The sequence below is a fragment of the Pimephales promelas genome, chromosome 17 (genome assembly GCF_988280905.1).
Source record: "Pimephales promelas chromosome 17, fPimPro1.hap1.1, whole genome shotgun sequence".
Classification (NCBI taxonomy): domain Eukaryota; kingdom Metazoa; phylum Chordata; class Actinopteri; order Cypriniformes; family Leuciscidae; genus Pimephales; species Pimephales promelas.
In genome coordinates this window covers 6866188-6923982 of record NC_142785.1, presented here as the reverse complement: position 1 = coordinate 6923982, position 57795 = coordinate 6866188, and the positions used below count along the sequence as shown (strand labels likewise).

The window sequence follows — 57795 nt, the reverse complement described above, 5'->3', positions numbered from 1 at the left end:
TTTTTCTTTCAGGTGAAACCAATTATATTTTCAATCTTGTGTCTGTCTGTTACTTCTCATGTTAATCCGTCTCCTTAGCGACCCCTTATTCTTTTGACGAAATTCAAATCTTATCTGTAGTATCTGTAGTATAACACTTAAGTAAAAAGAAAATCTACTGCTAATAATTCAGAAAAGTGCTACTACATAAACTTTGGCGAGCCAGCCAGGAGACGGTGCTGTTGCTGAGAACTAACACCTACACATTTCATTTTCCTTTTCTTCTTTTGCTTTTAATCAAGCAACAATAATGGAGATTATTGAAGCTGAAGGTATTATTATCCAAAACTCTGTAATAGTCAGTGGTTTAACCAACACAGAGAGCGATGACGAACTGTTTAATGCTCTGAAACGACACGGGTCATTTGCCAAAACTGTGCGTAACGACGACAAAGAATCCGAGCTCTACCAAAACGTGATCATTGAGTAATTTACTTTTATATCTTAAATCTTATCAGTATTATAAAACTAAAGTAAAAAGAAAATCTACTAAATTACTGCTAATAATTCAGACAAGTGCTACACATCCTCAATGAACACATGTTTGGACACACCCTCCCTCATAAACACACACACACACACACACACACATCGACCACCTGAACAGAGCTCACAATGACTCCAACATTGGGAATACAGAACTGAATAATTTACTACCTTTAAATTCAGATCTATTCGCCTACTAGAAATATCCTCAACACTTTTATTTATATCCTCAACAGGGTTACTATTGTTAAAACTATTGAAACTACCACTAAACCATACCAAAAAAACAAAACAAAAATCAAGAAAAAAAAAAAAACAAACACATTTTGATTACTTGGAATAAAATAAATATGTAGTGAAAGTAAACAAACGCTGCTTATAAGCTGCTTATTTCAAGCAACATTTCTTATGTGTTTAAAGTTGAAGTAGGCCTAAAATAACTAAAAAAAAAAAAAAAAAACTAAAAAGTAATGTAAAATTTTAACTAAAATGAAAATATAAAAATCCAAAATATTAACAAAAACTAATAGTGTATCAATGATACTAATCATAATAATAATAATATTCACTTATATAATATAATATTATTAATCTGACTGCATTGGCACCATCGTATGAGAACTGAACTGAGCTGGACGATAACAGCATTGTATTTTTCAGAGTTGATGTATAGATAAATGAACTAATTTAATGACAAATGATTTTTTACAACAGAAATGAATCAACACTGAACTGACTTCAGATGGACAATGACACTGTTTTCTTCTAGAGCTTCTACAGCCGAAACAAACTTTGGTGCATTATTTTCCTGTTGAAAACAATCTGAATTGTAAAAAAAACCCATAGAAATAAAGGTCACAACAAAAATAACACTGCATTAGACACATTTCTCTAAACTAAGATAGTCTATAGAATATGTCAAAACAATCAACAGCCGCTAAAGCAGTTTTTATTTGTATATGGATTACATTTAATTTAATTCTAATTCTTCAAGTTCACATTCAAAACCAAATTTGCAAAATCAAATGCTAACAGCAGACCAGAACAGCTCTCCCAACACAGCGTTTCATCTGTCCCTGTGAAAGTCTGACCTCTACAGGTGACCCACAGGAAACAATGAATAAAGCCTTTATTTTAGTCAACTTCTTTTGGAACACTTTTCAATGAAATGTGTCCTAATGAAAGGTAACAAGATGTCGCTTAAAAAAAAACACCTGAAGTAAAATGTAAAACTGAAACAATAATTTATGTTATGACCTAAAAATAAATTATGTGCTCATGCTTTTTCATGATTTTCCTCATCATTTGAAAATTCTTTTAAACCAGACACAGTCAAACAAACATATACACCTATAAGGAATAGCATCTTCCATGTTATGTCATACCATTTAACAAGTAACCAACCATACACACACAAACCAGTTTACAGTCAGAACGTCACCCCTTTGCAAATTTGATTATGAAAATTCATTCAAACCATCATGAAAATCGTATTGTGGCTTGTTTAGCTCTCACAACAGAAACGGTGAAGGATAGGCGAATATTATCTGAACAATTGGATGTCATTTAAGCTTTCTGTAGTATTTTATCTGATATTATGACTGACATTCACACCAATATGAGGATGAAGGCATAAGCAGTCATGGGGAAATATTCAAAGACTGCAAAACACTCCAGCATAAGGAGAACTGCTGAAGAAGGACGGCGAGAGGAATAAAAAAAAATTGAGAAATCTGATTATTCTTCAATACTGTCAACTTTTCCAGGACTGGAGCTGGACTATGACTGGCCAAGCAAACACAGCATCCTATTGCCTACAGGTAATGTGATGTGCCCAACATTTAAATGTTAAATTGTTTTTGCTTGCGGGTATGTTCATCATAAACGGTGCTCGATACACTGAAAACTGAACATGAAATATATACACATACTGTTTGTCCAAAGTCTTGTAGGCTGATGTGTTTAGTTAAAGATATAGTGAACTATCACTGTCACACCTGGCAGTAAAATGTAACAAATCAGAGGTTTTTGACATTTTAGTATTAACATTACGGTAATATTAAAGTCTATGAAAAAACAAATATGTATTGCCCCAAAATTTTAAATAAATACAAATTGGGGAAAAAAAAATATTGTCACCTTAATGAGTGTCCAAAATAAAGAAGAACTTCACATGTTTAGAACTTGTTAGTTGCTTTTATTTACTGTACTGGACAATTTATATTTATCTAAATACAAATTTCATGCATTAAAGCACATCAAATGTTTTTAAGATCAAAAAGTGTGTCCAAATGTTTGACTGTTGCTGTCTGAACCCTTTGAAAACTTGTGGATTTCTGCATTGATTGTTTGGGTTGCACGATCGATCGATTTATATCGCTATGTGCGATGTCATGTATAGGGATTCGAAACGCACTTGATTCTTGGGTTAACTGCAAAGTTTAACCCTCATAGTGTGAAAGTTGATCATTTGCACATGGTTTAGGTCCATTCAAGCAATTTAAAACCATTGGAGCGCAAGAACACATGAAAGAAAACTAATTCAGAATTCACTTACATGCAAAATAATGTTAAAATACCAGTCTCAGCAAGTATCCTCGTAAACACAATCACATGCGGCTTTTGTGAACGTAAACAAATGAGAAAGAAAACGCATGCGAATCAATAAATTGTATTAAGAGCTTTAGCTATTAAAGTGACGGCAGCTTATTAAACCTGCGGCTGTTTCAAACAACACAATACAAAGAGAAATTCAATTTTGTTGCTTTAACAAAGATTAATTGTTGAATTAAAACAGTGAAGACTATCCAGTGTTAGTTTGATTATTCTGTTAGACTTAACTGAAAAACTTAAAGCGCTCTTTGTTTCATATGTATCTTTGTTCTGTTGCATTTATCTAATGGTTGCAGTTTTTTATTTTACACAGACACACTCCCCTACAAAATCAACTCGATTATCCCAGAATGATTTATTCTTTCCATATAGAGCTTTTCCAGTTATCTGGTGAAACCGTAATATAGTACACTGTAAAAAAATATTGTTAGTTTAACTTAAAAAATTAAGTAACCTAATTGCCTTAAAATTTTAAGTTGATTGAACTGGAAAAAGTGAGTTAATACAATGAAGGATATTGATTTAATCATCAGAAACTTAAAATAATAAGTTATCTGAACTAAATAAATTATTTAAGTTGATTTGACAAAAGAAAAAAATGTTGTGATAACAAATCTTGAATATATTATTAATATATTATATATATAGCAGTTGTTTTCTAATATCGTGCAGCAGCCCTTGGATTACTCATAGAATTCAATATGATCTTAAAGAGAAAAACAATCTGACTTACTAATACACAAACAGACATTGGGTGATTATTCACTGTACAGGTGGAGAAAGTAAGTGAACCAAAAGTAACCTCCAAAAGATAAATTGATGTAAATTAAAGAGATAAGATTGAAAGTGATGGTCACACAGGTGCCCTGCCATTTAAATAAAGGCACAAAAAAATGGTTACTAATAAATCTGATCTGAAGAAAGATTGGCTATAATGCTTAACTAAAAAAAACACAACGCTACAAAAGAGTTTCTAAAGACCTGGGAGTTCATAAATCCCTGTCTACAAATGTGGAAACTTCTGGACAGTTGCTTATCTCCCTAGGAGTGGATCACTAAGAACATAATGTACAATCCCGAAAGAGGTGGGAAAGAATCCAAGGAGAACAGCAAAATAACTTCACAAACTGCTAGTCATTGTTCATGTGTCCAACATCAGAAAAAACACTGAAGAACAAACTGCACCTTATGAAAGGACAACACATAGGAGACTCAGATTTGGCACCCGGATATTCCAGAATGCTTCAGGGAAAATGTTCTTTGGACTGCTGAGATGAAAGCTGAACTTTCTGGCAAAAATACACAACCCCTTTTTAGGGGAAAAATGTGTTTGGTGGAGGATTTTCTGCTGAAGGATGATCCACAAGTTACTAAATTCAAGGGTTAACTTACTGAACAATTGCGTTAATATCTTAGTCAACAATTGTGACTTAAATTCATTTTTTTTGAAGTCCAGGTCATTTTAAATGGCTTGCTAACCTATTATTGCAGCTGCAAATCCACAGATGGCTGCAAATGAAGAACAGTTGGACTTTCCCTTATGTCAAAATGTAAATATGTACAAATTAGATTGTAAAGCGATGTAATTTGGCCTCCAGGGAGGCAATACCATGACCGCAGAGCTGCCGCAGGACTCTGATGAAGATACCACAGACCTGTGGAACATCCTCTTCAGACGACAACACCTCCAACAACGCCTTCAGTTTCTACAGGAGGTCCAAAAGAGGAACTCCAAAATAGAAGGTAACTCGATTTTTAAGAAATGACTGACCATTAAAATGTACCTTGATTAGTTTGATCAAACATTACTGGAGGTATTTAAAACCACTCGGCCGGCTCAAAGACTTCATCGGTGCATCAGCATGTGGCTTTTTCCCTTCCGCAATAAAACATGCAAAGAATGGAGTGCAATTATTCTTTCTCTCTTAATACTAAAGTACAGTGTTGTAGTCGAGACCACCTCACTCGAGTCCGAGTCGACATCGAGACCAGAAAGAGTCGAGTCCGAGTCAAGACCGAGTCCATAGAGAGTCGAGCCCGAGTCGAGTCCGAGACCAGAGACGGTCGAGTCCGAGTCGAGACCGAGACCAGTGAGGGTTGATTACCTAATTTACTTTTATTTACTTAGAGAAATCCTTTTTTTTTTTTTTTTTTTTACTGAATTTACTTAGAGTTTAAAAAATATGATCAGTTTAGGGTAAAAAGGCCACATAGTAGGTGGTGTTAAAAGTAATTTTATTACAATTTGTCATGCGCAGTTGCGCACTAGAAAATCACCAATCACTGGGCGTGTCAATCAATTTAAAGAAATATTTTATTAACATACATTAATAATCATGAAAAATATTTTTAATTGAACTCGAGTGGACTCTGGAATAATTCCGAGTCCTAAAAAAAAAATGTTCGAGTACGAGTCAATTCCGAATCCAAATGGACACGAGTCCATGACAAGACCAAGACCATTGAAATATGGTCTCGAGACCGAGTCCGAGACGAGTCCGAGTCTCGAGTACTACAACACTGCTAAAGTAGCTGCACCTTTGCCAGGATATAAGCATTCAAATTGCAATGAGTCTTTGGCTGTCATTCATCTTCATGCTTACATTTGACTAGTTAGTACAAACAATAATTTGGTTGTTTTACATATTTCTATGCTTTTAGGTAACCTTGCAAACGAAGATGGCCCTTCAGAACTGGACAAAATCGAAGAGGAGTTGGAGTTACTGGAGCAAAAAGAGAAGGATCTTATTGAGAAAAACAGCAAATGGTCGACAACACAGTTCACAGACAAAGGCATGTGTCTAGATGATTAAAAATAAAGTAGAAAACAGAAAGGCAAAAACAAGTTTGTGAAAAATGTAAAAAAGGATTTCATATATTTTTATATATATGTATTATCTTAAATGACTTAAAGTATGTAAATGACTCAAGTACTAATTCAATTTATTTAAAAGTATTTTAGTCAATTACATTTCTAAGGGGGAAAAACGCACATTTTACTCCTTAAGAAAAATAATTTAAACCCATGAAACACAAATTTTCATATTTCTGCACATTATTATGTAAATCTGTCCTCAAAACACATCTCATGATTTTTTATATTAATATAAATATTCAGAACATTGAACATTTCAATTAAACGATATGCTTTAAGAAAAGCATACACAAGAGATACACAAAAAGCATTATGTTTTGTAAAACTGTTTCTGTTTTGGAACATTTCCCGTCATTAGTATGCAAATGTAACACTATTTATCTTATGTTGTGTTATGGTGTGACAGATCCGAATCAGGCTGCAGTACAAGGACTCTACATTCTTCCTGTTTCTCCTAATGCTCTCCAAATGGAAAAAACAGGTGTTGCAAATATAACATGAATTATTTTGTATGATATACTCACGATTTGAGATGGAAAAGCTCCACAATCCACAAACTACATTCTTACCATTTCACCTACAGGAACTATTTCCTCTATCAGTGCTCTGCAAGAAGAAAACACAGGTAAGATAATACATTGTTGTACAATCGTCACAACTGACACGTTGCAGGGCAAATACTATACAAATGTCTTGGATTAAAGGGATAGTTCACTTTGAAATAATTTTTTGGTATGTTTTAGCTTACCTCAAGGGCATCCAAGATGTAGGTGTCTTTGTTTCTGCAGTAATTTCAATTTTAATATTTTTAGGTCAAACCGTTCTTGTCTATCAGTCATATAATGGAGGTCTATGGTCACGACCTCAAAGAGCATGCACAGAGAAGTCCAAATTAAACATGATTTAATGACTCGTAAATGTAAGTACACATTGGCGGCATAAGACACGAAACGAGCGGTTTGTGTGAGAAAATGAGCAGTATTTATTTATTTATTTTTTTTTAAACCACAGCCACCTCCAAGTGATCTGAAGGCGTGGGCGCTTCGGTCTGCGCAGCGCAAGCGGCGGAAACCCCTGAAAGTAATCTCTCGCGCGTGTACGTCACTCATTGTTTACACAGAAAAAAATATTGTAGGTAAGACAGCTAATTAAAATGGTACTAATTTGAGCTTATAAAAAGAAAACAATTACGTATGCTCGCGCGAACTCTTCTTCCCTTCCGAAGAGATCACTTTCCGGCGCTTGTGTAGACCAAAGAGCCCACGTCCTCAGATCACGGACGTGGCTGTGATTACGAGAGGTAAAAACAATAAATACTGTTCGTTTTCTCACACAAACCACTCGTTTCGTGTCTTGAGCCATCAATGTGTACTTACATTTACGAGTAATTAAATCATGTTTAATTTGGACTTCTCTGTGCATGCTCTTTGAGGTGGTGGCCATAGAACTGCACTATGACTGACAGACACGAATGGTTTGACCTAAAAATATAAAAAATTTAAACTACTGTGGAAACAAAGACACCTATACCTTGGATGCCCTTGAGGTAAGCTAAAACATATCAAAAATTATTTCAAAGTGAACTATCCCTTTAAGATAGCCATAGAATTTGTTTCCATATGAATACATTTAAACAAAATGAACCTGTTTCGCCTTCCCAGAGACCACAGTAAAACTTGAAGATGTCACCATGTCCCCTGCCAACGTGAAATGCCCTTCTTGCCATAAGACCGTCACTACTGAGATTCGCTATAAAGTGGGCAGCAATGCCTTCCTCTTTTGCTGTCTCTTGTCTGTGGTGGGGTGAGTAGCTACTCAACAATGAAGAATCAGTCAGTCACTGACCGAGAAAGAGCGCTGTTGATCCGAATATAGCAAGTAAAAACAGTCGTGTTGATATTCAGACTAACGACTGTGAATGTAGCCTAGTGTACAATAAACAATAAACTAAGGTAATAACTCACGTTTTATTCAGTTTTGCCAGTTTGCCAAATCAATTTTTACTCCGTCAATGGAAATAGTCAGCCGGAAATAAACACGGCAGAACGTTGAGCAACACAGGCTGAATGAATGTTTTTATCCAAATGGAGTGGATGATTCGACGACTCACTTAGAGACAGTCACTTAAAGAAACAGTTCACCCAAAAAATAAAAATTCCCTCATGTTGTTTCAAAACCATATGACTTCTTCTGTGGAACACAAAAGAAAACATTTTTTTAAACATCTGGGTAACTAAACTGTTTTTTTAAACAAAACAGACATTTCTTAAAATAATGTTTCACAGAATGAAGATATTCAGAGAGATTTGTAAAGACACGAGGTTGAGTAAATGAAGACAGGATCTTTCCACTATCCCTTCAATTTGTTGCTGAATGATTCAATCGATTTGATCGATGATCGATCTGATGGACGATTCAAAGACTCATTTGTCACCACTTATGTACTTAAAGGAGTAGTTCACTTAAAATAAAAAAAATCCTGGAATGTTTTCATCAAAAACGTTAATTTCTTTTCGACTAAAGACAGAATGACATGCATATCTTGGATGACATGGGTGAGTAAATTATCAGCAAAGTTTTTTTTTTAAAGTGAACTTCTCCTTTGAGCCTTGTCAAAGTCCTTGTTTACTGTAATCACATGACTTTTGCAGTTTGATACAAGCCCTGAACACTGACCTGGCTCGGAAACAGTATTTTGAAACACTAACTGGGTGAAACTGTTCAAGAACCACTCTTGTTGATATTCCTCCTCCCATGTATTGTTTTGTTCATTAAATTACTGTTCTTCATTATTCAAGGAGATTTTTCCTCTCTAGTGAATCTGCAAAGCAGGCAATTTTACTACTTAAAACTTAAGTAACTATTAAGTTTTCTAACTATTTCTACAATTCCAGAACAGTAAAGAAAATTTTCTTTGTCATTTTTTTGTTTGTTTCTGGCACAGGTGTCTGGCCGGATGTTGCCTGGTCCCCTTCTGTATGGATCGCTTCAAAGATGTCGCCCACATTTGTCCGTCCTGCCACAAAGACATCTGTGCAGTAAATAGGTTTTGAGCATAATGTTTCAGATCGGTGATATACTGTGACTGTAACAACATCAGAAGAGCCTGAGCACAGCGTGTTTTACAGAGAAAGGGATTTTTTATCTCTATTCTAGCGACAGAATTGTTTGGGAAGCCAATGTATGCTTTGAGATGCAGTCAAGCAATTAATAACTGTGCTAATGACATGCTTATAGGGTGATAGCTAGTCATGAGTTGTGATGGAAGAAGTACGCAAATCATGTAGCATTTTGGCTCATTTTGAGTCAGATATGACCAAATCATGGTTTATTAACCAGAGTTGTTTGCTATACAGTTGAATGGGTTAAACTTAGTGTGAATCGCTTTAACCAGTTGACAAGTTTATTAATCATCACTATGCCTTGGAGTGGGTCTTTATTTCTTCATTTCATTTTGTTTTTGAAATGTAAAGCATTACGTCTCCTCAATTAAAATACTCCTAAAGTATCAATATTTGAAATACATACAGGCATGAACAATGTGGATAGTAACAATGATCTGGATAACAATCCAAGCCCTTGAGAGATTCGATGTTTATCAATACAATGTCTTTTTTAACAGCATAATATATTCAAACTGGAATGGTCAGGTTTGAGTGACATTTGTGATTCTACAAATATTTATATATCACTAATAGTCAGGTAAATGAGCCTTAAGGACAGTTATAGGAAATATATTGTAAATAAATGTCACTATTTTTGTAAATGAAACTTTCTAATGCATCATGAAGACCCTAAGAGTCCCATTTGAAAAGATGTGTCATATATCAGAATAGAAAAAAAACATCTCTTGTGGCAAATAAACAATAACAGACACATTTTCTGCATGTCATTCCTCTGATATATTTAAGAGACTCTAAAACATCATTTATGACAGTATTTTCACAATACATACATTTTCATTGACACGTGATGGCGTATATAGTCATATCTTTAAAACTATTCACAAAATATAGCTCATGGATGCGCCAGACGATGTATAAAAATATGTATTACATCCATTAAAATATATACACAATGTGCAAAACATATGGCATACAAATGATGATTGATCTCCCGCTTTGTAGGATGTTCAAAGGCGGCGGGAAATATCGCCCAGTGTCATCACCACTGATACATAATATACATTTAATATTTGATAAAGAGCATGACATCTACAGTAGATGAGTCCAGCAGACGTTATTGAAAATGAGAAGTTTGACATCCTAAATGGCAAAAACACAAGCCACGGTGTTTCTAATCTCAGTCAAAACAGGCGTCCAAGCAACTAGATGATATAAAACTGAACATCTCATCTACTGCATATACTGTATTCAATACAGCACTGTATATAAAATGCAAGTTATTGCTTTACTCTCCAACTGCACTATTAAACAGAAGACGGGACACTTGTATTGACTTCATCTCTAAACTTTTTACAATCAACTAAATTCAAGAAAAATCGAAAACCACCTACAATAACGTAAAAAAGTTTAGGATCGGTCTGGTTTTTCAATGTTATTCAAAGAGGTATCCTCTGCTCACAGGAGCTGCATTTATTTGATCAGCCTTTACTGTAATAATATTTCACAATATTACAATTTTAAATCACATGTGATGGCAAAGCTGAATCCAGTCTTCCAATTAAAGTCAATCCATTGAAACAGTTGAGGAAACTTTAATACACTTTCTCAGGATTCTTTGATGAACAGAAAGTTCAAAAGAACAGCATTTATGTGAAATGTCGTGTACTGTAAGTTCTGATCAATTTAATGCATCCTTGCTGAATTAAAGGAGTAGTTCACTTTTAAAAAAAAACTATTGTTGATAATTTACGTGTCATCCATGTCATTCTTTCTTCAGTCGAAAAGAAATTAAGGTTTTTGATGAAAACATTCCAGGGTTTTTCTCCATATAATGGACTTCAATGGGAACCAAAAGACAGTTTCAGTGCAAACTGCAAACTGTTCAAAGGGCTTTAAACGAATCCAGACGATGAATAAGGGTCTTATCAAGCGAAACGATCGCTCATTTAATAAATAAATAACAAAGTTTAAGTTTTATAAGCTCAAACGCTCGCCTTGCTCTGTTCTGTGATGCGCGTTCGTGACTCTCCTGTTCGAACTTGTATATCAAAATGAACGAATCTTTTTTCATGTCATTTGATTCATGCAATGAACGAAATGAACAAATTGACTCCGGAAAAGATTCGTTCATTTTGATCGAACAGGAACGCGTGTCACAGAACGGAGCAAGGTGACCATTTGAGCTTATAAAACTTAAACTTTGTTATATTTTTTTAAATGAGCGATCGTTTCGCTTGATAAGACCCTTATTCATCGTCTGGAATCGTTTAAAGCCCTTTGAACAGTTTGCAGTTTGCACTGAAACTGTCTTTTGGTTCCCATTGAAGTCTATTAAATGGAGGAAAATCCTGGAATGTTTTAATCAAAAACCTTAATTTCTTTTCGACTGAAGAAAGAGAGACATGGACATCTTGGATGACATGGGGGTGAGTAAAGTATCAGCAAAAGTGTTTTTAAAAGTGAACTACCCCTTTAAGGAATTCATTTATTTAAAAAAAAGAAGAACCTGACCCCAAACTTATGAAGTTAGTGTCAATATCTACATGAAGTGGCATAGTACAGTATTTGGCCATTCGAACCATCAGGTTTTAATCCCACAAAAAGCTGTATAACACATGATGGAAACCTAAGGTCCAGTTCTTTCTCCTTCACTTACTTATCAGAATAATAGTATGATAGGGTACATAAAAATTGCACCAGGCTGCATTATAACAGCACTCAGTAATGCCAAAAACGCCTGCATTATTCCTTATTGGACTAAATGTCCTCATAGCTACACACCGCAGTGAATGACCATACTAGCTGAGACTAGTATTTGGCATTTTTTCGTCCCTGGAGAGGCCACAACTTGGACAGTATGCAGAGCAAACAGTACAAAGCCTTAAAAACAAAGCAGATGGGCATCGATAATCGACTTCTGAGCAGACGGCGCGCAACACGGAAGCTTTTTTTCTTTTATAAAAGCTCATCTGTGTGGTTGATATACAGTAACTGTGAGGTGAAAGTGCTTATATACAAATAACATGTATAACTGAAACCCCCTTTGGATCAAGCAAAACTCACTTCACATCCGAGAGAGGCGAGTTCGAAGCCATCGGACACGTATTGCCTTGCCGAATGGAAAGGAGTCACGTCATAGCAGGATATACATATGAATGAAAAGATTTTTCCATGAGGTGGTTGACATCAAAACGACAAACAGAAAGGGCCAAACAGAAGAAGAGGAAGTTTCTCTGAAATATCAAATCAATTTGATTATTCACATGCAAGATATTTGCAAATATATATACATAATGTTGTCCATTTACACAGACATTTCATTTGGATGGTCTTATTTCAAACAGTATAACAGACAGAGACACTCAAGCACACACACATGCACCCACACACAGAAACAAGCCTGCTAAAAATGTCGAAATTTCATCATTTCGTTCTCAGACTCCCTCAACAAACGAATTATTAAGCTGCCAGTGACATTTAACATGCATTCTTAGCAATTGTCTGGTTTGCTTCTGAAACAACCCCAGAGAGCTTTGCATTTTCAAAACTCCATGTACAGGAGGAATACACAGTTTTTTGTATTTAGTGTCAGTTGTCACTTCTGATGGCTTCATTTACATTTTTAAAAGCAGTCTCTCTAACGGAGGTTTGTTCCATGGCGTCAAGAATAAGCAAATAACGCAAAATATAGTGAACCACTGTGCCAACCCAACTGAGAAAAGTGTGGGAGAAAACAGGAACTTCCTTACAGTATGATGCACCTAAAATCAATTGAGTCGAACACACACTCCACTGAAGTGACGAACAATCACACACACGCTTCACAATTCACATACACACAAATAAGGTGATATCCAACAAGTTATGCGATGCGTGGCAGCTTTTCTTTTTTATACAAATATTTGTTCTCATTGATTATTGAAACTGACAGCTGATCCATGACAAATTAAAGGAGTAGTTCACTTTAAAAATTTACTCACCCCCATGTCATCCAAGATGTCCATGTCTCTCTTTCTTCAGTCGAAAATAAATTAAGGTTTTCGATGAAAACATTCCAGGATTTTTCTCCATATAATGGACTTCAATGGGGACCAAACGGTTCAAGGTCCAAAAGACAGTTTCAGTGTAAACCGCAAACTGTTCAAAGGGCTTTAAACAATTCCAGACGATGAATAAGGGTCTTATCGAGCGAAACGATCGCTCATTTAATAAATAAATAACAAAGTTTAAGTTTTATAAGCTCAAATGGTCGCCTTGCTCTGTTCTGTGATGCGCATCTGTGACTCTCCTGTTTGAACTCGATTATCAAAATGAACGAATCTTTTCCCGAGTCAATTCATTCATTTTGTTCGTTGAATGAACCAAATAACACGAAAAAAGATTCGTTCATTTTGATAAACGAGTTTGAACAAGAGAGTTTTCATCAAAACCTTAATTTCTTTTCGACTGAAGAAAGAAAGACATTGATGTCTTGGATTATATAGGGGTGAGTAAATTATCAGCAAAAGTTTTTTTTTAAAAAGTGAACTACTCCTTTAAGTCGTCAAAATAAGTTTTCATGTGTCTAGGACTGAAGAAATTAATCTGTCTGCGATTCTCAATCCATATCAAGCCAAATGCTCTTTGCAAACTCATCCAAGATTGGCCATTTATGCTTACGGAAAATCTGCAATTCCAGCTATACAAACCATGAATCGATTTATCTGGTCTGCAGTCAATCATCCTTCAAACAATGTGATTGTCTTTCAAATTAAATACCAAAAAGAGGGTTTATATATATATATGTGAGTGTGTGTGTTAAATAGATCTTCTCCATCAAACTGCACGACCGTAATTTTTGATGTTTTAAAACAACAAGGATACATTTATTTGATCAAAAATACAGTAAACAAGTGTATTTTTGGTCAATATACTTACAGTTTAAATGTAATTCAGTGTCTTCAGTGTCACATACTTCAGATATTATTCTAATATGGTAACTAACTTAACATCAATGCTGAAAACAGTTATGTAGCTTAATATTTTTAAGCGGAAATTGTGATAAATATATTTTTCTTTTATAAATAGAAATTACAATATTATAAATGTCTGTCACTTTTGATCAATTCAATGCATCCTTGCTGAATCATTTCTCGTTTTTTAACGGTAGTGTACTATATCTGCTACCAAATCTGGCAGTCAGCGCTGAAAAAGGGGCATTGTTAATAACAATGGCATTGTTGATCAAGGTCATTTTCAATTTTGTGCAAACAAAGCAAAATCTACTGTAATTCCACTATGTCTGGAATCCACAGCCTTATTTATAGACTGACCACAACCAATCTGATGTCAATGGCACATGAATATAAAACACACACAAAAAAATTAGCAATACAGCAGAATTCAATCTGCCCGAAAGACGCTCCCTCTCAGTATGGCACAGCAAAGAGAGCACATTCAGGACCCAGCCAACATTACCCACAAGGCTCTTGTGTCTATCCTGATCAAACAAGAGCGTTAATGTGAACGAGAACAGATGGTGAAAACAGAACCAGCATAAGTGAAGTGTACAGCTGAGCTGCAGTCTAGTCACGTGAAGCTGCCAGATGTGAACCCCTGCCACAAAGATGACCCCTACCGCACGCCCGAAAAACAAACGGCTTGTTGTGCGAGTGAAAGTTTAAAGCGATTCCTCTCAGTCCCAGTGCAGCTGGAGATCATGAGTGTCCAATAACTCAGAGGTGATGCCACCTATGGGCCCGGGCATGGTGATGTCCAGCCACTCCATGTTGTCCAGGCAGTTGTCTTGGAGACTAAAGGACAGGGCGGAGGAGGAAGGCGGAGGCGGGTCGGTGAAACCCAACTCGCAAGTGTCCATTGGGGAGTTTGGCTGCTCCAGCATCTGGTTTTGCAGCTCCTCCAACAGGCCCAAAGTCCTCTGCTCCGGCTCTGTGTCCCCAACCAGCGTGCCCTCCAGCAAAGCCTCCAACTGGTTGTCGGAGTCCAGGGAGGCGAGGCTGGGGAGGGGTTCGAGCATGAGCGCCGGAGGGGGTGCCATCTGCACCTGGGCGGGCGGTCGGGACAGGGCGGTGTTGATAGGCAGGGTGGTGATGTTGGCCGTGACGGGCATCATCTTAGGCACGGACGGGTCATGTTGACTAAAGGGAGTAATCTCTGCAGAAAAGAAAAAATAGGGTTGAACAAGAATGTTGACATTTTAATAAAACTTGTTTTTTATGTTTACTAGATCATGAAGATTTTTAAAGGGATAGTTCACTTTGAAATTAATCTTTGATATGTTTTAGCTTACCGCAAGGGCATCCAAGATGTAGGCGTCTTTGTTTCCGCAGTATTTTCAATTTTGATATTTTTAGGTCAAACCGTTCTCGTCTATGGTCACCACCTCAAAGTGCATGCACAGAGAAGTCCAAATTAAACATGATTTAATGACTCGTAAATGTAAGTACACAATGATGGTCTAAGACACAAAACGAGCGGTTTGTGTAAGAAAACGAACAGTTTTTATATCGCTTTTGTAACCACAGCAACGTCCAAGTGATCTGAAGGCACCTGTTGGAAGTGATCTCTTGCGCGGTTGCGAAAAAAAAAATCAACGTTGTCTGTTGATATATCAAAATCGTCTTCCATTGCAATTTCCTGTATATCTAAATATGTTTAGATCTTCACAGTGAAGGATAACACTTCTGAAATCTGTGTAAACAATGAGTGACGTACACGCGCGAGAGATCACTTCCGGGGCTTGTGCAGACCGAAGCGCTCTCGCCCTGAGAAGTACTTGGAGGTGACTGTGATTACAAGAGGTAAAAAGAATATAAATACTGTTCGTATTCTCACACAAACCGCTCGTTTCCTGTCTTAGGCCATCAATGTGTACTTACATTTAGGAGTCATTAAATCATGTTTGATTTGGACTTCTCTGTGCATGCACTTTGAGGTGGTGACCATAGACCTCCATTATATGACTGACAGACAAGAACGGTTTGACCGAAAAATATCAAAATTGAAAATACCGTGGCCTTGAGGTAAGCTAAAACATATCAAAAATTAATTTCAAAGTCAACTATCCCTTTAATAACCCTAACCGCCTCTCCATCAAACCATTCAAAAGTTTAAGGATTTAAAACGTTTTTGAAAAGAGTCACTTATTTTCACCAAGCATTTGATTCAACCATTTATTTGATCAAAAATACAAGAAAACGGTATTCTTTAAAACTTCGGTAACACTTCACAATAAGGTTCATTAGCTAACAATAGTGAACTACCTTAGTTCTTCGGCATTTTTTCAATATTTATATTCAAAATGTATTAATACGTTATTAAAATAAAAGGTTGTATTTGTTAACATTAGTTTAACGCATTGTGAACTAACATGAACAAACAATGAACAGCTTAACAAAGATGAAAAACTGCTGTAACAAATATATTGCTCATTGTAAGTTCATCAGTACATTAACTAATGTTAACTAATGATTGTTATTGTAAAGTGTTACCAAAATATCTAGTTTAAAATTTCTGTTTTTTATTTGAATATAGTTTTTGGCAGTGATGGAAAAGCTGAATTTTTAAGCAGCCATTATTACTCCAGTCTTCAGTGACACATGATCCTTTAAAATTATTTGGTGTTCAAGAAATATTTGTTAAAATTATCAATGTTGAAAACAGTTTTCAGGATTCTTTGATCATAAGAACAGCATTTATTTGCAATAAAATTATTCTGAAACCTTACAACTGTCTTTAATGTTACTTTTAATGCATCCTTTTGATTATCCTGAATAATATTAATTTCTTCAAAACAAATTTTATTAAAACTTTTTAATGGTAGTCTACTTGGCACTGAATCTTGGAGGCTGTTACGGCGGTGAAAATGGGGCTTCTGGGAAATGTAGCTGGCTGGACTGCCAAGATGAGTCTAACATTTTCAGTCTTCATACTCACGATTATCAATCGTGAAAAAAAAATCTGAATCTGGATTTATAGTGAGAGTTGTGGACAAATGGAAGTAGTATACAACAATATGACAAACTCACCTCCACTTTCTATTAAAATGTCAAAGAGATCATCCATCTGTTGACTTGTAGCTGTGGGAATCTGTGGGCCGACAAAAAAAATAAAATGACTTCCCAATTCAAGGACAGCACAGAAGAAACAAATGATTAACTAAATTACAGCAGTAAACAATGGAAAAGTACAGTAGTGCCTCTGGTTAACTGCAAACAAAGAGTCTTAAAGGGACAGTTCTCAAGAAATTACCCTTCCCAGCATTAACAGAATGCTTTACAGAACCATAACGTCATACAATAATATGATAACGATAATACGATACGATTAAACATGTCAGATCCTTATACTTTGAAAATTTTTTAGACATATTTGTTCATTTATCTCTTTATCTTAAAGGCATAGTTCACTTTGAAATTAATTTTTTGATGTTTTAGCTTACCTCAAGGTCATCCAAGATGTAGATGTCTCTGTTTCCGCAGTGTTTTCAATTTTGATATTTTTAGGTCAAACCGTTCTTGTCTGTCAGTCATATAATGCAGGTCTATGGTCACCACCTCAAATAGCATGCACAGAGAAGTCCAAATTAAACATGATTTATTGAGAGAGGCAAAAACGATATAAATACTGTTCGTTTTCTCACACAAACCGCTCATTTTGTGTCTTAGGCCATCATTGTGTACTTACATTTACGAGTCATTAAATCATGTTTAATTTGGACTTCTCTGTGCATGCTCTTTGAGGTGGTGACCATAGACCTGCATTATATTACTGATAGACAAGAACGGTTTGACCTAAAAATATCAAAATCGAAAATACTGCGGAAACAAAGACACCTACATCTTGGATGCCCTTGAGGTAGGCTAAAACATATCAAAAATTAATTTGAAAGTGAACTATCCCTTTAAGTATCTTTCCTCTGTCATTTATTCATATCCTCCTATATAATATAAATGGTGAAACAAGACCTCAACTCATCCTCATTTCATTGTGAATGTGACCACGTATTATTTCCTTTCTTTCAAGTAACAGAAAATGAGAGAAATGAGAGCTTAGGTAGAGTGTACATATTGCACTTTTCCATTCCCTGGTCCGTGGAGTGCAAAACAACACCAGTGTGATCCAGCAGAACTGCTAAATCCTGCTTTCACACTTTGACTGGTGCTGAGCCAGAGAGAGACTCACCTAGCGCTTGGCATATGTTCCTGTTCAATATCTTCAAACACATAATGTTTATTTTAGGTTTCAGACATTTAAATACATACAAGTACTAGCACAAAAAAAAAAGAAAAGAAAGTGTACTTTGTAAAATACACACTGATGTCTATGGAAGCAGAAAAACCTTGAAAAACGTTATTTGACCTTGTGTTTTGTTAGAAACATTGTGAAGGCCAATTCATTTCATGTCTTTTGCAAGGAGTGGGTGAATTTACCTGTTGTAAATCTGATTCTATACGTTGAAGTGTAAATTAACATGAGTCTAGTCAACAAGTGTGTGAATATTTTGAATAAAAATTTAAAAAATTAGTAAAACCGATAAATTAAAAGCTATTATAGCGGAGATGTGTCAATTTTATTCATGTCTTAAAGACAGTACAAACCTGATATTTTAAAACAGATCTGTGCATTAGTATGATTATTTATTTATACACTTATTATTCATAAGTATGCAGTATCATAACTACATCTCTTCCGTTTATAACAAACCAGACTGTTTGAAAATCGGTAGAAAATTGAGCAAGTTACGGTGATTTAAAAAGTACATGCACCATTAAAACAATGTTACCAATGAGCGAGCTGCCTGTGACAAGATGGCCGCCAGGTGCTGACGTCGAACCTCCATTGGCCAGCAGCGCGGACGACACATCTAGCCTTTATATACAGTACATATCTATGGCTGAAACAACCAAGTATTCAACACAGTTTGAGTATGAGAATGCTAAGATGTGTAAAAACATCACCTCTGAGACGGCGTGATTCTGTAGGCTGCGGGTCTGTTTGACGGCCTCCTCATACCGGGGCGGCTCTCTGTTCTTGGGCGTCTGGTTGAAAACTGGGGACTGCTGGATGTAGGTCTGTGAATAAAAACATTTAAGGCCGAACAGAACAGCAACACACTAAACAATAAACATCTCAATAAGAGCAGGATGTGCTACCTTGCTTAGCGGCCCATTGATAAGGGCTGCTGGGATGGGGGACGTCTGAGGCGAGATCCTGTTCTCTGGGGAGCTGCTGAGGAAGCTCTGAGGTATCTCCAGGCCTCCTGGGTTCTCACTGGTACCATGCTGGAGACCGGACATCTCGGCGGAGCTCACAGGCAGAGTCTGTGTGAAGATCAAACCAAAAGGAAATAAGCATTCAGAAACACCCACTAGCATCATAGAGAGCATACGCCTGGTTTAGGTTCTTCTGTCCGCTCTTTAAAACCCTCCTATTATCCTTGGGGTCAATTTGACCCCATTCAATGTATATCATCTGTAAAAACATAATTTTATTTTTTTTTTTTTGCTTCAAATTTAATGACTTTTCCTAATTTAATGGGGACAACTCTGTAAACATAAAATTAACCTGCTAATATTTTTTCAAAGTCCTGTACAAATTTTGTAGCATCGGTGTTCCTTGGGGTCAATTTGACCCCAGGCTCTTTTAGATGTATAATAAAACAGAAGAAATATTAAAATTTCACACACATTTGTTTTGGTTGTTATATTGAGGTCATTATAACATGTTATAATTTGAATTTATAATGTTCATTGTAATTTTACATATTCAATATCATTTTCAAAAAACGTCCCTCTGTTTTAGGGCTCTAACCAAACAGAACCATATCTGTAGTATTGCGAGAACTACTAGTAGTTCACATGACATGTGACATAATTCTCAAGATAACTAATAATTCTTTCCTGTGTATTTGGGAGGGGAAAACATGATTTTTTTGTGAGAACTTTGATGTTTCCCGTGCCATGGGGGAGGAGAAAACATATTTTTTGTGAGATTGACCCCAAACATAACTCGTGTTACTATCCTTGATAAAATAAATAGTTTTTCTTTCCAAATGTTATAGATGACAAAAATCTATACTTAGAAATATTATAAAACAAATAAAACACCAGATGTATTTGTACTTTTCCAATTTTAGGTCAAATAAGTAAGATTTTATGTTGATTTGTAAATTTGTCCATAGTCGGGCAATGGGTATTCTGGATGTGTAAGGGGTTAGGTGGAGTTAGGTGGGGTTAGGTGGGGTGGGGAGGGGGGTGGTGGGTGGATTTCAACTTAAAATGTTACTTAAGTAGTCAACAAAGACATAAATTAACTGAGACAAACCTTTGTACAAAAAAATAAACATATTGTGGAGATTTAAATTACTGGGGTCAAATTGACCCCAGAGGGTAAAAAGTGTTATCAGATTTGAGGGTAACAGGAGTAGTTCACTTTTTAAAAAAACTTTTGCTGATAATTTACTCACCCCCACGTCATCCAAGATGTCCACGTCTTTCTTTCTTCAGTCGAAAAGAAATGAAGGTTTTTGATGAAAACATTCCAGGATTTTTCTCCATATAATGGACTTCATTGGGAACCAAATGGGTCCAAATGAGAGTTTCAGTGCAGCTTCAAAGGGCTTTAAACGACACCAGACGATGAATAAGAGTCTTACCTAGGACCCTTCAAGTCATGACTCGAAAAAAGATTTGTTCATTTTGATGAACGAGTTCGAACAGTTGAGTCACGAACGCACATCACTGAACAGAGCAAGGCGAGCATTTGTGCTTATAAAACTTTTTTTTAATTTTTTAAATAAGCGATCGTTTCGCTAGATAAGACCCTTATTCATTGTCTGGTGTCGTTTAAAGCCCTTTGAACAGTTTGCACTGAAACTCTCATTTGGACCTTGTACAGTTTGGTTCCCATTGAAGTCCATTATATGGGGAAAATCCTGGAATGTTTACTTTAAAAACCTAAATTTATTTTTGACTGAAGAAAGAAAGTCATGGATATCTTGGATGACATGGGGGTGAGTAAAGTATCAGCAAAAGTTTTTTTTTTTTTTTAAAGTGAACTACGCTCTTAACCAGAGGCTGCTCGGTAGGTACAAGAACAAGCCACCTCAGGTCACGTTGGCATGAGCTGTCAATAAAAATGTTATCAGCTCATCACAACCAATGATCTCTAGTTACTCTGGTCATCCAGGAATCAGGCCAGGTTCGTTCACTATGCCAAAGGAATGGGCGTCTAGCTGGGAAACCTTAGCATGGTGCACTGTTGCCAGGACAGGCCAATCATAGTAGAGTGAAAGCCTAGAAAGAAATGAGAGCAGTGACTCCCATCTATCTCGCTGATGAATGACTCTGCTGGTCAGACAAAAACTAGATGACCTCAGAGCTCACAGATAATGTTCACTTGTTCTGATTGCTCCTGCTGGCACTGATCCTGTTCTCACTCAGGTTCCACAGTCATTCAATACTCTGTTAAAAAACAAACGCTGCAGTGTGGATAAAAGTTGTGATACATTAGCCAGGCTGATTAATCGGCTGACGTTTGGTAATTCTGAGATCAACATCACTGACAACAGTGTCTGACTTTTCTTTTTTAATTTTTTTTACGGTAAGTGGTTTGAAAATATATCTGCTCAATTATACTGAGTAAATAGAGCAGATTCAACCACATACAATTATGTTCATATAATGCTACATTTTAAAGGGATACTCCACTTTTTTTGGAAATAGGCTCATTTTACCACTCCCCCAGAGTTAAACAGTTGAGTTTTACCGTTTTCAAATCCATTCAGCCGATTTTCTGATATTTAGAAGAATATCAGTAACCAGACAGTTTCTGGTCTCATTGACTTCCATAGTAGGCTGATATTCTTCTAAATATCAGAAAATCGTCTGAATACATTCGAAAACGGTAAAACCCAACTGTTAACTCTGGGGGAGTGGTAAAATGAGCCTATTTCCAAAAAAAAGTGGAGTATCCCTTTAACAATATATAATATAATGGTATCACTTTACTATAAGGTTCATTAGTTAAGATTAGGTAATGTATTAACTGACACAAACTAACAGTTAACAAAACAACTGCTACAATATTTAGCAATCTTTGTAAATGTTAGCTAATACAAATACAGCTGTTCATTGTTAGTTCACAGTGCATCAACTAAAGTTTACAAATACAACCTACGATTTTAATAATTAATAATATTAGTAAAAGTTGAAATTAATATTAACTAAGAAGTGCTATAGAAGTTCTTGTTGATTCTTAGTTCATGTTAACTAAGGTAGTTGACTAAGGTAGACTAATGTTAATGTTGAATGAATGAAGTTACGTAATGTAATGTAATGTTAATGAATAATATAATTTGTGAAATAATTTAAATAACTGCTAATTATTTTTAAATATATTTTAAAATGCAATTTATTCTTCTAATTGAAAAGTTGTGATGCTTAATATTTTTTTTTTTTTGTGGAAACTGTGATACACTTTCAATTTACAAATTATATAATACAAAAAAAAAAAATGAACATTAGATAAAAATAAATAATGGAGGTCTATGGTCACCACCTCAAAGAGCATGCACATTGAAGTCCAAATTAAACATGATTTAACGACTCGTAAATGTAAGTACACATTGATGGTCTAAGACACGAAACGAGCGGTTTGTGTGAGAAAACGAACAGTATTTTTTTATCGTTTTTACCTCGTGTCTTAGGCCATCAATGTGTACTTACATTTACGAGTCATTAAATCATATTTAATCTGGACTTCTCTGTGCATGCTTTTTGAGGTGGTGACCATAGACCTCCATTATATGACTGACAGACAAGAACGGTTTTGACCTAAAAATATCAAAATCATCTTGGATGCCCTTGAGGTAAGCTAAAACATATCCAAAATTAATTTCAAAGTGAACTATCCCTTGAAGGAACATTATTACATTCAATCATGAGACTGACCTGAACTAAGTGGTTGTGACTGAGCATCTGTTGTGATGTAGGACTCTCTGCTTTGGTGGGCTGTCGCTGGGAGGTCTGAATTAGACCTGTGCCTGATGGAGAAACAGCCTGCAAGACTGGCTGCAAAAAAAGACATGGAAATTATATTTAGTATAAAGTATATAACACATAGAAAGCAGTCTGTATGTATTTTGTTACCTGTAGTTTGACATTAGTGTTGGGCAGCTGGATGGTAGTGGTATTGTTCGCCAGGGGCATTGGAAGAAGGATCTGAGTGCCCCCATGAGGAGTGGTCAGCAGAGTCTGGGGCTGCCCTATGACCTGTGGCACCCCTTGGTGGCTGATAATGAACTGACGGAGAGGGGTAGCTGTCACCTGACTGGGGTGGGCTTCCTCGAGCTTCACCAGAGTTGGTGTAGTGTTTGAACTCTGTGTACAGTTGGTAGGGACAGTGTTTTCGGTTTTGACCGATGCCAACATGGTGGTTGGACTGGAAAATGTTTTTACAGGTGGAATGACTTGTCCACTCCTTTTCTCCACCTCTAGCTGCATCTTCAGTTTCTCCACCAGCTTCTGCTCCTGCTCCAGTTTACGCAGCAGTTCCCTGATCTGTCGCTCCTTTTCGTGTAGTCTCCGGTCCTGCTCCTCGGGAACAGGCGCTGCCGTTGTTAAACTGTGGTTTTGGGCCTGCATGGATGTGTCTTCTCTGCGATGAAGCTCTGAAGTACCAGGAGACACAGGCGGAGTGGAGCTCACATTTTCAGGGGGCTGCTGGATGGGGGAGAGGCTTGTAGTGGTGCTGGACACCTCCATAGGTGTGCTGCAGGGCTGCGTGTTAGGTCTTTTGCAGTTGTTGGGTGAAGTAGTGACAGGGTTTTCTTGGAAATGCTTAAGTCGTTCAATAAGGTCCGTTTTTGTTCCTGACACCGGAAGACTACGTAACTTTAATTCCAGTTTCAGCTCTGCCACCTACCAAAATACACCCATTATTATTGAAGTTATCATCCCTGAAAATATTAACTCAATACAGAAAATAAAGTACATTTTGGATTACCAAATATTAGGGGTGTAACGATACTCTCATGTCTGATACTGAACTCGCGATATGATATTAGTGCGATAACAAAAAAAATATACTGTTGATTAAAATGCTAACTTTGATATTACATTGTGGTTTTAAATGAATAGGCTTGGACTTGGTGCTTGTAACCCAAGGACAATGGTGACACCAGAATAACAATATTCATGATTCTGAAGCTGAAAATACAGAGTTGTTTTAGACGAATATGCTATATTTAAATTAATGTTGGCCACTTTTTACTGATAACATAAGACATTTGGCATTATCAGGACCCACAAAATTTTCCCATTGCATTATTATACATTATAATCAACATTATGTATAGCAGTTTAATGTAGTACTGAATTTAATTTTTTCGCACACAGTAATTTTTATTTTGGGGGACTATCCACAATACATTTTGTCACTATCTACGATACGTATTGTTGCATTTTTTGTTGTGCGATATACTATGGCACGATATATTGTGCCTTTATATTGAATGACTTTAATCTCGATATTTAATGAGTTTATTCTCAAGATTATATTTAGACTTTTTTTCGTAATTTAACGACTTTTTTCTCGAAACACAATGACTTTATTCTCGAAATTGGAGTTTATTCTCAAGATTGTATTTCGACTTTTTTCTCGAAATTGAATGAGTTTAATCTTGAAACACAATGACTTTATTCTCGAAATTGAATGAGTTTACTCTCAAGATTGTATTTCGACTTTTTTCTCGAAATTTAACGACTTTTTTCACGAAACACAACGAATTTATTCTCGATATTTAATGAGTTGATTCTCAAAATTGTATTTCGACTTTTTTCTCAAAATTTAACGATTTTTTTCTCGAAACACAACGACTTTGTTCTCGATATTTAATGAGTTTATTCTCAAGATTGTATTTCGACTTTTTTTTCATAATTTACCGACTTTTTTCTCGAAACACAACTTTATTCAAGAAATTGAACGAGTTTATCCTCAAGATTGTATTTAGACTTTTTTTCTCGAAATTTAACGAGTTTTATCTCGAAACACAACTTTATTCTCGAAATTGAATGAGTTTATTCTCAAGATTGTATTTAGACTTTTTTTCTCGAAATTGAACGACTTTTTTCTCTAAACACGACGACTTTATTCTCGATATTTAATGAGTTTATTCTCAAGATTGTATTTCGACTTTTTTCTCGAAATTTAACTACTTTTTTCTCAAAACACAACGACTTTATTCTTAAATTTTAATTAGTTTATTCTCAAGATTGTATTACAACTTTTTTTCTCGAAATTTAACGAGTTTAATCTCGCATTATAATGACTTTAATCTCAAGATGGTTTTATTTTTTTTATTATTGCTTGGCCCTAATCCTCTTCCGTAGCATAAGAGACTTCTTTCAAAAGCATTAAAAAAAACGTACCAACTTCTTTTTTAACAGTAGTGCTTCAGTAGTGCTCTATATTATATAGTTTTTGTGTATAATTAGAATCTCTCGGTACCTTCATCTCTTCCAGGTTGGCTGGTAGTGTGCCAGCCTTGCGGTTGGAAAGGGTGCTATTGGGCCGCACAGGTGTTGCTGTGGGCAGAGACAACACGATTGAGGCAGGAAGGCTGCTGGCGCTGTTAATAGCGACTGTGGCACTGCTGTTTTGGCCCTCTATCACAGGCCTGGCGAGGAGGGAAGCAGATGGGAAAAGAGGGGAGGAACAACACTTAACATCACAGCAGAAACAATTTGTTTCTTTGACCCTAGTTCTCAAAAAAAAAAAAAAATAAACACCACTGAACAATGCAGCAGCAGAAAACAATGACAGTTAAAATAAATCTTGCAAAAGAGATGGAAAAGGAAGCAGAGGAATAACCTCACTGACTTCCTACCATTAATGTAAATCACTAAACAGGATTTGTTATTGGAAAACAGGTAATGGTCCTGGACCTGAGTGCCACCAGCAACAAAAAAGCATAGACATTTTCCATCTAGTACAACCATTATAGTAATGGTTGACAAAACACATCCTGGCTAGCTTGAAAAGCAAAAGATGACCTATGCCAAATGATTTGGATTCACTGATTGGCAAAGCAGTAGATAAGGAACACAACAGAGCCTGACACACAGATTACAGACACACAGAACTTACTTGAGAGGTGCAGGAAGGATGGTCTGGTAGTTGTAGTGCTGCTGTTGCTGTTGGCTCAGGATCTGTAGTTGCAAAAATAGCTGCTGTTGTTGTAGTAATCGAGCATAAGAAGAGTCCATCGGGGCTTGGTCGGGTTCTTGTTTCTGGTCTGGGGGAATGTACTGATGATATTTCAACTTTTTCACACGTGGCTTGGCCTCCTTGCTCTTCTTGCTACGGCTCTTGTCCCCAGGTAGCTTAGGCTGACTCTGCTGTATATTGAACAGAGATTTCCCATTTTGCATTACATCTAAATCAGTGGTTCTCAACCAGGTGGTCCACTAGGGATCCTCAACAAACTTCAAAACGGGCCCTCAAGATGACTTAAAACTCTTTAAAATAAGGCAAAACAACATATTTAAGTGTCTTTAAGTACAATAGACTTGTGTATATATGTTTTGTACTTGAACAGTGTACTTATTTTCCGATGCAAGTACATAGTACTTAAAGCCAATTCATTTAAAGTGGGACCCATATTTTTATCACTAGGTTATTTTTATGAGAAATATGTTTCTTTCTTTCTGAATCAAGGGGGTTTAATACATTTTTGTTGTTTTTCCTTTACTATAAAAGCCAGTTCTTTACTGACCTTTACTAGGGTGGGCCCAGACTTCACATGGGCCACGGTGACCACTTGTGGCATGGGTGCTGGAGGGCTAAATGATTGCTCATTGCTGGAAAAAGGCTTGAAGAAATTTGTTGAAGGGGTGGCGACTGCAGGAAAGTGCTGTGAAAACAACAAATAATGAATCTCAGAATACTGCAAAACTTGAATCACCAAATTCTGTGTTTTTGCATCACGAGCTCCGAGTGTCAAAAGAAGGAGGGAGACCTACCTGTAAAAAGTTATTGGGCACTGGTGAAGACCCCTCAATGATCTGGACCTCCCCAGGTGAGGCTGCAGAACCCTGGGACTCCTGACTTCCTGGCTGCTCGGGTGAAAACGCATCTCCACTGTCCTCATCTACTATTGGTTCCTCTAGAGTTCTGGGGTACTGCATCTGACCATCTACCCAATGGACACAAAGGACAATGTATCATAATTCATACACGTCCAATCTTAGCCTAATTTAATTCCTTAATCACAGTGCGCACTTTCACCAATGATGGCCTCCTTGACGCTGGAGTCCACAGGTAGGATGTTCTTCTCCACCAGGTCCATGGGGCCGGGGCGTTGAGAGATCTTTTCATTTAAGTCATCAGCCAATCGAGCTCTCTTCAGTTTCAGCTGGGTGGCCTGCAGAGAAGGCTCCGCCACAGTCTCTGCCAAACCACCAAAAACCAACGACAATCAGTGCAACAATCACTCAAACCCACACTCGTCCTCAAACACCACAATGGTCAACTCAATCACAGAAGTAAACAAGACAAGTACGGCATCTGGCTGACCCTTCTGAACATTAATTCTTCTTGCTTTTATGGCATTAGGTTGTCCTGATTTTCTCACAAACTTATCTGCATAGTTTGGGGAAATTGGCATTTTCATAATGTACCAAGTTAGGCTCCCTTTATTGGTTTTGTGTTGAATCTGATTTAATAAGAACACCGTGTGCCATAAAATAATGGCAAGACACATTTTGCAAATACTTTTAGTGAATCACACACACACGTATAAAAAAGTATGAGAGAGAGAATGTATTTACCTAAGTAAAACTGTAAACCCTAACGGTTCAAAATAATTAATTGGTTTGAGTAGGACAAACTTAAATTCAACGAATTAGTTGAGTCAAATACATTTTTATGAGTATTTAGCACTTTCTTTTTCTTTCAAGTTCACAGAACTGATATATTTTAAGTAAACTGAACTGTTTCATTGTTTTGAGTTTTATGAAATTATTTATTTTAATTTAGACGAACTTAAAGGATTAGTTCACTTTTGAAAAAACTTTTGCTGATAATTTACTCACCGCCATGTCATCCAAGATGTCCATGTCTTTCTTTTCTCAGTCGAAAAGAAATTTAGGTTTTTGATGAAAACATTCCAGGATTTTTCTCCATATAATGGACTTCAATGGGAACCGGATGGTTCAAGGTCCAAAAGATAGTGTTAATAACAGTTTCAGATGCAGCTTCAAATGTCTTTAAACGACACCAGACGATGAATAAGGGTCTTATCATGCGAAACGATCGGTTATTTCAAAACTTATTCCAAAAATGTAACTTTTCTAAGGACAAATGCTAGCCTTGCTATATTCTCTGAGGCGCGTTTGTAACGTCACGTAATACGTAATTACGTTCAAAAGGTCACGGGCGACGTAGCCGGAAGTACAGAATTAAAAAATCGTCCGACATCGTTGTTTTTCCTTTTAATTCCTTTTTTTGTAAACGGTGTTTGAGCTAGTTTGCACGTTCAACCTATGCGTTCAACTTGTAAACACTGACTCTGTACTTTCGGCTACGTCGCCCGTGACCTTTTGAACGTAATTACGTAATACGTGACGTTGCAAACGCGCCTCACAGAATAGAGCAAGGCTAGCATTCGTCCTTAGAAAAGTTACATTTTTGGAATAAGTTTTGAAATAACCGATCGTTTCGCATGATAAGACCCTTATTCATCGTCTGGTGTCGTTTAAAGACATTTGAAGCTGCATCTGAAACAGTTATTAACTGTCTTTTGGACCTTGAACCATCCGGTTCCCATTGAAGTCCATTATATGGAGAAAAATCCTGGAATGTTTTCATCAAAAACCTAAATTTCTTTTCGACTGAGGAAAGAAAGACATGGACATCTTGGATGACATGGGGGTGAGTAAATTATCAGCAAAAGTTTTTTCAAAAGTGAACTAATCCTTTAAGTTTAACTGAAATGGCTGGGATACTATTTCCCAGCACGCTTTGCCGATGGCACTTGAAAGAGAGTGTAAATGCTAAAATTAAGTGCAAAATAATGTTTTTTTTTTTGTGTAAGAGTAATGTTAAGTGTGAGATTTCGTAGTGATTAATGTTTTGTTACGCTAATTTAGAAGTATTTCTGTTAATCTTGGCTTTAGGATAGTTACCATCATGGTGACAAGTGGTGCATTCAGCTTGATTTGAGAGCAAATTATCCCTTTATATTATTACGTTCATACAGCAAGTGCTTGTAAGTGCTTATAACATACTGTTTCTAATATGTTAGCATTTACTACGTCAGCAGATTAGCTTTTAAAGCTAACTAAGTTTATACTATTGAAAGTGATTTGAGTTCTGCCAACTTATTCGGGTTTACAGTGTACTTCATAGATTTAAGTTATAGTAACTAATTATTAACTTTATTTACCCAAGTTATCTTAACAATAAGTTATTGAGTTACTTGGAAACAAATCAAATATTTTTTTATGCTTAATTTTTTTGAGTTAATAAACTTAAATGATTTAAGGCAATCGGTTTCCTCAAACAGTTTGAGTTGAACAAACTCATCAGGTTTTACAGTATAACATATAACTGAAATATAACCAAATGAATGACTCAAATCAAACTCAATTTAATGGTTTAGGATTCGGAATTGAATCAGAAAATTTGTATTTACAAACAAGCTACAGCTTTGTTTAGAAAAGAATAGATTCAACAACAAAAAAATTCCCAGCGTGCAGATTAGCAGCCCTTAAATGTCTCGTGAATGGAGGATTACCTTGTAAAATGTGCATGCGAACCAACTCGGCCCTTTCTGGGCGGCTGCGTATTTTGTGCTTTAGGAAAGTTTCGGTCTACAGAGAGAAAGGATACAGAGTTTGAGAAAACGAAAACCCCTCTGTAATTCAGGGATCATAAAGTAACCATTATGATAATCTCCTCTGTGCTTTGCAAATAACAAACACATTTACACAAGGCTTAAGCTACTAAATCAACTGTAAGGTTTCACATGTGTCCCATTACTGAGAGCTAGGGAGCCCTCAAGAGGTATCATGGAGGATCAGAGACCCCAGATGGCTGAGGAAAGTGGAGGAGGACTGGGGCTCGGTGCCCTGCTCTTACCCTGGCTCTCTCAAGGCTGCGGATCTGTTCGTGAAACGCCGCAGGGCTCTTCAGGGCTGTAAAGTCACACACACAAGAAGAGAATCAGTCTCATGAGGACACAAGGCCATCACCCACACACTTCAAACAGACATGGCTCTTTCATCTCCCCCAGTTGTTTCGAAATGTTGCAGCGCCTCGTCTCACATATTACTCAGAAAGGAGATGGAGGGCCCACACAGAGATTAGCACGCAGACTACACTGTGCCGTTCAGGTCAGACAGCTTCCGTAATCCCCGCAGAATCTGTGCCTGATATTACACTGAGTTATGAGACAGCATGCAGTGTAATCCAATCAATCAGCTCGGAGATTGCCAGAGAGAGAGAAAAAAAGTGTTTTTAAGCATGAGTGTGAGAGATCTCACACACTGCTCAGTGACTTAGCTGAACGGAAAGGTGGTTATGAGCAATAACAGACTGAGCTGAGGTGAGCGTTTGCAAAAAGACCATGTTTATTGGTCAGCCGTGCCCGATGATAAGCGAGAATAAACAACTGATTCAAAAGGAGATGTGGTGCGAAGAAACAAGAACCCACAGTACCAACTGATTTCCTCTCTTAAACACAAAAGCAGGAAGGTTTGCTCACACCACTTAAAGCATGGTTCGTTTTGTGTAGGGACAGTCAACTTTGGGACACTGTCGAAGATAATAATAATCACAATATGACATATGTAATGTGGGTACAAGGCCATGTTACCATTCAAAAGTTTGGGGTCTGTAAAATCTGCTATTGAAAGTCGCTTAAGGTCACCAAGGCTGAGTTTATTTGATAAAAAAAAATACAGTAAAAAAACGTAACATTGTCAAAAATTATTTACATTTGAAATAACTATTTTCTATTTTGATATATCTTAAAATGTAATTTATTCCTGAAAATGATTCCAGCAAAGCTTAATTTTCACATGATCCTACAGAAATACTTCTAATATGCTGATTTGGATCTGAAGTAACATTGCTTATCACTAAGCAATGTTACTTCATGGAACATTGCTTAGTGATAAAACCATGGAAACCATGACATATCAGGACTATTTATTGAATAGAAAGTACATTATAGATATACATAAACATCTATTATTAATTTCTTTCAAAAAGAAAATTTCACCAACCCTCAACTTTTGAACGTTACGTTTTTTAAGTAAGCATTTTCAAAATTTGACCAGGAGTAGCGTGTCACTTTTAAATCATTTCAAATAAATGTGAAAAGAAAATTCACATTTAAAGGTATAGTTCACTTTGAATTTAATTTTTGGTATGTTTTAGCTTACCTCAAGGGCATCCAAGATGTAGGCGTCTTTGTTTCACAGTAGTTTCAATTTTGACATTTTTAGGTCAGTCATATAATGGAGGTGTATGGTCACCACCTCAAAGAGCATGCACAGAGAAGTCCAAATTAAACCTGATTTAATGACTTGTAAATGTAATCACAAATTGGTGGCCTAAGACACAAAACGAGCGGTTTGTATGAGAAAACGAACAGTATTTATATCGTTTTTACCTCTTGTAAACACAGCCATGTCCAAGTGATCTGAGGGCGCGGGCGCTTTGTGGCTGTGGTTACAAGAGATAAAAACGATATAAATACTGTACATTTTCTCACACAAACCGCTCGTTTCGTGTCTTAGGCCAGCAATGTGTACTTACATTTATGAGTCATTAAATCACGTTTAATCTGGACTTCTCTGTGCATGCTCTTTGAGGTGGTGACCATAGACCTCCATTATTTGACTGACAGACAAGAACGGTTTGACCTAAAAATATCAATATTGAAAACACTGCGGAAACAGAGACACCTACATCTTGGATGCCCTTGAGGTAAACTAAAACATATCAAAAATTAATTTCAAAGTGAACTATCCCTTTAAGACCTGATATACTAAGCGAAATTGAAGAATGAACTGGTGTGATGTCATTTCGAACAAATCAGGCCAAAACAAAGTTCGTTCAGCGTCCATTTCGGGACTTTGTATGCTTTGTATTGTAAAAAATGTATGCTTTTCCGATTAAAAGTGTCCTTTTCAGCTGATGTCATGAGTGCCTCTTACTCCAGTCAGTATGTACAGTAACACCCACTTTTCACAAACCATATAATTCATGATGGAAAAAAGTCCACCATACATTTTTTTCTGATTATAGAGGAAAAATGGGCAGCAAAATGGCATTTCATGGCATAAAACGTTCGCATTTGGACATATTAAGTTAAACAAGTGATATCAGTTTTCATCAAAGGGTGGGTAAATATGAATCATCTTCTCCCTTCTATGGTACACGCAGCAGTTGTAAGATGACAGGGGCTGTACTCACGTGGCATGATGCCCTGATCAACGAGCTGCTCGCGGGTGCGTCTATGCTGTAGCCTCAGCTGGAGAACTGTTGGAGAGAAGCAGAAGCAGTGTTATGTTCTTGACCCAACCTCTAGAACAGGCTTGTCAACACTACACACAGAATGGGAGTTTTCCACCTGATTAGCACTACACACCAGCATAGACAACAAAGGCAAATCTAACCTTTAGCACAACCGAAATCACACACATTTCCGTTCTAGTATTACATAAGAGCAACCATTAAAAAAAAAAAATCTAGACGTTCTTCCTGCCACCAAAACAACAGGCTCTTGAGCGACCTTTTTTTTAAAGGGTACTGCTTGGAAGACTTCCTGGGAAAATTCTCAAGACATTTTTCTTCGCCTTCTTGGCTGAGCCTCCCGGATTTACTTGGCTGATTATAAAAACAGCTCAAATTGGTCAAAAAGGCAACATGATAACGTCTGACATTAATCAAGAATCATGAGCACCATTAGCTGAGGATTTATAAATGTATGACGGCTGGTGCAACACAGCTGCACGTCACACGTGCCCAGAGCTATATAATGATATCATTTCAGTCGAAGATTAAACAATTCTTTGTTGTTGTTAATGTAGTTCTTGTAGCTCAACATGGCACATAGAAACATCATGCACACATACATTATGCATACTGATAAAATATTTACTTTAAGTCTGCCAGTGTCAAATGCATAAATGTAAAAATTATGTTCAGCATGTGAAAATGCACAAACAGAGAGGTTTTGAGGAATTTTTTCACCCACTATGAGTCAGTTGACTCGTAACAAGGTCAGCTGAGGTCGAGCAAACGAAACTCTGGAAGGTGCTGAGGACACATATTTGGCAGTCTATAGTTTTCACTATGAATCTGCAGTTTAACTTTTTGCACCACTTGTGACACCAAAAGGGAACTGTATACAATGACTGTATTAATAGTTATGAATATGTGACTGAGAAAGAATGTTGCATTAAAAAAATGACACTTCAGCTCTGAGAGGAACAATGAAGGAGATACAAAAAAATCATCTAGGTCCCCTTGACTTCACAACATAACATTGCAGCTTTCTAGGTTGGGTTATTATTCCACATGATGAGCAAAACGTCTTACATCATCTTGGTGATGTAAAACATCATTGAAGGGATCTGAAAGGGTGTTGAGATCATACTGTCTTGAGTTTCAGATCCTTTCAAAGTTTTTTTTTAGTTCTGACAGTCAAAGATCAGTGGTTTGAAAACAGTGACAAATTCAAAATTTGGGGTCAGTAAGATTTTGTTTTTTGTTTTTCAAAAGCAATTATTACCAGTACTTTTACCAAACAGTTGATGGACGCCACTGTCTTCCATAGGGTCACACTTTATTTCGATAGTCCACTTTAGTCATTCTACTAACTATAAGTAACTTTGCAACTGCATGTCAACTAAATGTCATTAGAGTATTAGTAGACTGTTAGAGTACGGTTAGGTGTGAGGGTTCGGGTAAGTAGAATAAGTTGACTTGTAATCAGTAGAAAATCTGTTGGGGGACCATCACAATAAAGTGTTAGCAGATATTAAGCAGGCAGTCTACTAATACTGTAATGACAGTTAGTTAACATGATGTAATTGCAAAGTTACTTATAGTTAGTAGAATGTCTAAAGTGGATTATCGAAAATGAAGTGTTACTGGGGGGGAATACTATGTCAATGGGGTCTTTGGCTACTGACATACTTCAAAATATCTTCTTTTGTGTTCAGCAGAAGAAAGAAATTCATTTTAAGCAGCAAACAAATATAATAATAATAATAATAATAATAATACATGTCTCTGGGAAAGAAAGATTTCTGAAGGATCATGTGACACTGAAGACAGGATATAGCTGATACTGCTGCTGAAAATTCAGCTTTGCCATAACAGGAATAAATTACATTTTTAAAATATATAGCTTTTACTGTATTTTTGATCAAATAAATGCAGCCTACGTTAGAATTAAAGACTTATTAAAAAAAATAAACTATATATATATATATATATACTAGGGCTGTCAAATTATTAATTGCATCCAAAATAAAAGTTTGTGTTTACATAATATATGTGTCACAGACAAGAAGGACACAGATGGATGAGGGTAACCAGGTTTATTGACACAGAGGATATGGTAGACAGTAGGTGAGTAGATAATGAATGAAGTTCAGTAATCGATCGGGAAACAGTCTGATGAAGGATATCTTATCTTGAGTAGGGTTGGGAGATGGAGAGCCGAGGCAGCGGACGGATGAGCAGCGGGTGACCGGGGACCAGGAGCGGAGAAGGAGCAGACTGGACGACAGAAAGCAGGTAAGCAGATCTCAAAACCAGGGTTTAGAGTAGCGGGAGTCTGTAGCCGGTGTGTCGACGAGACCAGACGGTGAGTGACTGTGAGGAGTGAGTTTATAAAGGGAGGATGATTGGGACGGTGATTGATGCGGGCAGGTGACGGTGATTAGAAGGCTGGGGAGCTGGAACGAGTGGGCGGAGTGAAGGTGTCTGGTGCTGACGCAGATGGATCCGTGACAGTACCCCCCCCCCACGGCCAGCTCCAGCTGGCAGACGGGACCGACGACGGGGACGACCACGGCCCCGGGGTGCTGGACGATCTGGGTGGGTGGTGTGAAAGTCCTGGAGTAAGGAGGGGTCCAGAATGTCCTCCCGGTTGACCCAACATCTCTCCTCAGCACCGAATCCCTCCCAGTCCACGAGATACTCCAAGCGGCCGCCCCGTCGTCGGGAGTCGAGGATCTCATGGACTCGATAGATGTTATCGTCTTCAGGATCTGCAGGAGGAGGGGGCACCTCCGCAGCACCAGACTCTGGGGAAGAAGGAGAGAGAGGGTTAGTGTAGGGCTTCAGCAAGGAGACGTGGAAGGTGGGTGCGATGCGGTAGTGAGCGGGAAGGACCAGCCGGTAGGTGACGGGGTTGATCTGCCTCTGTATCGCGAAAGGTCCGATGTATCTGGGACTCAGCTTACGACAGGGCTGTCGGAGACGGATGTCCCGGGTGGATAGCCAGACCAGTTGTCCGGGAAGGTAGTGAGGGGTGTCGGACCGGCGTAGGTTGGCCTGGTTCTGGTGTCTCCGAACAGCCCGCTGGAGGTGAGTATGAGCTGAGTCCCAGACTCTCTCGCTCGTCTGGAACCAATGGTGGACTGCTGGGACGTCTGATGGTTCTCCTGACCAGGGGAAGAGTGGAGGTTGGTAGCCGAGTATGCACTGGAATGGGGTGAGTCCGGTGGTGGTTTGACGGAGAGAGTTCTGTGCATACTCGGCCCAGGGCAGGTAACGACTCCAACAGTCCTGATGATCGTGGCAGTATGACCGCAGGTATCTCCCTATCTCCTGGATCTTCCGCTCAGTCTGGCCGTTTGACTGGGGATGATAACCCGAAGTGAGGCTGACGGTCACTCCCAGAAGGTTGAAGAAAGCCCTCCAGACACGGGAGATGAATTGGGGTCCTCGATCGGAGACAACGTCCTCTGGGAGACCGAAGTTCCGGAAAATGTGCTGGAACAGCGCCTCCGCTGTTTCAAAGGCTGTAGGAAGGCCAGGAAGGGGGATCAGCTTGCACGCTTTAGAGAAGCGGTCTACTACTACTAGGATGCAGGTGTGATTGTCAGACACGGGCAGGTCAGTGACGAAGTCCACTCCGAGGTGGGACCAGGGTCGAGTGGGTATGGGAAGAGGGACCAGTTTGCCTTCTGGGAGATGACGGGGAACTTTGGCCATGGCACAGACTGAGCATCCTTTGACGAACCGGGAGACATCCTGGGCCATACCCGGCCACCAGTAGCGCTGTTGGACGAGCGAGAGAGTGGACTGGCTGCCTGGGTGTCCAGAGCCCGGCGAGGAGTGAACTGAGTCCATGAGGGACAGGCGTAAACGAGTTGGGACATAGACCCGTCCCTCTGGACCTCCCGGCGGAGCAGGTTCAAGCTGGGTGGCCTCGGCGATGTGCTCATCCATGCTCCACCTTCCTCTGGTCCATGGTGATACCGTGGGGAGTGATGATGTAGCCGAGGAATTGGATGGTGCTTTGGTGGAATTCACATTTCTCCAGTTTGAGATAGAGTTGATAGTCTCGGAGCCGGGTGAGTACTGTTTGAACGTGATGGATATGAGAGGTCAGGTCGGGGGAGTAGATGAGGATATCGTCGATGTAAATGATGACAAACTGGTTGAGGAGATCGCGGAATATCTCATTCATGAAACCTTGGAAGATGGCGGGTGAGTTGGACAATCCGAAGGGCATCACGAGATATTCGTAGTGCCCCGCGGGGGTGATGAAGGCGGTCTTCCACTCATCACCTTCCCGGATGCGGATGAGGTTGTAGGCACTACGAAGATCTAGCTTGGTGTAAATGGATGCCCCTCGGAGTTGTTCCAGGGCGGCTGGGACCAGAGGAAGAGGATAGCGGAATTTGACAGTAGCTTGATTGAGGGTACGGTAGTCGATGCAGGGGCGCAAGCCTCCATCCTTTTTCCCCACGAAGAAGAAGCTCGAAGCGGCAGGGGACACAGATGGTCGGATGAATCCGTGGTCGAGAGCCTCCTGGATATACTCCCCCATGGCCTTCTGTTCCGGGATGGACAGAGGGTAGATCTTACCCCGCGGTAGGACCGCCCCGGGCAGCAGATCGATCGCGCAGTCCCATGGCCGATGTGGAGGTAGGGTGGTCGCTTGGTGTTCATCGAAGACATCCTGGAACGCCCGGTAGGGAGAAGGAATCTCGGGAGGATGTCCAGCAGGTGGCCTATCCACGGAGGTGGTGGAGAGAGGAACGATCGGAGTGGTGGTATGAGCGGAGGTCCTCGTCACAGATGGCAGGCAGTGATGGAAGCAGTCCTCCCCCCACCGTAGGATCTCGCCGGTGGACCACTGGACATGCGGGGAGTGGGTCTCCAACCAGGGGCGCCCCAGGATGATCTCGGCTGTGGAGCCCTCCAGCACCAGGAAAGAGATCTCCTCCTTATGAAGCCAGCCGATCTCCAGCCCCAGGTCGGGACTGCGATGTCCGACCCGACCGCGCCCCAGAGGTTGACCGAGGATGGTTTGTACTTGCAGTTTGTGGGGAATGGATCGTTGCCTGGTTTGTAGCCGGTTTAAGGTGGACAGAGAGATGAAATTGGCCGCTGATCCGGAGTCGATCAGCGCCTGAACTGAAAGGGAACGGTTCAGATAAGTGAGAGTGGCAGCAGTACATTTCAAGGGGGAAATGGGTAGTGGTAGGTGGACTGTACTCACAGCGGGTCGGGGCGGACGAATGGGGCAGGTGGCGAGCAGGTGACCGGAGGCTCCACAGTATAGGCATAGACCGTTGGTGATGCGCCGATTTCTCTCGGACACTGGCAGTCGCGAGGTACCAATGTCCATCGGCTCTGGTGCTGGAGGACTGTGATGACGGGACGCTGGACGAGGAGGTGGGAGTGCAGGGCTGTCGAGCTGGCAGGCTGTGCGGCGCTGATCAATGCGAATGGATCGCTGGATGATGCTTTCTATTCCCACGGTGTCATCATAGATCGCGAGCTGAAGACGGATGTCTGAATTCAAGCCATGACGGTATGCGGTGATGAGCGCGCTCTCGTTCCACCCGAGAGTGGCGGCGAGGGTGCGGAACTGCAGGGCGTAGGAGGCAACTGACGATCTCCCTTGCCGCAACCGGTACAGCTGGTCTTGCACCGAGATGGAATGTGCAGACTGCGAGAATACCTCGATGAAATGACCGGAGAAAGCAGCAAACGTCCGAGTAACTGGACCTCGATCTTTCCACAGGGCATGAGCCCAATTGAGCGCTCGACCTCGCAGGAGTGAGATGAAGAAGGCGACCTTAGATCGTTCGGTGGGGAAGGCGGATGGATTCATCTCCATGTAGAGCTCGCACTGCAGGAGGAAGCCGCTGCACTCCTCCTCCTCGCCAGAGAAGGGCGCTGGTTGGGCCATGGGACTGGCAGAGGCAGATGGGGAAGAAGTGGTGACGGTGGCCGTGGAGAGTGCTGACGCGCTGGTCCGGGGAATGGTAGGAGAGGGTGGGGTCGGTGTAGCGCTGGTGCTCGGGGTAGGCTGCAGCATGTTGTTGGTTCTGGTCTTCTGTCACAGACTAGAAGGACACAGATGGATGAGGGTAACCAGGTTTATTGACACAGAGGATATGGTAGACAGTAGGTGAGTAGATAATGAATGAAGTTCAGTAATCGATCGGGAAACAGTCTGATGAAGGATATCTTATCTTGAGTAGGGTTGGGAGATGGAGAGCCGAGGCAGCGGACGGATGAGCAGCGGGTGACCGGGGACCAGGAGCGGAGAAGGAGCAGACTGGACGACAGAAAGCAGGTAAGCAGATCTCAAAACCAGGGTTTAGAGTAGCGGGAGTCTGTAGCCGGTGTGTCGACGAGACCAGACGGTGAGTGACTGTGAGGAGTGAGTTTATAAAGGGAGGATGATTGGGACGGTGATTGATGCGGGCAGGTGACGGTGATTAGAAGGCTGGGGAGCTGGAACGAGTGGGCGGAGTGAAGGTGTCTGGTGCTGACGCAGATGGATCCGTGACAATATGTGGGTGCACTGTGTATAATTATTTTATATATATAAATCCACACACATGCATGTATAATTAAGAAAAAATATACAGTATATAAAATATATATTTGATATATAATATAAATTGTATATAAATCTATATACAGTATATACATGAAAATATTTCTTAAATATATACAAGCATGTGTGTGTGTATTTATATATATAAATAACATATTTACGTATAACATATTTATATATAATAACACAGTGCACCCACATATATTATGTACACACAAACTTTTATTTTGGATGCGATTAATCATGATTATATATATATATATATATATATATATATATATATATAAAAAATCCTGATATTGATATTTTTAGCGAGGTTGTTTTATCGGTGTACTGTTCTTTACCTGTTAAAAACCCTCATTAATACATTAAATACATTAATCCTTAATGCAGAAACAGACATTCAGACAGACATCTTGGTTGTCACATCAACGAATGCTGTGTTTTGAGCATTATATGTTTTAGAGCTGGAGTGTCACGTGAACAATTACTAATCTCAAGACTCCTGCAATCCATTTAGCAATTAAGAAATACATCTTATGTAAACAACCACTATGAAATGCATCCAATCAGGCTCAGGTGAACATGAAACCAGCCAAATTATACAGGGCTTCCTTAAAACCTATTAGTCAACTGGTCGATTTCGAAAATATGTAGCTTTACACAGTACATCGTGCCAATCTACGCCGGGTCTAATGCTCAGATGAAGATGCCCTTATCTTGAACAATCTCAACCTTGATTATCCACAGAGAAATTACCATAGTTCTCTCATGAGCAGCTAATCAATTCTAGCTTTAATTTTTGTTCCAACGCTATCATGCTAATTTCCATAAGACCTAAGCTTAAAGCATCATGAAGCCAGTAAAAGCATATGTCCTCAGCAACAGGATGACAACCACCTCTCAGGGTCGAGCAGCAAGCCGCAGAACCTGATATGATGTTTCCTCTGCAGGTGTCGTGAGCCTCCAGTCCTAAGCAGGCCATGCCGTCCGCCCGTCCAGCTGGACGCTCAGAGAATCTCAGCGTGGGCTCCTGACAGCTCCAGGGCTTTGTGAATAAAGCACAAGGACCTCGTTCTTCAGGACCCTCCATTCACTGTTAGTAGCTCCAGCGAAACTGGGGCTCCCTCAGAAAAGACAACATCTCTGCTCCACCAGAAGCAAGGAGGGAGCAGAAAGACCAGACTACTGTAGGTTTAACCCCTCCCTGCCACTAAAAGTTCATATCAAAGTGCACCTCTCTTTTTAAAAAGTTTTATAGACGAACAATTCACTTTCTCTGTAAGGTCAGATGGATCACGAATGCTTTACTTTTAAGATTTGAAACAAAAAAAAAACAAACAAAAAAAACAGTAAGCATCTTGTTTGACAGACAACCAGAGGATGAGTAACTGACACGGGCCATGCTCTGCCAAAGTGGTTTACATTTCCACTGACTGTGACGGTGTGACCTCAGCATAGCTAGAGACCTGTAGGAGCAGCTCTCACGCATGCACACAGCGCTGTCTTGTGACCTTTCACATGTCAATCAAATGTCTGCACCCAAACTAAGAGGGAAAGAAATGTCAGGATTCTGGAGGCTGCTTCTGCGCATGGAGGAATGAGGGTGACGGAATGGAAAAATAGCGTCTCTTTCAACAGGTACAGAAATAAAACGTTATTTAATCACCTGGAAATAGAGGCAAAACTAAACAGGATGTGGCGTGAATCGCCAAAATGAAATAGCGGAATTTAGGAAGGATGTGATTACAACCAATCGGGCAATGCAGACAGGGCCAACTTTTAATCTTCGCAATAAATTCACCAAAAATGGGCACATTAAAAAATAACATTTAGCCAAGAGGGACATCTAAATGGAAATATCTTTTTGTTTTTTGTTTTCGGAATGCCCGCCATTTCCCAGTATCAGATGTGTCAAGAATAAAACGGGCTTCAGAAGCTGATTTGTCTGAGCTGTAGGTAAACCAACACCTTCACCACATGTTTTATTTTCACATTATTACTGATAAAAAGCTGAAGCTATATTATTTTGTATAAATATACACTACAGTTTAAAAGTTTGGGGTCTTCTTTTATTCAGCATCCTTGCTGCATTATATATATATATATATATGAAGAGTTCAGATGCAAAAGCCTCTAAATGCCATTTGAAATTTTCTTCTTTAACCTGTTAACTGTCACCCCCCCTTTTTTGAATAGATATGAAAATGCACATTTCGAACTTAAATGGTTGTAATTCAAGAATGCTTTGGAATATAGACATATGATTGGTCTTGTTTTAAAGAAGACATTTGGCAGATTTTTGTAGAAGTCAAATAAATTAAGAAAGTGAAACAGAAAAAAAGTTATAGAAGTTTGAGTTTATGGAAATGTACAATGTAAAAATATTAATTATTCATATTTTACATAAAATATATATTTTCAAAACCTGGGCTACTCTAAAATGTCAGAAAGATCAAAGCCAAAAATATGAACAAGTTGTGTTTCAAATTTTAGGTTGATATCTCAAAAAATGAGCTTTCAGTAAGATTTTGTTTGAGCGCAGTACCAAACTTTTTTTACTAGGGCACAATCAGACTCCATTACTGCCCATATAAGGGCGCCTGCATTTCCATTCGTGTTTTGAGTGATATGAACCATTATTTTCACAATTTTCATACAATTTCTGAAGTAGAGATCCTATTCAGAAGTAGCATGGGAAGTTTGGCAGATATTGATATGAATTGGACCTCTAAGAAACACATACAAAGAACACGCATAAAAGTCATAGCTAGCTGCCACGTCACAAATGGTGAATTTATTATTTTTTTCTTGATATTTCAAACTTTTCAGACCTTTTTTTTCCAAAATAATTGAATGGATTCTATCTTTTGAACTTTTGGCATGAAAACAAACTGAGGTATCTACCATTTTTTCATGATTTTTCATGTTTACTGCTATTTTAAAATAAAAGTCTGAACACGCCTTATGAGTATGAAAATATTCTTGTTTTATATTGATAAATTATGGCTCCTCTGTAATATATTTTGAAAATCAGTCACCAAATATGGAAACTAGAGATTGTAAGCTTTCAAATGATATATAGTTTGTCAATATTATTTAAGGTATTTACTAAGATATTATTGTTTTAAAAATATAGTGGCAAACGTCCCACCTGTGGGACGGTGACAGTTAAGTGTTAATGATGATTTTTATCAAACTTGTATATTTAAATTCAGTAATTTCACTTGTTATTTAAGTGAAATTACTGAATTTAAATATACAAGTTTGATAAAAATCATCATTAAAGAAGAAAATTTCAAATGGCACTTAGAGGCTTTTGCATCTGAACTCTTCATATATATATATTATGTCAAATATGACAGTTAAGCCATTTATAATGTTACAAAAGAATGTTCCCAAATAACTAAATGCTGTTCTGCTTTCTATTCATTAAATAATCCTGGAAAAATGTCTTAAAAAAATATAAAGCAGCACAAACATTTTCATCTGTGATAAAAATCTGTTTCTTGAATGATTTCAGAAATATCATGTTAAAAAATATTGTATATTTTTATACATTAAAATGGATAAAACCGATCATTTGAATTGAAATATTTTTGATTATATCAGACTTCTTTTAAATATCTTACTGACCCCAAACTTCTGAACAAATGTATAAAAAACAAACAAATTTAGTTTTACAAGTGAATTTAAGCATCACAAGACTACAATGAACGGTGTGAAAAAGAAGAAAAAGATTTGCGAAAGGAATACATTTAATTAACATTGTTATTTTGATTACTGGGTGTAACAGTTAAAGGGATAGTTCACTTTGAAATACATTTTTGATATGTTTTAGCTTACCTCAAGGGCATCCAAGATGTAGGTGTCTTTGTTTCGCAGTAGTTTCAATTTTGATATTTTTAGGTCAAACCGTTTGTATCTGTCAGTCATTTAATGGAGGTCTATGGGGTCCACCTCAAAGAGCATGCACAGAGAAGTCCAAATTAAACATGATTTAATGACTTGTAAATGTAAGTACACATTGATGGCCTAAGGCACGAAAACGAACAGTATTTATATCGTTTTTACCTCTTGTAACCACAGCCACAAAGTGCCCGTGCCTTCAGATCACTTGGACGTGGCTGTGATTACAAGAGGTAAAAACGATATAAATACTGTTTGTTTTCTCACACAAACCGCTCGTTTCGTGTCTTATGCCATCAATGTGTACTTATACATTTACGAGTCATTAAATCATGTTTAATCTGGACTTCTCTGTGCACGCTCTTTGAGGTGGTGACCATTAGGGGTGGGCGATATAGCCTAAAAATTATATCACGATATTTCAAGAATATTTGCGATAATGATATTTATCACGATATAGAAAAAATATATATGAAACAATGTTTTATTGGTGATTGCAGCTGGCTGGCAGCAGCATTAGTGCAAAAAAAAGTATAACATAACTCCTTATCATTTTATTTTAACAATAACTACAGTAATACATTAACAATATTAACAATAACTTCTGAAGCCTGCACAATATTGTCACCTAATAAAATTAACCTAAACTTTGAAGTACAAAAAATTTAAACAAACAGCGGCAATCCAAACAAACCTTCAAAATGTAACAGTTGCCTTGCATAGTGTTTGGATTAGCATCAAATGAGGTATACAATACCTAATTTATACAATAATTGTATAAAAAATCTGAACATTTAGGGAAAAAAACATTTAGTGGGGAATAAATAAGAGACAATTGTAACACTAAATCTGGTAAAACTTTACACATTGCTCTTTGTATTGTACATTCATGAAAAAAACAAGGTAACAAATCAAAAGGATTAATTATTATATAGCCTAGTCTACTATAAAATTGAGGCATGTTTAAAATGAATAGCACAGCTGTTTAATGAGGCAGCAACATATGATCGATAGGACAGAACAAAGGCTATTAATAATCTTTCATTGCGCAAAAGTATTATGATATGAAAGGCTCCAATATATCGCACAGCGCTTATGCGCATCCCGAGCGCTGAATGATGCGCTTGAAGCAACACGGAGTCACAGCGCGCACGCGCAGCGCGTCGAATACTCCGCACTGAACAGTTCAAAAGCACAAAGGAAACAAATATTGATGCGTAGCGTCGTGTATAATATACAGCATCTAGCTATGCAATCGTTTATCGAGTCCTTTCTTTTAACAGTTTTACACTTCAGTTACTGTGGGCGTGATGAACAATAGTGCTCTGACTCTAGTGACAGACACCCGGCCGGTAGAAAGTAACATGATGATTTAGTTAACGTTACAGCAATAAAGTCCAGCAAGATAAAGTTGTTTTATGCGAAAGCATAGAACTTTTATTTACAAATATAATAATAGTAACATTGAATCATCTTAGAAAGAGTTTAATCGTGTTGACTGTTGTACCCGAACTGCGGAAACTCTGAAGGAAGATTAGGCGAATGCAAAATGTACGCTAGTAGGGAAGTGGTGAAACGAGTTTTCATGCATATTTGACAAAAAAATAATAATAATAATAATTGTGTTGTTGGAGATCTGACCTCTTGTACTCAAACAACTTCCATACTATTGAAGTAGCGCCCTTTTTAGGAACTAAATCTTGATCTGATCCGGAGGCTGACATGCTGCTGTGTTGTTGTGCACGCGCTAAGTAACGTAAATACGCCATACGTCATCATATCATCAATATCGCGATATGACAATTTTTTATCATGTAAAATTTTATACCGGTATTATCGTGGACGGTATGATATGGCACAGCCCTAGTGACCATAGACCTCCATTATATGACTGACAGACACAAACGGTTTGACCTAAAAATATCAAAATTGAAAATACTGGAAACAAAGACTAAAACATACCAAAAATGAATTTCAAAGTGAACTATGCCTTTAACATGATTTGATGTTCAAAAAACACATTTTATTTCAAATAGGCTTACTGTAAATTATTGCAGCTCCTCTATTACCAGTCTGTCTGAAACGCTCTGATTTCAACAAAGCCCCTCTTTCAGAAAAACTCAGAATAATGTGATTGGCCAGCTGACCCAGCACGTTGTGATTGGCCAGACACAAAACTGTAACGGCTCTTACCATAATCACAAGCTTTCTGTGACATGACAACACCTGAATTCACCAAAACCTAAACTTCTTTCTTTGTTTGTTTATGCCTTTGGATGAGCATTATGCAAACATTTCACATTGGGACATGGACGTTTGAGGAAGTAATACAAGGACTTCGATCGAGGAGTTACAGGCAGGTTGGGATCAGTGTGTTAGACAGAATAAATCGCTTTGTGCGAGACTATGTGCGAGACTATGTACGCTTTGTGCGAGACTATTTTTTTCTTCTATCCTGGAAAATGCTTTTCACCCACTGCACAATATCATTGTTAGACAGAAGAGCACCTTCAGCGACAGGATGCTCTCTTTGTCCTGCTCCACCGACAGACTGAGGAAGTCTTTTGTCCCTCAGGCGATACGGCTTTTATTTTTTACATTTTTATTTAATTTTTTATATATTTTTAGCCTTTTTTTTATTTTTTTTATTTTTTTATTTAATTAATTGTTGCTACTGGAAACTTGAATTTCCTTAACGGATGAATAAAGTATTTATCTATCTATCTATCTCTATCTATGAGCTTTGTAACTTCGTATGCAATGCACAAACAGATACATTAAACAAGAAAAAAAAAACATTAAAAAGCATTAGATGACACCTGATTTTAAACATTTATAGAAGCATCGATGGCGTCATTTTAAAAATGAAAATGAGCATGCACAATGAAATATTCAATATCAGCCAATATTTATTAAATATTGACTAATAACGAAAATGGCGATACTACATTGTGCATCCCAAGGCTCAATCCAGCAATTTTTTTACCATTTACCAGCAAATTACTTACCATTTTTGCGCTCGTTAAGGGGAAGCAGCCTCTGGCCGGGGTGCAGGGTCAGTTCGCCCATTTCGTGGGTTACAGCCTCACTTTGTGGGCTGGGTACCAACAAACCCTCAATCCCAGCATCCCCCTTGATTTCCATGTCTCCTCAGGGAGGAGTCAAGGGGATCAGCAGACGATGGGGTCACAGGAAGCTCCTCACTTCAGTTTCTGCAAAAGACAAATTCAGAACATATTCAGGAGAAGAAAAAGGTGAACGGCTAAAAGTTACAAAAGTTACTTGGTCCAGGGTTTGCAGGCTAGGCTAGGTATTAGTAACACTTGAAAACATAATTGAAATGGAATGATGTGATAGGTCAAGGATGTGGTAAGGTCTGTAATATCACTTTAGTCACACGGGACAACCAAAAATACAGAGGATGTGTTGAATCTACGGCATACGGCGGCTGCTGTTGAACATCTATCAAAGTGCTAACAAATAATAAAAATGAGCCTCTCCACAGACTGTGAATGAATGGACGTTGTGTTTGCTAGCCTATCATTACTTCAACTTTACATCATCCCAGTGGTTTAGAAACGAAACCAATAAAAACATAAACACAGCGCTCACCATGGTGCTGTAAAATGCCAGAATACACTGAGACCACATCAGCACAAACCACAATCGGTAATTCCGATGAAACATCCGACATTCAAAACCCCCAGTCACAGGCTAATTTTTCTGCTGCTAATTTAACAAACACAAATTTCAGTGGCAGATTAATTCAACAACTGATCACAAACATAAAAGGCAGGAATATTTCCACACAAGGGAACAGTGATTAGTTTTGTTTAACAAACGTCACCGGTTACTATCGTAACCTCAGTTCCCTGAGAGGCGGGAACGAGACATAGACCAACGCTACTTTTGCGTCATCGAAGTGTAACGCCCCCTTTTTGGGTCAAAACAAATGCATTCCCCTGAGAACAGAATTCGTTCTAGATATGCAAAGTTTCTTGATAGCAAAAATGGCACAAACATACACACTCTCTTTGCCGGCCGACTATCCCTTTAGGTTTTCTGTAAGGATGCACCGATATGACAATTTTGGTCGATACCGATAACCGATAATTCTTTATATTTGAAAGCCGATAACCGATATTTTGGCCGATAAATCTAAATCCAAATTTTTAGACAATTTTTTAGAGCCTGATTATAAAAAAGTCTCCTCATTAAAAGCCAAGATACAAACACAATTATGATGTTCTTATTTTAATGTTGTGTAGCCGATATGACAGACTTGCGCTGCATATTTTGCACTTTAACTGGATTTTCCTTTTTTCCTTTCGTTTTTTTTTTTCGTATTTCAAGCAAATTAAAAGCATCATGTTGAACAGTGCGAATCTAAAGTGCCTCAGCTGAAGGAAATAATACATCATTTATCGGCTTTTAGATATCGGCTAAATGTTCTTGTTGGGCCGATAACGATAATATTAAAAATGATCATATATCGGCCGATACCGATAATGTGGCCGATATATCGTGCATCCCTAGTTTTCTGATTTGTATTTTTCTTTATTTTTTTATAAATTATTTATTGTTCTGACAGCTCAGGTCCCTTTTAACAAAAACACACATCTTTTTTGCACATTATTTTTAAAAAGCCTATATATTTGGCTTTTGTGTTAATCCATTTTTTGCACTGGACGTTTTTTGCACTGTCAGTTTTGTTTTTGAATAAAGGGTTGGAAATTAATGCTTTTTTATTTTTATTTTTTTATCCCATTAATCAATTAATCAAACAATTATTTAATCGATTATTAAAATAATTGTTAGTTGCAGCCTTGGTTTCTTCTGTAATAAAATAGATTAAAAAACCAAAACAGATTCAGCTTCCAAAAAAACATCCCCAACCTGTACTTTTTCCACTTCCTGTGGTTTTCTAAATTCAACCCCCATCAATAAATAAATAAATACAATTTAAATTGTAGATAATTGTCCCTTTCAGCTGCCTGTAAGATCTGATCCAGCTTTTCAAATAGGAATGCCAGCTGTTTTTACTGCGTTATCAATGACTCAGGCCATTTACACAAAAATGTATTGAGTAAAACATTGTGGGACATGTGGTCACTGAACTAATAAAGATTCAAAAGCATGTTTGTACATGGAGACGGATAGTACTGGAAGAAAACAGCATGGCCTGACATAACCTCTCTAAAGTAAAGAGAACCTTAGCATACATTAACAAGCCCCCCCCCCCCCCCCCCCCCTTTTTGATTCTGCAATCGCTGACTAAAGTCGAAAAAACGTTCCATTCTTGCATAACTTTTCATTTAATTGTATAATAATCACAAAAATGTCATAATAGTACTACCTAAAGTTAGAGTGATAAGAAACATGCATGAATGAGAAAGTAAAGTATGGGACTAAAAAGAATAATAAGAATAGAAAGAATAGGCTACGTACACAGAAACCCGCCTGTCAGCCTGCAATCCCGAATTGAGTTCTCAATCGATTAAATGGTCAAATACACAAAGTATATTTGTATGCCCTTTCTGTTAATCAAATGCCAACAGAAAAAGAGAAATTACTCACTGCTATTAACCAAATGACTTGTAAACTGAAATATTCAAATCTGAAAAACACTGTTTATTTGATATCTTAGTCTTATTGGTTGTAATTTGTTACTTTGTTCGTATTTTTATTAACAAAATCAATTTTTGCATTAGCAAATCTTTACATATGAGAAAACAGGATCCCAGATAGCAAACTGACATTGAATCAACGTAGAAACATGACATCGAAACAACGTTGATCTGACATAGTTTTGCTCATCGAATTAACGTTGAACCAACGTCAGACGCGTCATTCTTTCAAAATTAACGGAAAATCAACTTCAAATCAACGCGTTGTTTCAACGTTATGAAAGCAAACCAATTTTCGATTTTCATTTAGCTTTGAAGAATGCCGCGTCTGACGTTGGTTCAACGTTAATTCGATGAGCAAAATCAACGTTGTTTCAATGTCATGAGAGACGTCGTTTCCACGTTGATTCAATGTCAGTTTGCTGTCTGGGATGTTATCCAAATGCAAAAAAATAAAATACAAAGCATCCTAAGTATACAGTACATAATAAGTAATGACCCTAACCGAGAAAACAAAGCAAGGATCTGAACATGACAAACTACAAACAAACCCTCGCACACAAAAGAGTGGGGATACAATAGCCTACTACCAGGCCATGACTTAGTGTATTCTTACATATTAAATCATCACAAACGAACATGATCAGAAGGTTTTGGGATCTGCCGACAGGAAGAGGAATCCAGCAAATGTCATCTACTCCTCATCTTTATTTCTGAATTTCTTACACTCTCAACACTTTAAGGTCTTTTGGTTAAAAGTCACAAAGATAATTTGATTTTGTTTTGAAAGGCAGTGTGCCAACATTCAGCACATACTGTATGTGTAATGAAGTCTGCTATTAGTCCCTGGTTGTCACTGTTGCTAGGATACAGCAGCCTCCCACACAAATAAACTCTCTCTCTCTCTCTCTCTCTCTCTCTCTCTCTCTCTCTCTCTCTCTCTCTCTCTCTCTCTCTCTCTCTCTCTCTCTCTCTCTCTCTCTCTCTTTCTCTCACAGTTTAGTGATCAGTTAATTAGGGTCAAAAATAGACTTGAAAAGTTTAAGTGTGTATTTGAACATGTATGCAATAAAGATAAAAAAAACATTATAACACTTCTGACAAAGAAAGAAATGTTTCTATTTAACATATTTTAACTCAATTTGTTCATTCAAACAAATTGAAATCAAACATTACATAATTTTAGCAGATTAATAAAATATTTACAGACTAAAGGGATTCATTATTAAAAACATTTTGTAATTTATATATATATAAGCTATATAAGCTAATAAGCTAACAGTTTTACTGATTTAAACAGAATTTGTTTTGGGAATAAAGTTCATAAATTATTGTTCTTTCCCATATGATTTTGTACATGTAATTTTCAGTCAAAAGACTTTTCACACAGCAGGATTTTGAATCGCCGACAGGTCCAGATATTTAGCATGCCAAATATCTCACGGGCGTCGGCGACTCGTCTGTGATTCTCTCAGTTCGCGTCTTTGCTCATTCACACTGCGTGATTGTCACTCGCGTGAACGAGCGCCGATTTGCCTGTGATTTCGGGCATTTGTCGGCGATTTCTCAAAACCTGTCGGCGAGCCAAAATTAGTGGCTAAAATCATGCAGTCTGAACTCGGCATAAGACTTCTGCACAGTACTGTATATAGTATTGTATATAGGCTGGGTGTTACAGCTAAAAAAAATACCAACATTTTCAAACTTTCCATAATATTCATTCAAAATACAGTATTTGATGCATTTAAATATATTTGCTCTCAAATTTCAATCTCAAAACTTTTTTCAGAGGAACGATACTTTTGACAAACAGCCATTGTTTTCTAACATATTTAAAATGTTTAATTTTGCATATCGACATTCAAAATGATGCTTAACAGTTATTACAATGAAATCATTGTGAATATATTCTAGAAATTCCATAGCCCTACATACACTCTTGATGAATTGGTAAAAAATATTATGTTTTTGTAACTTGTCACGTAATAAAATTAATTAATCTCTAATCTCTTAACTTGATGTTCATTTGTAATGTCATAATAAATATTGTTTTATGTGTGTAGTTGCTTATTTGGAAAAAAACAAATATATACAGTATTATTTAATGTCACATGTGAATATTTGCATATGATTAGCTCAATTTGTCGCATATCCACTGCCATGAGCAACGGTGACGCAACACAGAGCAACAAGCTGACCGTGAACTGTGAATTTGCCATGGCATAATTTATCTCTACACTTTAAATTGTTGCTAAGGATCAAATAGGGCCTATGTTTGTGTATTAAAAAAAATAACGATAAATAAATATCAGCATATTCTTCAGTCACAATAAAAATATTTTAGTTATGGCACTGTACAACCATGCCTGTCATCCACCATACAACCCAGGCCATTACACTTCAAATTACTGTGGTTCCACGGCGTCAAAGAAAAACATCCAAACAGTCCACATCTGGCTTACACCACATTACATATATCTAGTACAGTGATCTATGAGATACAAATTCATCTCTCCATTCTAAAGACAGTTACAATAACAATGTAAATCTTACATAAGAATAGAGCTAGGGGCTGTACTGCTTCTGTGGTTTGCTGTTTCTGGCAAGCCACACTGTTAAAGCTCATGGCTAAACCATTTCCCATTCAAGCCTCAAACCACACACACACACACACACACATCAAACTATACCACTGAATGGCAAACTATCTATCAAAATAGATTAAGTAAAGTTATCAAAGGTAATTATCATGACTAAGGGTGTAGTAGTTCACCTAAAAGATTAGGATTATGTAGCTAAAAATATATATATATATATATATATAAACCATTTTCACTACCTCAGATTAAATTATTATTTAAATAATAATTAAAAAAAAATATATATATATATATATATTATAATAAAAAATGTGTATGTATATATATATATATATATATATATATTAGAGCCTGACCGATAAAGGATTTTGAAGGCTGATACCGATACAAATACTTGTTGGTTTAAAAATCTGATATTCCGATAAATTGGCCGATATATATATATATATATATATATATATATATATATATATAAATTTATTTTTTTTTTTCAGAAAAGCGCAACAAAACATTAACAGATTTCCCTAACATTAGTTATTTGTAGTTATTTATGAGTTTTAACTAAAATAATATAATGCATCTTAAACAGAACAGAGGAACATCAAAATATATTAAAGTTCTGATAAATAAAATAATAATTAGTCCCTACATTGCCTTATAAGCTACCTTATAATTACGTCAGCTTGCTTATCCCTTTAACTGCACTTTTTTAATTCTTTCCATCAAGCTATATCAAACCATTTTCAATCATCAGTTGCTGCCTGCCTTCTAAAACCTACTATTTAGCGATTCTAAATCTATTACAGAACGACAGTCTGCAACACACACTTGGCGTCGTTGGATTTCACACACGTGTAAAAGAAAACCTAACTTTTATGTACAAGATACGTTTGATACTTTTTCTCTATGTCTAAATATTTACTACTCACAAGTCTAACTTACATTTTACAATGCAGGGACTGTAACTAGCGATATGCTAGTTATAAATACAGTAATCATTACTTTATTTAGGCAGAAAAAGTTTGTTGTGGTTTCCAAGCTCATTAATGTTAACGTTAGCTAGCTTTGTGGTTAGCTAGTCTATGATGAGCCATAATTTAGCAATGGATAATGTCATATTGCAAATTGTAAAACATACATTTTCAATATAACAGGCCAAGGAGAGATGATACGTATCATTGCTATAACTGTCACACGCTATTAAAGAAATACTTCAGTCACATTGTCAAAAGTCAGATGATCTAACTCGCGGATAACTGGTTCTCTCTGCCCAACTTTGGCTGGATCAGCAGGTTGCAGGATGTGTGGCGCGTTATACATGACTGTTGCCAACAGGGACTGTGTAGAGTGCCCTCTGGTGGACAAACTATACAACTCCAACACTCATGACATGGTTGAAGCGTGATTTGTCCGTTCTTATTTTATTTTTGAAATATTAATTTATCGGCCATTATAACTGCCGATACCGATAGTTTGGAAAATATCGGCCGAAAATATCGGCCTGCCGATAAATCGGTCTGGCTCTAATATATATAAACTTATTTTAATTTATTGTATTTCAACTAGTTGCTGAGGGAACATTACTCCATTGAAAATGTATGTACGCTATCCTGTCCTTGTCCAGAAAGGAAATAAAGACATCATCAAAGTAGTCCATGTGACATCAGTGGGTTAGTTAGAATGTTTTGAAGCATCAAAAATACATTTTGGTTCAAAAATAACAAAAACTACGACTTTATTCAGCATTGTATTGTCTTCCGGTTCTGTTGTCAATCCGCGTTCAGTGATGCAGCTGATGTTATCTATATCACGATTTGATTTAAGTGTACTGAACTGCTTTGTATGCAGGCTATATCAAAAATTTTACAAATTCCACGTAGATTAGTAGATTTTTAAGACTGGATTCTGTGTTTCTGTCCACGTTTTCCACCTAACGAAAATCATAGGGCCCTGCATTGTCGTATCCATTTCCATGCCAAACACCCAGAGATGTCATGATAAAGGCACCTCACTGAGAATGACCAGCACTCACAATGATACCAGGAAATTTATATATATATATATATATATATATATATATATATATATATATAACAAGGATTTTAAGAAACTCAAGAGCTAATTTTCACTAAAAATTCACAAAAGATCTAAAGACAAAACAATTTACAGCTGCCAGGATGATTTTGCGAAATTGGAAATGCCCCAAAACCCCAGACCTTAAAGACTGGGTTGATGGGATGATTGAAATTGCTTCATATGAGAGCATGTTGGGGAGACTGCATAATGAGGGAGAAATTAAAAAAAACGTGGGACCATTTTTGGCAGCATATAAAAATGGTGTAAATAGGACTGCTCAATAACTGTTTAATTTTTATGTGGTTTTGTTTTGGTTGTATGCCACTGATGGGGACTAGTGGCGGAATGTGTAATTGTAAAGGTGATTACTGAATAATGTGATGTACTATGATGGTTTGACTGTTGAACAATAAAAAAAGTTGAATTACAAAAAAAATAAAGACAAAACAATTTCCCCCACGTGCATCGACGAGTGAGATGAAACTCATTATAATATGCAAAACTGTTATCCACTCACAGCAGTAGGCGTTTACTTCCAAGTCTTCAGTGCGAGACGCCCATAAAAACCGAGCGTTTTTCAGCTAGGTTCAAAACTAGGGTAGAAAATAGCCTATTACTTATTCATTTTGATGTTTTTGAATGTAAAAACCAAGCAAACGTCATAAGTTGACCTCAGACAACAACAATATAATAAAATTTAAAAAGCCAGTTCATGACCCCTTTAACCTCAAACCATTCCATATTTTTTGCTCATATTGTGAAAACAAGTTCTATTCTACTAAACAAATTCTACTAAACAAATGTTGAGTATTTTTGATACTCTCTCATCATTTTTGTCCACATAACCAAATTTTCTCATCATTTTTGTCCACATAACCAAGTATCAAGTACATAAAGACATTGCTCAACCATCCTTGATAATGGAGAACAAACCTCATTGGTTTTTGCGTGTCAAGCAAGCATGTTTGTCGCTTGATCAATGTTTATGCAGCATAAAACAAATCTGATTGTGTCTCTTCAGAAGACTTAAATTATAAAAGACTGATTTGGATTACTTTTACAATGTCTTTATGAAGCTAACTTTTTGAAGTTTAGAAATTTGGTGGTGATTTGATGGATGGACAAAATGAACAGAAAATATTAAAAAATATCTTAATTTGCACTTTGAAAATGCACAAATGTCTTATGGGTTTGAAACGACATGAGTGTGAGACTGACAGCCACCATTCAAAAATATAAAACAAAAAAACTGCCATCAAAAAGCTGGCATTGCTAAATCTCAACATTTAATTTCAGGGATTACATTTGAGCTTAAAGTGGATTATATCTTACATGACTACCAGTGTAACAATGTCAGGAACACGGTTAAAAACAACAATATATCATAGCCTGATGATTTCTGATTTTCGACTGAACCAACATATATGATCAAACATCAATTGGCCACAAAGTGTGACTTTAATAGACTAAAGTTCTTGTTTCATATCCGTTGCAATAAGCATTGTTCTAGTAAGGAAATTACAAAAGTCTTGGTGTTCCTTAAGGAAGGTGTGCCCTCGAGCACTAGTTCCTCATTCAACCTATTAGCACATTAGCTTCTCCTTCACAGTGTCTCGAGTGGCTTTAATGTCTAAATCTGATTCTGCTGAGAAAGCATACTATGACCCATGACTAAATACTCTGGAAAATATCAAACTCCAATTAAAAAGCAAACCCAGATGCTTGATCCTTTTCATGTGTCCTACTGGAAACATGAGCAATGACTTCCATGTGTTCATCAAAGGAACATAACAAGGTGGGCTGGATCAGGATAAATGTTTAGTTTACTTCAGCACTGCGCTTGTGCTCAACTTCCTCTAAGAGGGTTAATGGCAAACTTTAAGATCACTTATTTACAAATGGTCCATTAATACTACCTGTAGGGATTAGGGAATCAATAAAACATTTATAAAAAGTTTTGTCAATCAATCCTAGCTGTTTGTTGATATGTATAAATCTACAATTTGCATTCAGTAGCCACAGCACACATCTCAAAGTCAAGTGAGGTCAAAAGACATTTACCAAGCGGTCCATTGAGGCACTAATGGGGATCTGCCAATTATTATAAATCACAAACTATTGAAAAAAAAATAATAGTATAGTAAATGAAATAAAAATAATACTCAAGCAGCCAAAGTTAAAGCTAAATTGCAGATAAATCAGTGCTGTTTTCATATTTTTTATATCATAATAAACTTTATTTTATATTGTGTCTTTAAACCAGCTTCTCAAGGCCCTTTACACAATAAAAATTACAAAGACAGAAAAAATAAATAAAATAAATTATACACACACACACATACATATACACACACTGTCAAAAAATATTTTCATGATTTGTAATCACAACATTTTTTCTTTTGTCAAATCAACTTAGATAATTTAGTTCAGATAACATAATATTTTGAGTTTCTGGTTATTAAATTAATCTCCTTCATTGTATTAACTCAATTTTTCCATTTCAATGAACTTAAAAGTAAGGCAACCAGGCAGGTTACTTTTTTTTTTTAAGTTAAACCAACATTTATATATATATATATATATATATATATATATATATATATATATATATATATATATATATATATATACATACATATATAATATAAATAAACCAATATATATATATATATATATATAAATACACACAGATAGAAATACAAATACCTTGCAAAAAAATAAATAAATAAACCAATACATACTAGAATACAAAATAATTAAAACCACTGGGAAAAAGCTAACCTAAAAAAGTGAGTTTTTAGGTTGGATTTAAAAATGCTTAGATTTTGTGCATCTTTAATATATACTATTAATTCATATATAATTTTATATTTTCATTTTAGCTTAATTTTTACTAAGAGGTAAAAAAATAAATTAAGGAAATGCTATACACCACATAAGGATTAACAACATTTGCATGTCATAGAAAATGTTTTATGGTGAAATATTGTTTTGGTTGCTGACAATTGGCTTTATGCACAGCTGCTTATTTCCTGTCTGCCATTATTGGACAAACTTGATTCATTCAGGTGTGATTATTGTTGTTGTTGTGACTACTGATGTCAGACACACCTGGATTAATCAGTTTGTCCAATAATGGCAGACAGGAAACAATGAGCTGGCTGAGGTTCAAGAAGTAGTGGAGCTGTGCATAAAACCAATTCATTTCAAATCAAAAACACTTCACAAGAGCATACATCTCGGATACAGTCAGTACCATACAAATTAGACCTCAGTTCAGACATTGATTCATCACTTGCGATGACATGAAGTGGAGTATGAGTCTTGTCCACACACAGAGAGCTTCCCGTATAAAGTTACACCTGGTGTGTATGACTCACGAGTCGTCTGAAGACTGCAGATCTATTAGGTTGTTTACGCTCATTCAAGTTTCAGTTTCACCAAGAGAGTCAAATAGGCTACATACAAACATGATGCAAAAACCTGCAATGGTTTTAACCTTTCTGACAGGCAAATGAGTAGATCAACAGACCCTTCCTCCTAGGCCTGCAGTATCTGACACTGGAGTGCTCAACGTGTAAAATCACTGTCTTACCTTAAACCTCAAGTATTGATCTACACACATCACAGCTCAATGTTTACAGACAATACTGGAAGTTAGCATTCTACTAGCGTAACTTACTGCAGGTATCCAATATTTCGCGATATATACAAGTTATTTAAAGCTCAGCCAAGAATATTTAAACTCTATCGCGTTAATGTTTGTGTTTTAGCGTGAATATCACGAAATTACAGTCATGTGTCAATAGCTCAATCCTCGCATCATCACACAGGCTATCACGAAAACTCCAGCGATAACGTTACATATTCATAAATGATGTCGCTTCTTACCCTGTTCCCTACAGCCGCGTCTAGCTTGCTTGTCGTAGCCCCTTGATTTAATGCTCCATAACTGTCCTTGATGTGGTCAGCCATGTATCCAGGGATTGATTCTGGTTTTCTTTGGGACTGAAGTTTTTTTTTTCTTTTTTTTGAGGAAGTAAGATGGCCGCTGCTGGTATGTTTAGTCTGAATGTCTGAAATCAGTGACGCAAACAGAGATGTGAGAGCCAGTCACCATCAGAGGGCGCTATTGTTATATGTTTATGAATTTATTATAATACAACTATGTTCATTTACATAATATTAGTTAAAGGTACAGTCAACCCCTAAAATGATTAAACTATTTCTATAGGAAAACTTGGTATGAAAGTAGTCAAAGGTGTCATGTAGTTTTGGAACATCAAAGGTGAGTAAATGGCAGAATTGGACTATACTTAAAGGGATACTCCAC

At 37.4% G+C, this 57795-nt stretch overlaps 2 protein-coding genes across 2 annotated transcripts; one reads left to right on the top strand and one right to left on the bottom strand.

Annotated features, from left to right (window-relative positions):
* The first annotated feature begins 4111 nt into the window (after nt 1–4111).
* LOC120488744 (uncharacterized) lies at nt 4112–9521 on the top strand. The gene is made up of 6 exons (XM_039685377.2): nt 4112–4881; nt 5800–5931; nt 6420–6494; nt 6597–6638; nt 7675–7816; nt 8958–9521. Exons 1-6 carry the CDS (start codon nt 4749–4751, stop codon nt 9064–9066), a joined length of 633 nt encoding a protein of 210 aa, XP_039541311.2. The 5' UTR covers nt 4112–4748; the 3' UTR covers nt 9067–9521.
* A 2455-nt stretch (nt 9522–11976) lies between these two features.
* mrtfba (myocardin related transcription factor Ba) lies at nt 11977–57537 on the bottom strand. Its single transcript, XM_039685380.2, has 16 exons — nt 57354–57537; nt 46168–46371; nt 32623–32688; nt 30280–30335; nt 29936–30011; nt 27421–27588; nt 27162–27334; nt 26915–27052; nt 26287–26537; nt 25648–25816; nt 23289–24059; nt 23091–23210; nt 19293–19460; nt 19098–19211; nt 17166–17226; nt 11977–15291 (listed from the first exon to the last, which is right to left on the bottom strand). Exons 2-16 carry the CDS (start codon nt 46301–46303, stop codon nt 14813–14815), a joined length of 2946 nt encoding a protein of 981 aa, XP_039541314.2. The 5' UTR covers nt 46304–46371; nt 57354–57537; the 3' UTR covers nt 11977–14812.
* Nucleotides 57538–57795: the final 258 nt, after the last annotated feature.

Coding starts and splice junctions, on each gene's coding strand:
- LOC120488744 (XM_039685377.2), top strand. CDS start 4,749: ATGACCGCAGAGCTGCCGCAGGACTCTGATGAAGATACCACAGACCTG. Junction 6,639..7,674: donor TCTGCAAGAAGAAAACACAG/GTAAGATAATAC, acceptor TCGCCTTCCCAG/AGACCACAGTAAAACTTGAA. Junction 7,817..8,957: donor TGTCTCTTGTCTGTGGTGGG/GTGAGTAGCTAC, acceptor TTTCTGGCACAG/GTGTCTGGCCGGATGTTGCC.
- mrtfba (XM_039685380.2), bottom strand. CDS start 46,303: ATGGAAATCAAGGGGGATGCTGGGATTGAGGGTTTGTTGGTACCCAGC. Junction 27,589..29,935: donor TCGCATGCACATTTTACAAG/GTAATCCTCCAT, acceptor GTGGTTTGGCAG/AGACTGTGGCGGAGCCTTCT. Junction 19,212..19,292: donor TCAATGGGCCGCTAAGCAAG/GTAGCACATCCT, acceptor TTTTATTCACAG/ACCTACATCCAGCAGTCCCC.